Here is a 72,089-nt window from a genome sequence, read left to right as displayed (position 1 = left end):
GGGCATCATACGTGGTAACACCGTCATCCCACAGTACTTTTAGTTCATCAATCAATGACCTTAATTATACATCAAGATTTTGGCCAGGTGAGGTCGGACCATGGATCAACAGAGACAAGAAAAGATTTGGACGTTTCATACACAAGCTTTGTGGAAGGTTGTATGAAGTTACAAATACTGGCCAATATGAGTATGGAGTTGATCTACCCCCAAATGGATTAAATCCATCTGTACATAGACTAAGTCTAACATTTCACACTTTCATTGTGAAGTTCTGATGAGTACGATCAAAGTGCTTCCAAGCGTCAGCATCAACAGGATGCGTGATCTTGTTTTCATCGTATCGAACTTTATTTGCATGCCATCTCATGTGTTTAGCTGTCCTTGAAGACATATACAATCACTGCAATCTAGAAGTGATAGGAAAGTAGCAGAGCGACTTGTATAAAACTTCATTTGATCTTGTGCTACCATTGCCTCTTGTCTTTGGCTTGAACCGAGGATGCCTACATGACGAGCAAGATTTGTTATTTTCCTGCTCTTTGAAATACAATATGCAGTGATTTGGACAAGCATCAATCTTTTTGTAACCCATACCTAGAGCGTTGATCATAACTTTCGCACGATAGAAATTTTGTGGCAATTTCTCATCTTTGGGCAACATACTCTTCACAATCATGCACAAACGGTCAAAACACGATTGACTCAAATTATACTCGGACTTTAAATTCATTAGTTGAAGAACTGCAGACAAGATAGTGTGACTCTCGCAACCGTTCCAAAGTGGCTCATCAGCATCTCTAAGTAAATCATAAAATCTACTAGCTGCATCGTTTGAAGATTCTTCATCTACGACACTTCTCACATCACTAGAACTCATAGCAGAACCCAGTTCTGTTCCTGCGACATCAAATATCAAATCCATATATGGATTATCGTGCACCACATTCACCCGTGCATCAAAATTGTTTCTAAATTCTTCTTCATGAAACATCCAGTTCTGATAATCACTCACAAAACCCTTTCTATATAGGTGATGTCTAACACCATGAGGTTCTACAAATCGTCTATTCTTACAAATTTTACATGGACACCTAATCCGACCTGTGGGATCCACTGTACTGACACTTGCCGTAGCAAATTCAATAAAACTTTCAACATCATCCATATATTCATGCGATAACTCATTGTCCACTATCCTACGGTACATCCATTCACGGTTTGCAGTCATTTTCTTATGATGTTATGAATAATAACCTAACGAATTAAAAGTGAACCATCAGAATGCTATGATGAAGAAAATATCAAATTTATCATGCAATATATGATGTCATACAATAACAAGAATTATGATGCATGCATTGATAACTTAATATTTTCATGTGCAAACTATTAATGACACACTACAATCATTTGAAGCATGCTTTTATTATACAATTTCACATGGAAAACACATTAAATTGAAAGTAACTACATGCAAGCATGAATACAATTACATCAAACATTGCAATACATCGTAATCATTCATATTAAACAAATGGAAAGCATGTACTTGCAGCAAACATACATTAATATTCAACTAACTACTATCATGCATAGCATGGACTCCATACTCAAAAAATAAGAACACTTTCATATTCATACATTAAAATCATGCTCAACATGATCTCTGAACTCCAACAAAACAACTTAAATATCAACAACTAAGTGAATGTGTGAAAAATAAAGTATTGCATCTAATAAATTAAATAACATGTGATATGCTTGGATCACTTACTCACCACAAGTATTTACCCGATTTGCATTGTTATTTTCACTTACTTACCACGGGTGGCTGAGCACAAGCGGGTTCCGTTGAGAAATCTGCAAAAAACAATGTTTTAAAATGAAGTCACCATAAAAAAAATGAGGCAAAATAAAACATTTTGCATAGGCCTTGAGAAGCCTAGTACCCAATGACCTACTAAAACCGCAGGGGATCGACCCCCTACAAGAACACAAGGGGTCGACCCCTTGACGAAAATCGCAAGGGGTTGAGCCTTGCGTTTCGGCAGGGGAGTTGACTCCCCGCTGGAACAACAAGGGGTCGACCCCCTTCCAGAACATAGGGGGTTAACCCCCTGCCTTTCCGGCAGGGGGTCGGGGTCGATCCCTTGCATGTTCCGGTAGGGGGTTAACCCCCTGCCTTTCCGACAAGGGGTTAACACCCTGCCTTTCCAACCCCTTGTCGGAACGGGGGTCGACCCCATGCATGTTCCGGTAGGGGGTTAACACCCTGCCTTTCCGGCAAGGGGTTAACCCCCTGCCAGAATGGGGGTCGACCCCCTCCCTGTTCCAACAGGGGGTTAAACTCCTGCCTGTACAGGCAGGCGGTTAACCGCCTGCCGGAAAGGCAGAGGGTTAACTATGAACACCCCAAAATTTTCAAAATATTATAAATATTCTCTTTTTTCCCCTGATTCCATTTTCGGGGTAATTGAGTCACTTTTAAATCTAAATTCTATTTTATTTCTCAAGTTTTACTGAAATTAAATTTATTTTATTATTTGACTCAATTTTGGATCCGGGGCCAGATAAAAGATCCAAATCTGAGCTTCGTTGTCCAATTTTTAAACCAAATTCTCAAAATTACCAAAATAACTTTTGAAAAGCTCAGACACTTCGTCCGGTATCCGTTTGGATCTATCGTGTTATATTTCTCGATTCGAGTTTCAAAACTCGAATATTTTCTCAAAACCTGGATCCAAACCCATCTTTTAAAGAAATTTTCCAAAATATAAACTCAAATTCTTAGTAAAGCCTTCTTTGGTAAATATTTGTAAAGTTTTGTAAATAGTTTAGAAATCCCATAGTTTTAGAGTTTTGTTTTCAAAAAGATAAAAAAATAGAAAATTTCGAGAAAAGAACAAAAAATGAGAAAATCGAAAAAAAAAGCTTCTTAAAAGGCACCCTTTTAAAAATTGAGTTTTATGAAAAACATTTTTTAGCAATTTTTTTTTGTTAAAAACCCCCTCTTTTGTAAAATCTTGAAAATAAATGGGGCTCGTTGCAAATCTGTTTTTAGGGTTTCTTTTCATAAAAGAGGACAACGCCTCTCTCCACCTCTCTCTCGTTCACTCGAAGCTCCTTTATCTCCACTCTCAAACTCCACTGAAACCCTCCATCATCCACCCTTCATCTCTAACGGAAGCAGCTTCTGGAGCTTCTTCTCCTTCTTTAAAAGGAGAGCCATCCCTTATACTTGAGGGGGGATCAATGATCGATCATTCTGACTCTCCATTGGCGCTTGCTGTTTTCCCTCTTTTCGGAAGGACCATCACCTCTCTGTATCGACTCTCCATCCAGGGCATCTGATCCCATCAAGGATCATCGACCGCTTTTTCACCTCGCCACCCATCTTCCTCTTCATTCCTCTCTCCCCATCCTTCCTCTTATTTTCTTGGCATTCCTCCGCCCGACCGAAGGAAGTCGACTATTGATAAGATCCTGCGACTACAGTAATAAAGGCCTTCCACAATAAAGGAAAGCCTCGGTCTCTCCCTTCAGGATCCCTGCAAACCACGCATCCATTCATCTTCCCTCTGATTGAGCGAAGAAAATCCACAATTCACCCTTCCATGCGCATCTTCCACCTTCTTCCCTCGGAGTTTCTGCAAAACCCGGGTAAATAACCATCGCCCTTTTCCTTTCTGCAAATATTTCCTTTGTCTTTTACATTTTTTTATATACTTTCCCCTTTTCTTTACTTGCTATGTGTTGTCTTGTGATTTTTTTTTTACGAAGCACGATCGATGAGGTCGACCTGCATATAGCAGGATCGGCCTATCCTGTGCAAGATCGACGGAATGCTTGCATTCCAACAGTTTTTTTCTTTCTTTTCTTTCTCAATCTCTTTATATTCATCGGATTTTTGATATATATTGGATATCGTCTCTAAAAACCCATTTAGAATTGTTGCGATATCTATCTGAAATGGTCACGAGAGCAGATCTGGCGGTGACCTGGAATTTTTCCTGAGTTTCGATATGGAGGCATAGTTCAAAGTTTAGCAGAGAGGAGATTACTTTGTTAATTATGTTGATTGCAGCAGAATAATCTTCAATTGAGTGTAGGGTTCTAGGCTATTACAGTTGCGTAAAGGAAATGAGCCAATTGTAGAAGTAGAATGGTTTGCAGAATATGTAAGAGAACTTGTTCCATCCTCTCATTTAGAGGTTCATCTCTACATAGATGCCCCCTTTGCTGGTAAACGTTATTTAAAAGATCTGGATGAAAAAAGGCAAATTCCTGTTGTCAGATATATATCATCCCTTCAAGTACAGCAGGTCATCCTCTTGAAATTTCTAATTTCCGATTTCTGCCATAACATGTTTTCGTGATATCTGAAGCAGCTAGCATGCCATTGACAAAATCTCTGTGCATTGCGATCGTTGATAGCAATTCTTTCCTGTTAAGGAATCCTGTTATAAAGAACGATCTTCCTAATCCAATAGTGCAGGTTTGGGATATACCAGAATTTAGGTCTTCAACGGACAATATACCCTGCCAAATTGACCTCAATGGTGTCACAGTCTCCATCTTTGGAGGATACACAGAGCCATCTAAAATCACAAAGCCAGAAACTATATGACAAAAGACATGTATCAAAGGAAAGCATATACGATACAAACCTGATGAAAAAAGTAATAAATAAAAGGCCCTTGATATGCTTATTTTCAAGCGAGTGAAGGGGGTCATCAGAGTCCTACTTTGGTAAGAGCTCCTACACGCGTAATCACTATGCCTACCGACTACAATTGATAAAAGTAAGGCTCATCTGAAGCTAGACCATCAACACATGGTACCTTTGGATACTCATGCACGATCTATCTCAACACACTTGTCTTATTCTACCCTATTTAGATTTCAAACAAGATGAAACCCACTTTGGGTTGCTCATCGTTTCATGAATTTAAGTACACCATCAATATTGGATTAAACTATATGATAGAATAAAATTGACAACATATGTGTATCCAGTTACTTTGGTAACATGAATTCACTAAGTTATCTAACTATCCTTGATTCCAATATCCGTCATACATAATGCATGCATAATCTCAAATAAAATGCATGATAAATGTCAAAACAAACTCAAATGGTAAAACTCGGGGTCCACTAGCAGGAACTAGTATGAAAACATCCTGAATCGGTCTGAAACAACTCCAAATCGGTTATCCAAGAGTTCAAACCAGTTCTGAACCTTATGAATCAGTGCTAAGTATGAAAAAATGTTCATGAAACCCTATAACCGTATGCCAAAATCCTTGTATCTTCTTATATTTACAAAAATAGGGTTTTAGCATATCAGAACCGGTAAAAAACTGAAAAGAATCATTCAAAAACGGCTCTAAACTGGTCCCAGAAAGGGCTAAATCAGTCACAGATCTGGTTCAATTTCAAATAGTGCTAGGATCCTGATCCGGTTCTTATTAGATTCGAGTCTTATCCGGTATAAGCTGGATCCAGGTCTAACTCGGTCTTTACTGGATTTGAGTCTGACCCAGTACAAACTGGATCTGAGTCTGACCTGACACAAAACGAATCTGGGTCTGACACGATACAAACTGAATCCAGGTCTAGCTTGGTACATACTGAGTCTGACCCGGTAATAACAGATTTGGGTCTGGCCTGGTAAAAACTGAATCCGGGTCTAACCCAATCTAGTCATAACCCGAGTCAGACCCGGTCTTTCCGAATCAGACCCATACTTAGAACCATCATGGGTCCAGGTTTGATCCAAGGGAAACGGTAGACCCGATCCACTCAAAATGGGTTTGGATCAGGCTTGTCATCGGGTCAGATTACCGAACCGATCCAGTTCCATCGTTAAAACATAAACCTAAGGGTTTCTGTTTACAGAACCTGAGAAACCCAACAGGTTTCTCTCTGGTTTCATGGTGACCCACGTTGCCTGTCGGTGACCCACGTCGTTGTCTCACAGTGGAACCTTCATCGACCCTGATGGCCTCTGACGACGACTCCTCCCACCTCACCCGACGGTAGAGGGGAAGTAAAAAAAGGGGGGTTGCCACCCTAGATGTCGCGTGACGCCGAACGGACCATGACACCGGTGAAGGTTGCCTCTTCCCGACGATGCACCCACGACGTCCTGCAAACGTCGACAAGAAAGCTCCACTGCCCGACGATAGATGAAACAGAGAATGAGAAATAAAATGGGAGGTTTTAAAACCCTTGTCCGTAGACTGGCAAAAGACGCCGACGTTGAAACTGCAGTGACCCCGCCGATGGCTAATCACCCTGCAACCCGATGGCCACAGGTAAAAACTAATCCTTATGCATTTTTTTTGTTACTCTGTCGCCCCACAGTGACCCGCTATCGACCGCCAACATCCAGTGCGGGTAAAATCCTTTTTGATTTGGGTATTTCGGGAAACAGCCAGCACAATGCCTGACTTTCCCAAAACTGACAGGGGATGCCTGTCTGAATCCTGAATACAGTGTATGCTCCTCCCTTCTTTAAGAAACCAACCCGGTTGAGGTCGAGAAGAGGGGCATCACCATTCAGACGATGGTTCTGCCGAAAAAATGCAATTAAGAAAAAATACAGGCACCCATAACCCATTGTAGGGGCCTGCGCAAGAGATGGGCGATGGCATACCTGGAGCTAGTGGCCATGTCGATCTGCAAACAGCGGATAAGTAAACCTGAATTGGCGACTCTGAGATGTTCGGCTCTTTAGTCGGTCGCAACCCTCCAATGAGTGCAGGCACCTTCAGCGGTGGTGAGCAGGATCCAATCCCAGCAATGAAAATCATGTATGATTTCTCTTTATTTTTCTGCAAAGGGGTTTCTCATCAACACCCCCTTTTATAGCTTTAATCCTTATTAGGTAATAATTACGTAATTCTTCTCTTCCAAAATCGTGAGGCGTATCCGATAGGGACACCTTTATGGGAGTCCTTAATGTAGGTAACACCCATATTATGTGGGTGACTCCAACACATTGATCTTGCCAAAAGAGTGTTGCATTCCATCTTCAACCTGTATTTCAATGAATTGACAAAAATCTTGTAAAACCATGATCAACCCCTTCCAGATACTGAAACCACTTTTTCATTTGTATTTCTCTATCCAATTCCTAGGCTAACAGGGTAATTCATATTTTTCGCGAAACAACCTACCCTCTCATCTACTTATCAACCACAACCACTTGGCCAAAAGTGCTAAATTAAAACTTTGGAGATTGTGCACCCCAACCCTCCAAGGTGTGATGGTTTGAAAATTTCAATCCAACTCACAAACGATTTTATTTTTCCTTCAGATTTTTCATTCCATATAAATCTTTGGAAAATTGCAACTATGCATTTCTCCACTTTTTTTGGCATTTTAAATTTTTTATAAAATGGACCATACTTGAAATATTGAAACACCAAATTAATCCTTCACGCCCTTGATAAAAGTCGGGATGCACATGCCTCAGTCTTTTTTAATCATACAATCCTCCAGCCTTCCCCAATGGACCTCCCTCAAAACCCTCAAATACAAAGGGAGGCCTAAATATTTCATAGGAAGGGACTTCACTTCACAATCAAAGATGATGGATGCTCTCCTTTGTATCTCGGCCATGGGGTCGTTCAACACCATGATTTGACCTTTAGCTTAATTCATTTGCAACCCAAAAATTCCCTCAAAGTACCTTGGAATGATCCAAAGTGCCCACATATTTGAGTCTGTCGCCTTACCAAACATCACAAGATCATCGACAAATAATAAGTTGGATATGGTGACACTGTTAGAGACCTTACAACCTTGAAATTTATCCTCCTCTGCAGACTTTAGCATCACTAATAGGTATAGTTCTGGGTCGGAGAACTATTGTGCCAAAGCAGGTTATATGTCCCCCCCCCCCGAACAGGGCAGTTAGCTACATCTCATGATCGGGGGTCCCAAAGAGCACCACGTATGTAAGCATGTGTGTCTTGTATCCCCATGTTTGTCAGCATTAATTAGCGTTGGAGTTTGATCAGATTGCAAAGACTTAAGTACCCTTTCCTCCATTGGTGCAAAATAAAATGACGGTTCTTGAAAAGGAGTGGTTGTAAAGACTTAAGTGCCCCAAAGATGATTATTTAAGACACAGTCTCTGCACTGCAGGATTATCCGAGAAAGAAATCTCCCCTGGAGGAGGCCATGAACATCAACCCTCTCTCTCTCTCTCTCTTCAATTTCTGCTTCTGTGCACATCCATTAGAAGATCATACATTGCTCCATCAAGCTCCGACTGACCTGTACATTGACTCTTGTGAAGCCTGATTCAGAGTTTTTACCCTTACAGGAGGAGGGTTTGGGGGCTCCTCCCAGCGTGGGTATCATCATTCAACTAAATGAGTTGTAGATCCTGATTCAGAGTTTTTACCCTTACAAGAGAGGGGTAAAAACTCATCTCACTCTCTCTCCCTTCTCTCTCTATTTCTGTGCACATCCAACAAACGATCCAACATTTCTTCATCAAACACCGACTGACCTGCACACTAACTGTAGCATCGTTCAACTTGAGGAGTTGTGGAGCCTGATTTAGAGTTTTTGCCTTTACAAGAGGGGGGGTTGGGGGCTCCTCCCAGCGTGGGTAGCATCATTCAACTTGAAGAGTTGTGGAGTCTGATTCAAAGTTTTTATCCATTCATATTTTAAGGCATTAGATCTCATTTTTGAACATCCACGCATGTGCAGTTTGCTTTCATCATGTTCAGTTGCTTTCTAGATTATACATTGAATTCTTATGCATTTTAGATCTATCGATTTGTATGTAACCAGAGCTTATTTTAATCTAAATTTTTTACTGCAACTTTATGCATATATCTTCATGCTCTCCACCAAAAATCAGATCATTCTGAGTTAGTTTGACCCACTTTAAAAATCGAGATTCAAAACCTGTTATTTTGCACCGTTAGGATTTTAGCAGAATCAGGACCAACTTGCGGAAGTGATTTCTCCCTAACCAGAGATGATCTTTCCAATCCGTAAAAAGGGTTGTTTTCTAAATTGAATCTAGTTTGTTCATACCAAATTTCAGTGATATCTATTGTGTTTTCATACCCGTTTCGGGTAAAAAACTATAACCCTGTCACCCTATGTCATTTTAACGACTCAGATTTTGATCCATTTTGTTTGAATTTTATTTTCCTAATGGGAGATCATTTTCAATTCTGTAAAACGGGTTCTCTTCGTTTAAGTGTCTAGTTTATCCCTGTAAATTTTCAGAATTTTTCATAGTCAATTACTATTTTATTGTGATTAAATACCAGAACCTTGTATCCAGATTTTATAAATGTTCTGATTTTGGCCCCCATATCATGACTGTTGTAGCACTTCTTCAACAAATCGTTATTTGATTGACAATATTCTTCAGCAAATTATTGTTATGATTTTTTTGAGTCTCTAATGAGTCCCTACTATGATTTGCAGTATTTTTGGGCCTCCAACGAGCCTCACAATGATTTATAGTGTTGTCCGATCTTTTAACTATGATTTATAGTGCTTTGGGGTCTCCAACGAGCCCCACAACGATTTGTAGTGTTTTTCGGTCTTTTAACTATGATTTATAGTGTTTTCGGGTCTCTAACGAGACCCACAGCGATTTATAGTGTTGCTGGACCTCGCTATAGCGATTTGTAGTGTTTCTCGCTAAACACTACAGCGATTTGTGATACAAATCGCTATCCGAATCAGGACCAACTTGTCAGGGTCATATCTCCCTAACCAAAGATCAGATTTCAAATCCGTAAAACGTGGTGTCTTCGTTATGAAGTCTAGTTTATTCCTGTAAAGTTTCAGCAATTTCTATGGTCATTTGATACCTCATTTGGATCTAAAACCAGACCCCTATCAGTCTGTCTTATTTGAGTGACATAGGTTTTTATTTCATTTTGTAAGAGTCATATCTCCCCAACGGAAGATCATTTTCCAAATCCGTAAAAAGGGTTTTCTGCATCTATGTGTCTAGTTTATATTTGGAAAGTTGTATAACTTTTTATTCACATTTGAAATTTCAAAATTGTTAAAAATCGAGACATATAGAGGAAGTTTCAAACTTTTTAAGTTTTATAACATTTTATAACATGTCTCAATTTTTAACAGGTTTGAAATATCAAATAAGCATAAAAAGTTATAAAACTTTCCAGATATAAACTAGACACATAGAGGAAAAAAACCCTTTTTACGGATTTGAAAAATGATCTTCCGTTGGGGAGATATGACTCTTACAAAATGAAATAAAAACCTATGTCACTCAAATAAGATAGACTGATAGGGGTCTGGTTTTAGATCCAAATGGTGTATTAAATGACCATATAAATCTCTAAAAATTTACAGGAATAAACCAGACTTCATAACAAAGACACCACTTTTTACGGATTTGAAATCCGATCTCTGGTTAGGGAGATATGACAAGTTGGTCCTGATTCGAATAGCGATTTGTATCACAAATCGCTGTAGTGTTTAGCGAGAAACACTACAAATCGCTATAGCGAGGTCCAGCAACACTATAAATCTCTGTGGGTCTCGTTAGAGACTCGAAAACACTATAAATCATAGTTAAAAGACCGAAAAATACTACAAATCGTTGTGGGGCTCGTTGGAGACCCCAAAGCACTATAAATCATAGTTAAAAGATCAGACAACACTATAAATCATTGTGAGGCTCGTTGGAGACCCAAAAATACTACAAATCATAATAGGGACTCATTAGAGACTCAAAAAAATCATAACAACAATTTGTTAAACACTACAGCGATTTATAGTGTTTCTCGTTTAACACTATAGCGATTTGTGATACAAATCGCTATCCGAATCAGGACCAACTTGTCAGGGCCATATCTCCCTAACCAAAGATCGGATTTCAAATCCGTAAAAAGTGGTGTCTTTGTTATGAAGTCTAGTTTTTTTCTGTAAATTTTCACTGATTTCTATGGTAATTTGATACCCTATTTGGATCGAAAATCAGACCCCTATCAGTCTGTCTTATTTGAGTGACATAGGTTTTTATTTCATTTTGTAAGAGTCATATCTCCCCAACGGAAGATCATTTTTCAAATCCGTAAAAAAAGTTTTCTTCCTATATGTGTCTAGTTTATATCTAGAAAGTTTTATAACTTTTTATGCTCATTTGATATTTCAAACCTGTTAAAAATCGAGACACATAGAGGAAGTTTCAAACTTTTTAAGTTTTATAACATTTTATAACATGTCTCAGTTTTTAACAAGTTTGAAATATCAAATGAGCATAAAAAGTTATAAAACTTTCTAAATATAAACTAGACACATATAGGAAGAAAACCTTTTTTACGGATTTGAAAAATGATCTTCCGTTGGGGAGATATGACTCTTACAAATCGAAATAAAAACCTATGTCACTCAAATAAGATAGACTGATAGGGGTCTGGTTTTAGATCCAAATGAGGTATCAAATGACCATAGAAATCTCTGAAAATTTACAGGAATAAACTAGACTTCATAACGAAGACACCATTTTTTACGGATTTGAAATCCGATCTTTGGTTAGGAGATATGACCCTGACAAATTGGTCCTGATTCGGATAGCGATTTGTATCACAAATCGTTGTAGTGTTTAGCGAGAAACACTACAAATCGCTATAGCGAGGTCCAGCAACACTATAAATCGCTGTGGGTCTCGTTAGAGACCCGAAAATACTATAAATCATAGTTAAAAGACCGAAAAACACTACAAATTGTTGTGGGGCTCGTTGGAGACCCCAAAGCACTATAAATCATAGTTAAAAGATCGGACAACACTATAAATCATTGTGAGGCTCGTTGGAGACCCAAAAATACTACAAATCATAATAGGGACTCATTAGAGACTCAAAAAAATCATAACAATAATTTGTTGAAGAGTATTGTCAATCAAATAACGATTTGTTGAAAAAGTGCTACAACAGTCATGATATGGGGGCCAAAATCAGAACATTTATAAAATCTGGATACAAGGTTCTGGTATTTAATCAAAATCATGAAAAATTCTGAAAATTTACAGGAATGAACTAGACACATAAACGAAGAGAACCCGTTTTACAGAATTGAAAAATGATCTCCCATTAGGAAAATAAAATTCAAACAAAATGGATCAAACTCTGAGCTGTTAAAATGACACAGGGTGACAGGGTTATGGTTTTTGACCCGAAACTGGTATGAAAACACCATAGAAATCGCTGAAATTTGGTATGAACAAACTAGATTCAATTTAGAAAACAACCCTTTTTATGGATCAGAAAAATTGTCTCTGGTTAAGGAGAAATCACTTCCGCAAGTTGGTCCTGATTCTGCTAAAATCCTGACGGTGCAAAATAACAGGTTTTGAATCTCGATTTTTAAAGTGGGTCAAACAAACTCAGAATGATCTGATTTTTGGTGGAGAGCATGAAGACATATGCATGAAGTTGCAGTAAAAAATTGAGATTAAAATGAGCTCTGGTTACATACAAATCGATAGATCTAAAATGCACAAGAATTCAAAGTATAATCTAGAAAGCAACTGAACATGATGAAAGCAACTGCACATGCGTGGATGTTCAAACATGAGATCTAATGCCTTAAAATATGAATGGGTAAAAACTTTGAATCAGACTCCACAACTCATCAAGTTGAATGATGCTACCCACGCTGGGAGGAGCCCTCAGACCCCCCTTTTCTGTAAGGGTAAAAACTTTGAATCAGACTCCACAACTCTTCAAGTTGAATGATGCTACCCACGTTGGGAGGAGCCCCCAGACCCCTCTCCTATAAGGGTAAAAACTCTGAATCAGGATCTACAACTCATTTAGTTGAATGATGCTACCCACGCTGGGATGAACCCCCGGATCCCCCTCCTGTAAGGGCAAAAACTCTAAATCAGACACATAAGTAGAGAGAGAAGGGAGAGAGAGTGAGAGGGTTGGTGTTCATGGCCTTCTCCAGGAGGAACCCTTTACCTCCCTTGATTTCTTCTCTAGAGAGAGAGAGAGGGTTTTACAGTGTTTTACGAAGAAGGAAGAAGAAGAAGATGACGATGGAGCAATGTAGGATCGTCTGTTGGATGTGCACAGAAGTAGAGAAAGAAGGGAGAGAGAGTGAGAGTGAGAGGGTTGATGTTCATGGCCTTCTCCAGGAAGAACTCTTTGTTTCCCTTGATTTCTTCTCTAGAGAGAGAGAGGGTTTTACAGTGTTTTACGGAGAAAGAAGAAGAAGACATGTTTGTCCTTTTTTTGAACAAAAAAAGAAGAAGACTTTGAAGAGTCAACATCATCCTCGACTTTCTGGATGGAGGACATGTTTATCCTTTTTTTGAACTGTTTGTTTTTTCTTTTTTGAATGAAGGGCATTTTTGTTATTTTCTCAAACCATCACTTTATGAGAAGAATAGCAAGAAAGGGTACTTAAGTCTTTGCAACAACACCAGAGTCTGATGCAAAGTTATGTCAACATACACGGGAATACGAGCCCCATGTGCTTGTATACGTGGTGCTCATTCAAAGCCCCGAACACAGACGTGGGATTCAGTGAATCATCGGGGGCGAACATACACCACCCTCTCTATTGTGCTGGATACCATGCCGAGATATGTCACCATATCCAACTTATTACCCTACGGCGGTTCCCTCGCTCCTAGAGGGCTGCTTCTTTGGCTTATGCATGGGATATGGTTATGGTCGATTTCAAACACGAGATGCAGAGGAAATCAGTTTCACTCATCCCGTACGCCATCCCTATCTTCATACTCGTTGGGATTTCATCATTGCAAGTTGTTTTGATCAAAATCGGACTCGATAGATATGAGCTACTTCATTCATTTAGTGAAGATCAACATTTAGAAACACTGAAATCCGACTTTTGTGCAGGATTTTTTGGTGATTAAAAACTCAACAGTTGACAAAATACAGAATTGTGTGATCAAAAAATCATATTTGTCTATAAAAAAAATGATCCAAGAGTCCATTCTTGTTAAATTAACCATGCTGAATCCATCTATAAGATCAGATTTGATAAAAAAAACCCGCATCAAAAGATTTAAGAGAGGTATGAAGATGGGGGATGACCTAGGGGATGAGTGGAATCAAACTAAAAAAAGAGATCTCTTATTGCACCAGTTCTCTAACCAAGGGATTGCTGCACCTGTCCAATACAACCCATAGTCTTCACAAAATTTAACAGGTTTATGGCATTGATTTGTAGGGTTCATCGACAACTGGGCGTCACAATTATTGTGAAATGTGATTGCACCTGATCCTTCCTCCCTTGTTGTAAGATGTTACTGATCTTGGTGAAAACCATCTTGTTGTCATTGAGCTCATCACATTAAATTTTCAAGTGAAGCAGATAGCCATATCGAAAAGGTCACCCTCAACTGCAACCGTACCTTTTCTTGAAGACCAACTTTGCAACCAAAATTTCCTGTGATTTGAATTCTTTGATAATTATTCTTGCAACCCATTGGACCCGTGATAGACCTGGGAACAAAAATGATTGCCAAGTGGCACCATCTCAGCCATGGATTGCTACACGGTTCACCATCGCAGACTTTATTAATTGTCTGCTACTCAATCAATAACTTCTGAAAATGAAAGTCATTATCCGTTACCAGTACGAGCAAAACTGTCATGACCAAAGGCCGAGCCAGAAATCCAAATTAGGGTGGGAGCAAATGTGTACGCTTACGTGTGTCTATATATATATATATAGAGTGTAGGGTGTAATTCCGCAAATTTGTTTACACTATTCTCTCTCCCTCTCTCTCTATATATTTCCTTTATATAATATACTTTCTCTATTATATATATAGGGTTTATGTTCAGTATAAACGGTTGTACCTACAATCTAGTCTGTACCTCATGATGTGAGTTGTTTTGACACAATCTAACTTAGGAGATGCTTTTAGCATGCTCGATTTAGAAAGAATCAATTATTGGATCATGTTTTATTTAGGAAAAAACATGCTTTTATGAGTCAAGAAAAATTGATGACTTAACTGTTGATTTTTAGATTATCAGAAAAACATGTATACAGGTCAGATTTTGATGATCCAAAAACAGGTTCCCACTAAACAATACCAGTAGATCACAATTATGATATGAAATGTGGGAAAAAATCTAAACAAGGGGGTTCTACTTCATTTGCAAGGTCCTTTGCACATACAAATTAATGTAGCAAACATACATACATATATAGTAATGGGTAGGTGCTAAATGAAATATGCTAAATGATACATGCTAAATGGGGTTTTCAGGTTTTTTTTCATTTTGTTTTTAAATGCTAACTTTACAGATGTAATCTATGTACTTGATTTTATAAAGATTAACTCTTTAAGTGTTCGATTATGACACATGGGTATGTTTTTATAAGGTTAGAAAAATCAATGGTCCAAAATCTTTGTAAATTTTCAAGGTTCAAAATATCATTTTTTTCATCGGAAACACATGATCCAGATGTGGATTTCTCGTAAATTAACTGCAAAGAAAATATCGAAAGAATAGAAAAACCCATTTAGCACGTAACATTTAGCATATTTCATTTAGCACCTATAGAGTAATGGGTATGTGCTAAATGAGTTTTTCATAGTTTCATTTTATTTTTAAATTTTAACAATACAAATGCTATCTATGTAATTGATTTTATAGAGATCAGCTCTTGAAGTGTTCGAGATTCCGACATATGTTTGAGTTTTATAAGGTTTAAAAAATCAACGGTCCAAAATCTTTGTAAAATTTTTATGCTCCAAGTATCATTTTTTTCATCGAAAACACATGATCCATGTATGGATTCCTCGTAAATTAATCATGCCCAACACATTTATGAGGTCAAAACTGCAAAAAAAATACCAAAAGAGCAGTAAAACCCATTTAACATGTATCAATTTTGCACCTACCCATTTCTCTCTCTCTCTCTCTGTATATATAAATATATATATATGTGTGTGTGTGAACCATAATGCCATGCATTGCCCTCTTGTTTGTTTGGATCTAGCCACCAAATGTTACATCTACTTTGCAGATGGATTAAACATGATTTATTTATTATCTTAGAAGGCTCAACACACTATAAGATTCGTTTTTTAAGATGATAAAAATTGACAGCTCACAATTAGTTAAGATAAAGATGGTTTAAAAACTGTACAAACATCAGAGTCAACTTTTAACACATGAAATAGCAAATAAATTGTGCAAACATGCTCAAAAGGTTAGTTTTAAATCAACAAAGGTGAATAAAGTACCACTGGAAACAAGGAATATAAAACAGGCTTCCATACCAGTCCTCGAAAGGATAAACAGATAATAAATGCTTAGGATAAGGTTCCTCTCGCCGAAAAAAAAAAAAATCAAAGGTTTAGGATATGAAGTGTTTGCTTTCAATTGTTTGCAGCAAAAAGACAGGAAAAAGCAAGCCACTGATTTTGGTCGCATGCACGGGGTCGATTCTAGCACGCAGCGAGAAATCATGAAAAAATGGCGTATCGAAAAAAGAAATCGTGAAAAATGAGTGGTCACCAGAAGCCTCGTCCCATCATACTCTTGCTATACATAAAGGCTTGCAGCTAGCAAACAAGAGAGATCAGAGATAACCCAAAGAGATGGTGAGAGGCAGAGCCACAACCCCACACATCTTCATTGTTACCTACCCTGCCCATGGCCACATCAACCCTTTGATGCAGCTAGCTAACCGTCTAGCACACTCTTCCCTACTGGTCACCTTCATCTCTGTAGACCATGCCATAGACTCAATCCTCAGATCACAAACCAACAAACTTCCCAACCTCAATTTTGAGTCCTTCTCTCTAGGCTATACCAACAAAGATTCAATCACCATAGAAGCCTACTTTGCACGTTTCCGTATTGAATCATCACTCTTTGTCTCTGGCATCATCAAGCAGCACAAGCCCACATGCATCATCTATGACTTTGGTATGCCTTGGGTGCTAGAAATTGCAAAGCCACTAGGCATACTCTGTGCCTCTTTCTTCACTCAATCTTGTGCAGTCTACGCCATATACTACCTCTACTACCATGGTCTTGTTTCAAACAAGGCCTTACTTGAATTGGGCAACCTGGCAAGCCATGACATCCCTTCTCCTCTGCATCCTACCAACAAGTACCCTGCTCTCACACCACTGCTTCTTGATCGGTTCACCAATTCTAGTGAGCCCACTTGGGTGTTTGTCAACTCCTTTGATGAGCTTGAAGCTGAAGCAGTACAATTCATGCTTCCCAAGAGAGCTCTCAAGACCATTGGCCCTTTTCTCCCTCCTGGGTATTTCAACACACACTTTAGTGAAACAGGCATCAATGCATATGATGGTGGTGGTGAGAGGGTGAAAGATTGCATTCAGTGGTTGGAAGGGAAGGAAGAAGGCTCTGTGGTGTATGTTTCATTTGGGAGTATATTGGGGTTGTGTGATGAGCAGATGGAAGAGTTGGCATGGGGTCTGAAGGATAGCAAGAAGAAATTCTTATGGGTAGTGAAGATCCCAAATGAGCACATAGAAGTGCAGGGGAAGAATAGGTTGCCTGAGGGGTTTTCGGAAGAAACAAGTGAGCAAGGATTGGTGGTGCCATGGTGTCCCCAATTGGATGTGTTGAGCCATCCCTCAGTGGGGTGCTTTGTGAGCCACTGTGGGTGGAACTCAACCCTTGAGAGCCTGTGCATTGGGGTGCCCTTGGTGGCCATGCCACAGTGGATGGACCAACTTACAAATGCAAAGTTTGTTGCTGATATTTGGAGGGTTGGGGTCAGGGCCTTGGCTGATGAGAGGGGTGTGGTGAGCAGGGAGGAACTGGTAAGGTGCCTGAGGGTTGTTATGGATGATGGGGAGAGGGGAAGATCAGAGGTGAAGGTTAACAGCAGTAAGTGGAGAGATACGGCGAGGGCAGCAGTCAATGAGGGTGGGTCCTCACGGAGAAATTTTGAGGAGTTTGTGAACCAGATTCAGAACCACGCGTGTACGGTTCAAGCGTCCTCCGGATAATGCTCTCTCTCTCTCTCTCTCTCTCTCTCTCTCTCTCTCTCGGGCGCAGATCAGGTCATGCTGAACATGAGCGTTTTTGCTCATGCGGACATCGTGGCCGTCTGTTTGCATTTTGGATGAATGCCACGTGGTTTTGTTGACTTTTGAAATTTTTAAAATGCAAATCGGACGGCCATGATGTAAAAACGCTCATGTCTCTCTCTCTCATCACAAAGCTACAAAGCTAAGTGGATAAGTTCACTCTTTTTTTTAGACAATATGAGTGGATAATGTAAGCTTTTCATTGGCAAAGTTGGTGGATTTCTCTCTCATAGTGACAAATATCGACGCTATTCTGAAAATATTTTCAAAACGATAATTTAATTTGCCATTTTAATCATCCAAAATATAACCATATTTTCAAAATATCATGATATTTTTGTTAATTGTAAATCTCAAAATTTATTTTTTTAGTTAATTTCATAAAAATATGTGCTTTTATTTTTATATGTTGGTGATGGGTGGTTTCCCGTTGGATGATTTAAATATATATATATATATATATATATAGAGAGAGAGAGAGAGAGTGTACAAGAAATGTGAAAATTTTTCAATTTCTTATGAAATTTTGTTTGCAGTTATTTTTGTCGTTTTAAACGTTTATCACTGTGCATACAAGTGCAACAAGATCCGATCATCAACAATGTCATAGGACCAAGGCATGGCAGAACTACTATCAACACAAATAATCAATGCCATGTATTTGTTTTTGAATTTATAACGAAGAAACCGCACCTGGCATGAAGACCAGATCGTGCGAGCTCAGCCCGCCATACCTACAGTCATCGTGCCGGCAGCGTAAAACTTCAAAGCTAGGACCCCTGCCTCCTAGGCCTATGCTGAGAAAATGTTTAAAAACTAAACTTCAATGAACCACCTTTAACCTGACTGAGACAGTGCTTAAAGGTTGAGATTTAATCAATTTTTTAAAGTAACAATCAACTGAATACAAAAATTGATCAAACGACTGCTTGAGTTACAGTCGGTCCACCTACCTAAGCCAGGACAGGTAAACGAGCCAAACCAACTCGAACAGAGCATGTTAAAACTCTTGAGACGAGCTTAAGCTCATTTAAAGCTAGAGCTAAATGAGGTGAGCACGAGCTAAGTCATTTAACAAAAGTGCAATTTTCAGAGTTGCAAATAATAGAATTGGAACCTAAACCTACTAAGCCAAGCTCAAACAGACTAATTTACAAAATAAATAAGTATTTCAAACTTGTAAGCAATAGGATATTGTTTGCAAGCCAAACACACACTTCAAGAAAATAGGTTATCACTGGCCCATTAGCAGCTTGATGCCACAAATGATGAGGTTTCACTTCTACCTTCTTCAATTTATGATGTAATAGTTGATAGCCTATACAAGCTAAGCGGACCTAACATTGGTTGTTTATGCTCAAGCTTGCTGAGCCTATTTTAGGGATGGCAGTGGACCGGGGATAAATGGGCCCTGCCCCGCCTCACCCCGTTTGGGCTAGGGATGGAGGTTAAAATCAAAAGCAGTGCGGGGATTGCCTTGCTCCGCCCCGCCCCCATCCCGTTCCCAATCCTTTTTTAGGGATAGCAGTGGACTGAGGAAAAATGGGGCCCCACCCGTTTTAGACCGGGGATGGAGGACATAAAGCGGGTATGGAGGTGGGGATAGAGGTTAAACTCAAGACCCATGCGAGGATGGATGGCAGGATTTTGATACGGGGCGGGGGTGGTGGTTTTTCATCTTGTTTGCTAGCCCTACATATACCTCTAGATAACATCATAACTCTTACTAATTAATGATAGTTTTAATCCTTCTTTCGAAATGGTCCAATCTCTCTAAAAAAAAAACAATTTAAAAGAAATGCTTATTGTTGGAATTCATAGAAAAGTTGTTTATTGTTTAAATTTCTATAAAATAATATTGATTTAATATGAAGAACCAATAAGATGGGAATCATGGACTAACATATGTGCAACTTATCCTATAAAAAAACACAACAAAATAGACATATGCATGTCCTGCATCATATCTTCCACAAGGAGCTTTTTAAAGGTAGAGGACATAAAGTTGAGCATAATGCTGGGCATTAAATGGTGGACCTCTCGATTATCCATTACAAAATATATAGAGCATCACTATGCTGGAACAGGAGCTTCTGGAAGTGGGTGAATTTCCTTTATTTTCCCCCATTTTATAATCAACCATGCCAAGAGTAATTGGCTTTCTATCCCTTATTTGTTTTTTGTTTTTTGATAAAAAACCTATCAATGATCCAGTACATTAGCAGCCACCCCGGGTGTTCTAGTAAAAGCACGAGCAAAACAGGTTAGTCAATTGGGATTTTTTTTTGCTATTTAGATAGACCCAGCAAGCCCTGGTGCTACTACTATTTTTTTTTTTTTGATGATGAGAAACCCTCACCAAGAACCGAGTCACCTAATGGGTCTGCCTCCTGACTCAAGGGTTGGTAAACGAGCCAAATGAGCCGATCCCAGCTGGTTCAAGCTCGTCTCGTTTACCATTATAACTCAGCTCATGCCCGTAGGTAGGTAAGCCAAGCTCGAGTCAGCTGAGCCGAGACACAAACTGGCTCGTGTGAAAAAGAAACATTACGCCAATGACAGGATTTGAACCTCAAACCTTTCTGTCACATGCCTTAAAGACTAACCTCAAACCTCTCTGTGATAAATATTGTAGTTGATTTATATATCTTACTCGAGCCAAACCTAGCTGAGCACCATTTGTTTGTGCTGGACTCATTTTTGGTTAACCAGCTGCTCGTGGCTCGGCTTGACAGCTTCATGAACCGAACAAGACTGAGTTCATGGAGAGCCGAACCACGAGCTTCTCGGCTTGTTTCTTAGCCCTAGCTGCCTCCTTATCAAATAAACCCTGGTTGGGGTCACCTACACCCAAGCCCTTGTAGAGTCCACCAGTTAAAGGGCACCCGCACACCTGGTGGCAGTCGAACTTGGGACGAAGGGCTAAGCACTTTCTCCCTAAGCCTCAAGACATAAAGACATGTTGATGTCTTGTAGCTTTCAATCCTTGAGTTAGAGCACTACAGACCAGGGAGGATATGTGACACATGGATCCGGACCTGATTTTTATTGGTATTAGGCTGGGCCATTGTTCAGGCTCAGGTTGGGTGCATGCTTGGGCCATGTAGATATATAACCTGGCTCGGCTAAGGGTGGGATGGATGGGTTACACTCGGTCTTACCTGGTTTTAGGCCTCACCAATTAGCCCAAGCCTGGCCCATACTAGTACGTGGGTTGCCTGTGTTTGGCTTGAATCCAGGTCTAGCCATTTAATCACATAAGGTGGCCACCAGGTGTGCAAGTTGAATGCCTTTAACTGACAGGATCCAGATCCATCCTTTTTTAGTGAAACCCATTTTCCTTTTTTCCCCCTCTTTTAAATTTCTCAAAGCTTGCATATGAATGTGATAAGTTCGTATCGATCAGACAAGGTCCAACATCGAAATACCCAAAGATGGGACCATTGTGAGAGGGATAGCATATTCCTAACTTGATAAGCTTACTGGACCACAATGTGAATTTGGGTGCATTGCAGGACCAATCAAGATCCATCATCAACGACCCTTGGTTTATGACAAAGACCGTGAAACTGCTTAGCGTGATAGACCACAATGTAGATTGGGGTCCATTCTAGAACCGATCAAGGTCCAATCATCAGCAACCCTAGATTGAGGACAAATTAACACCCGTAAGGTGAAATTACGACTAATTCATGTTCTACGAAAAAGCTGGAATTCCTGATGAAGTTATTTTGGTGTTTGTTTTTCTTGGATATATAACTGAGGAAAAACGAGCCCTAAGGGGGTTGGCGCATGGTGGGGTTGGGCTTTGACTGTCAGACAAGCAGTTAGGGTTCGATTCCTATGGGACCCTTGCACAAGCTAATGCCTAGCATAAGGCCGGTGGCAAGGGTCCCAACCTTGGACTTTCACACATTTGGTAGGCTGAGCTAGCGTGACCATGTATTTGACCCTATATGCGGTTTATTCGAGTAATAAATCCCAAAAAAGAGAGAAAAAAACTGCTTCAGTCCGGTTGGAGTTACTTTCAAGAGGAAAAGCATACATACTTCACACACACAGAGAAAACATGGTTAATTTTTTTTCTAATAACTCAATTTTTATCTTTTTTATGCTCTTACTCTCGCTTTATGTATCGATGGAGTGGAGGGCTCACCGTGAGGGGCCCCTCACGATGGGTGAGGATAAACCTCACTCCACCCGTCGATCATGGGGGGCGAGGTTTATCCTCATCCCCCATGCGACAAAATGAGGAAGGCAGTTCCGCAAATAAGAAAATCGTCTTCCCCTTATCTCTTTTTTTTTTTTTTTCTCTCCCACCTGACGATCTCGTCGGGTGGTTTTACACCCACTCATTGACTTCATTAACACAAAACCTCAAATCCCTATTGTCCACTAGGGAGTACACTTATTTGGACTGTGTTTGGGATGTTGTTGTCCGAGGAAAAAGGAGAGCACCTGAGGTGGTTACAGCCATCCTACAAATCCCAGTGAAGATGAAGATTGTTTGGAGGAAGGAGGTCTGAGAATATAAATGTAGGCATGTTTTTGAGAGGCTTCAAATCCCTGCTTTGCCTCCTTTCAACTCCTTTACAATTGAGGATGTATTTGCAACTCCTCATTGTGAAAGGATTCTGGTGCCTCTCTCTAGGTTATTTGGTTTGCATCTTGGCATCTCTCTCCCTCAGTGTATATTTGGTTTGGATCTAAGCAAACTAAATCAACATAAGTTGGACATGAGAATCCCAAACCAAATCCGTCATAATAGTTGCACATGCGAGTACAAATCAAAACCAAATGAAATATTTTATATCTAGTCTAGATCTAGGTAAACCAAATCCAACATAATCGTCATAATAGTTATACATGGGACTCGTACCATAATTATATCCAACAATTTATATTTTGTTTGGATCTAGCAAAACCAAAGTTCAACATAGTATTCAAACATGAGACTCATATCAGAACCAAATCCAACATAATAGTCAAACATGAAGCTAAGACTAGACTAGAATTGAATTCAGATCCAGGCTCAACCATAAGACCTATACCACTGACTTAGGCAACCAAATGTACATTTGTATATGATTTGGTCAAGTCTTGGATTGAAATCCAGGCTCAACGATAAGACATATACCACATCCATAACCGACTTAGGCAACCAAATGTAGATTTGTATATGATTTGGTCAGGTCTTGTTAAACTCCAAGTCAGACTTAGATTTAGATGCAAGAATGCTGGAACCAAGCTTAGACCATTTACATCTTTATTTGTATGGGTGAAAATGGATCTCTTTGGTCAAATCTTTGATATCCAAATCTATCACTTTATTTTGGATACAATTTGTAAATCATACTCCAAATCCATATTACAAAGAAGTTCTCCAAAACAAGATCACGGAATCAGGTGGAGTTGCAAGCCAAATCCTCGAAGGAAACTGATATTTCCAAACAACAATATGGAAGTTGATATTTTCCTTCAAATGCACACTTCCACTGGATTCCCCTATTTGTATCTCCCTCAACTTCCTTTGAATCCCTCCACATGCCTCCTTCCAACAGCTTAGTGGTTCTTAAATTGTTATAGTAATAAAAAAACGTGAAAGAGAGGCATGCAGCATGCAATATGTGAGACCACCCAAATTTTGTTGATCCAAACTTGTGGATTCATACTTGCAATATGCTTCCAAACTTCTTAGTTTAATTGGTTGGAGGTCTTTAATACTTGATCTGAGGATCTCAACACACCCTAGGCTTTTTCTGAACTTATCTTTAAATAAAACTAAGTTTCCTTGTTCCTCAAAATAAATACTTGATCTGAGGATAAGGACGAGTCTTTGCAAAAAAGTTCTTGGAAATTCGAAAGGAATTTCAGATCCTCTCTTAGGGATTTGAGGATTGTTTTGAACACAGAAAATGACTGTTGGATCGAGACGGGAGTGGGTCAGGCCAAATTTCACATATCATGAGATCCTAAAATTTGTAATTTTTTGGTAGATTAGCTAAATCTATCACATTTGTTTTTGGACAAAGGGGAGAAACCACTACTTTGATTTGGACATCCTGTTATGGAGCGAGAAGTGCCATATTGACTATGATCCAGTTTTAGTGTTACTGTATAAAAACTCCACGACACTCTCCTTTGCCCACCAGAGATAATATATTGTTGCTAGCTTTGACCTTGCGGAAGAAACAAGCGCACCCCCGGTATTGAACTGTCATCTTTCAACTTGAAAGCCTTAAGCCAACCAACCTAGCCAGGTGTGTAGAGTCCTTAATTACTGCAATTGGTAGGCATCTGCAGCATGGGTTTGCCTTAGATTAGAATAACCAAGGATAACCATTGTCAAGAAAATGTTACACAACCTACCAACTCGGGGCTGTGCGTGGTTGGTAGGAGCTGTCAGTGCACGTCTCCTTGTGGTGAGACGTTGCAGGTTCAAAACCCAGTAGTACAGTTGAATAACTGGTGGGGGTTAGCCTAACGTACCCCAGCTTGCCTTTCAAAAAAAAAAAAAAATGTTACACAACCTGATCAAGGACTTGGTTGGAATTTGAACTCCAATTGGATCTAAACTTGAAACGAAACAGTCCGGACCATGATCCCAAGATAGAACCATCACCGGCTTCATGCATAGGGATGGCAGTGGACCGGGGGAAAGCGGGGCCCCGCCCCGCCTCGCCCCGTTTGGACCGGGGATGAAGGGTATGAAACGGGGATGGAGGCGGGGGTGGAGGATAAAATCCATCCCCGCCGCGGAGGCGGGGCGGGGGTGGACGTGCACTTTTCCCCGCCCCGCCCCGTCCCCGCCACGATCCCCGCCCCAACCCCGCCCCGGCCACTTTTCCCCGCAATATCCCCGCCCCGCCCCGCCTCATCCCCGTTTGGACCGGGGATGAAGGGTATGAAACGGGGATGGAGGCGGGGGTGGAGGATAAAATCCATCCCCGCCGCGGAGGCGGGGCGGGGGTGGAGGATAAAATTTTGAGGCGGGGCAGGGGTGGAAACCTTGTCCCCCGCCCCACCCCGCCCCACCCCGCCCCACTGCCATCCCTATTCATGCATATTTCAAATGACGACGATGGCATCCAAAATTTTGGTTTTTATATATTGGCATAATGAGCTTTCAAAGGTTACATAATGAATGAATTGCTAGAGACTAGTGGTGGAAAGAAATCCATGGTTGGTTTTGGATGTACAATTTTCAAAATAAGCTCCTCAGGCCATCTGCAAGGTGTATTTGTTTGAGAGAGAGAGAGAGAGAGAGAGAGTTTATTGGCTAATTGTCACATTTATGTAAATAAAAAAGTTTCAAAATTTTGATTTTACATGGCTCATAAAACTAATTCAGTGCAAAACTAAGTTTTCAAAATTTTCATCCAAAAAGGGAAATGGTCTCTCAAAAAATGCTACTACATCCCCCTAACTCACCTCAACCCTAGACTAGACTAGTGTATGGTCAAGAACTGGGTTTATTTAGAATCTGGTCCTCCTAATTTCAGATCTGGGTCCATTACTTGGCCCTGAACTGGACCATCTTCAAGGACTACCAAGAGTGTTTTGGTCAGCTATCGACAAGCTGGTACGTTTGCTTTGATCACAATTGGGGACGAACATTCACAGCTGAGAAAGTAAAAGCTATGGTTATTGGTCACAAGGTCAATATTTGTGATCAACTTTCACAAGATTCAAGGCGAGATCAATCACAGTCACAAATCTTAGTTTCACTAAACTTGAAAAAGTGTTTGTGGTTGTGATTTACAGGATCTCAAGAAAATCCAAAACTCACATGGCATTACAAAATGTAGTGTTGAGGATGAAGTTGCCAAACACATCCTCTTGTGAATGGTATAATTAGGGCGAACAACTCCATTCCCAACGCAGTGTTTTGGCAATGCCATTACTCTCAAACAGTAGAGAGCATTGGGGAAACCAATGTTGTCAGTATCGGCATCGGCCCTGAATTGTTTGGCCACCGATCAGCTGTATCGGCTTATATCAATACTCAAGTGAATCGTTCTGTATCAGCCCAAAAATAATAAAAATTATTTCGTGTCAATCATAACGTGTGACACATTAATACTATTAAAATAAATTCAAAATAATATTAAAAATTATTTTTGGTATTTTTTTACATTTATTAAAAAATAGCCTATTCAAGCTTGCAGCACATCGATTTTCTACCGATACCCACCAATACACCCACCGATACGATAACATTAGGGGAAACTGCAAAAACCACCTGTACCACGAACCACAATGACCGGGACTATCAATTTCTCCATTGTGCATATCACAACTATCCTCTCTTGCAACGGTGGCCGGCGACGTGTCTTTGGCCTGTGAGTAGGGCATTGATTTGCCGTGAGCAATGGCCCAAGTGAGGTCTGTCTTGATCTCGATTCTGCTACATATGAGGTTCCATGAGACTTTAATTATTCTTCAACTAAAACTCGGTCTACTGACATGGTGAACCATAATTAGCTTAAGATCAAGGGAAGTCTTTGCTACCATCATTATAAAAATACTAAATTAATATAAGGTTAAACTTTTAAGGTAAATTATATATGGGCGCTTAACTTGTGGTTGAATCTACCTTTCGTTGTCTCAGGCTTTAAAGAAATCGCCAGTTTTTGAGAAATTGCTTGCTTTGCCACCTGTGTTACTTTTGCCTTCTAAGATTATTTATTTGCCCTTAATTGTAATTGCAAAAGTGTCAGTTACAAAAGTGGCATTCAATAATTTGACAATAAAAAAGTTAAAAATTGATATTTTTTTTAAGAGCTAGCTAATCATTTGAGCAATTTCTTAAAGGGTTAATCTAACATTAAACTAGTTGTGTTTTATATAAAAAATTTGATTCAATCTTATAAAAATGAATAAAACACTTTTAAAGTAATAGCATTTTAAAAAGTGCAAGGTTAATTTTTTGAGGTAAAAAATATAACTTTGATAGCTTGATAAAGTTACTATTTTAGAAAAGGTGTTTGACTTTTCAATTTTCTTCAAGTTCAAAAGACCTATAATACCCAAAAGAGTATTGTATTTTCAAAAATATCATTATTTTAAAAGCATTTTAGTCCTTTCATCTAATGTTAAACATAGCTAGTTTAATGTTAGATTAACATTTTCTTAAAAAGTTAAGCATCTAACTTAAATATTTGAAGCCCAAGGCAGGTAAACATATATGTAGGGGTGGTAAACAAGCTTAGCGAGACCAACTTGAAGGGTTTAAGCTTGGCTCATTCTTGATGCAAACCAAGCTGAGTTCGAGCTTATAATCAGCTCAAGTTAAACAAGTTGAGATTGAAGTGACTTGTTTATAGAAAAAATACATTGTTTTAGCACTGGACGAAAAAATACATATAAAATATATCTAAAAACTATTTTTTACTTCCTAACGAACACACACTAGTCTAGCCAAGCTGAGTAACTGTTGTCCATTATATTCAGCTTGCCCAGCCTATTTTATGAGTTTAAATGAGCTCTTTACGAGTCTAGAACCCCATAGAGAGAGAGTTCTAGACGGATGAAGCTTGAACCATGGCTGAATGGGCACAAATTTCCTAAACAAAATCTTATAAGTTTCTTGGGGACGACCCTCACTCTCTAATTGCCATTCTTGCCAACTCTCTCGACTTTGCAGCCTTGCTTCTGACCTCCAAGCTCTTATCCCCACCATCCATAAGTGTCACCAGGAATCTCACCAACTGTCCCCTACACACCACCCCCTTCTCATCCACCCTAGCCCTGGCCCCAACCTTCCAAACATCATCCACAAGCTTTGCATTGGTAGGTTGGTCAGTCCACTGTGGCATAGACGCCATTGGCACACCCATGCAGAGGATCTCCAAGGTTGAGTTCCACCCACAGTGGCTCACAAAGCACCCCACTGAGGGATGGCTCAACACATCCAATTGTGGACACCATGGCACCACCAATCCTTGCTCACTTGTTTCTTCCACAAATCCTTCAGGCAGCCTATTGATCCCTTGCCTCTCTGACCCTTCCTCTGACCTTTTCACCACCCACAAGAATACCCTCTTGCTCTCCTTTTAAGTCCAAGCCAATTCCTCCATCTGTTCTTTGGACAACCCCAAGACTTCCAAATGATACATACACTACCGAACCTTCTTCTTTCCTATCCAACCACTGCACGCAATAATCATTTGATGTCTCATCTGCAGCATTTCTACTTGTGTTTTTTTCATCACTAACTTGCTTCAAATAAGCAGGAGGCAGCAATGAGCCAAGAGTTTTTATAGGTTGCAAAGGGAGCATAAATTGTATTGCCTCTGCTTCAAGCTCCTTAAATGAGTTGCTTAAAACCCAATTGGTGTCACTTAATCTGCATTATCTATCCAAAACCACTGTTGTCACAGAAGGGTGCAAAAGTGAGGTACATCATGAGTTCCAAAGTCCCCCCACCTAAGCAACTTTTTTCTAACGCCATCATCTTTGCCAACCATGCCATGGCTGTAGAGGTAATATACGGCATACACAACGTATGATTGAGCCAAGGAGGCAGAAAGTATGCCTGAGGCCTTTGCAATTTCTAGCATCCAAGGCATGCCAAAGTCATACATATATAATGCATGTTGGGTGGTGTTGCTGGATGAGGTGGGAGAGGCAATGGGAGGACTACATTTGAAAACGAGCCAAGTAGGCTTCAATGTTTGATGTGTTAAGAGAGACGTTTTTTTTGGAAGGGTGACATATTCAAAACAGAAAGTTGCTATTTCCTCTCAAAAGCTATCATCTATCCTTATCATGTAGTCCTTATCTTTTTAGAAGTTTCCTTTTGTTTTCCGCCTCTACTGGTATTATCACTAGCGTGCACATCTCCTCAATATGATATGAAAAAGATATCAGGAGGAAGCTCCTCATGGATATAGGCTTCTATTGGCCAAACCACGTAGTGTGGTTGTGGTTGCTGCTCTTTCTTGGTGTTTCTCTTTACATGGTATCAAAGCGTGATATCCAAGCTGGTCGACATCAGTTCTCTGATCTCCTTCTTCATCAATCATGGCCAGTGACGGCAGAAACTCACCAAAAACTGTGATCCAAAAGCAAAATCCTAGCTTGAAGATTACTACAGCTCTCCTCAACGGAAGTAACTACCTGCCACGGTCCAAGGCAGTTGTACTGTTTCTGAGCAGTAAGGGAAAACTTGGCCACATCACAGGTAAAACTCCCAAACCCGATGTGACTGATGCCGCATATAATGATCGGCAAAAGGCAGATCACCTTGTGATGGCTTGGCTTCTGCATTCTATGAAAGCAAACATAGCAGAAGGATACTTGTTTATTAAAACTGCTATGGATCTATGGAATGCCCTAAAAGATTTGTATGGGCAACAAAACAATGTTGCTAGAATCTATCAGCTTCAACAGCAGATTGCTCAACTCCAAAAAGGAGATAAACCATTCCATAGTTATTTGAATACCCTAAGAGGTATGTGGGACGAACTCAACCATTATCGCTCTATTACCAATGACGTCAATACGTTGAAACAAAGAGAGGAGGAAGACAAAGTTTTTAAAATCCTTGCCGAATTAAGTCAAGAATATGAGAACGTTCGTAGTCAAATCTTGATGACTAATTAATACTCCTCTTTCATTGAATACTATTTGTTCTATAATTCAAAGGAAAGAAACTCGTAAAACCGTTATGGGATCCCAACAAAAGACTGAGGAAGAGACCCATGATAGAATTGCTTACACATCTTCAAATCTGCTTGGTCCTAAGTCTAATAGCAATACCTATCAAAATCGAAATAGACCAAAGTTTAAGTGCAGTCACTGTAAGAAGACCGACCACACCAGGGGCAGATGCTGGGAGATTCATGAAAAGCCCGTGAGAGGAAAAAATAATGAAAAGGAGGGACGCCTAACTACTAATGTGGACGACCTTGCCAAACTCCTTTAGCAACTTACTCATTCAAATCTAGCCATATCGACTGCAAATGACCAGCAAGAGGGCAAAGAAGAAATTTTAGGTACTCCTCTAGCTTACAATGCTATTTCTTGTTCCAACAAATGGATTCTTGATTCTGGAGCCACCGAACACATGACTAGTCACAATACTTTGATTGATGACATTATCTTTAGATCAAAAAATCTTGTTCAAATTGTTAATGATGCTCTTGTGTCGGTTCAAGGGATTGGTCATGCCTTTTTCTTTCAAGGGAAGGCTAAAGAAGTACTTTTGTTGTCCAATTTCCCAGTTAATCTTATCTCTATCAGCAAAATAACCAAGTCGTGTAATTGCTTGGCTATCTTCTCGGCTAATCAAGTTAAGTTTCAGGATATTTAGAGCAAGCGGATGATTGGTAGAGGACAAGAGAAGAATATGCTATATGTTCTTAAAAATAACCCTGTGAGTTTTAATGTGCAGAAAGCTGGCATCAAAGACTTGGTCATCCTTCTGACAAAATTTTGAACATTATGTTTTCGTCATTGGTTAGTGATAGTAGTTCTTGCGATGCATGTCAATATGCAAACAAACAAGAAGATCTTTTAACATATCTGAAAATCGATGCAATTTGAGCTTGTTCATTCAGATGTTTGGGGAACAGCCCCTATCACTTCTTATTTAGGATTCAAATATTTCTCTACCTTTATTGATGACCATTCTCATGCCATGTGGATTTATTTTTTGAAAAATAAGAGTGAAGTTTTAAATGCCTTTAAGAATGTTTGCTTCATGGTTCAAACTTAATTTGGTGTCAAAATTAAAAAATTGAGATCCGATAATGGTGGGGAGTATATTAGTGAGATCTTTAAAAGGTATATGGCTCAAGAAAGTATTTTACGTCAAAATACATGTGTCGGCATGCCACAACAAAATGACATTGCCGAAAGAAAAAATTAGTAACTTCTCAATGTTGCTCATGCTCTCATGTTTCAAAGCAATATTCCCAAATCCTTTTGGAATGAGGCTGTGTCCACCACTGCGTATATTATTAACCGGATATCGACTTCGGCTATTGAGAATCAAACTCTCATAAAGTTAATTTGGGGAAAGGAAATGTCTTTAACTCATCTTAGAGTTTTTGGGTGTAAGTGTTATGTTCATATCCAAGAAGGTCATAGAAGCAAATTAGATAAACGTGCAGTGAAATGCATTTTTTGGGCTATTCCACTATTAAGAAAGGTTTTAAATGCTATGATCCAAAGAATAAACACTATAAAAAATTTATGGATTAGCGACGATCGCAATCTATCGCTAATTCATTGCCAAACCGTCGTTGTAGAGTTTAGCGATGGATAACTTTCATCACAAATTTCTAGTCGCTAATTAGTGACGAAACATATATGTCACTACTTCCGTCGCTAAATTGCGACAAATTAACGAATGCTATGATTCATCGCAAGGTCGTTGTTAATCTGCAGAGATTTGGTTTTGAGACAGATACGAATCTGTCGCTAATTTCGTTGCTATTATAGCGATGAAATTGCGATGGATTAAAATTCGTCGCAAAACATCATCTGATTCACTTTTTGCGATGGATAAATATCCGTCCCTAATCTGTCGCTAAATTAGAGGATGATACTAATTAGCGACGGATATTATTCGTCGTTAATCCATCATAAAAAAAAATTTTAAAAATTTTGTTTAAAATATAAATATCGAGAAAAAAATTCTCGTGATACAATTTATATATCCTGTGTATAAAAAACAAAGTACACATAAAAAATACATATACAAAGCAACTAAAACAATTTATCGATCCACTATAATGCTCACCAAGTTCTAATTATTTACAAGTGAACATTTATAATGAGTTTATTTTAAAACAACAAGAATGTACAACAAATTCAACACATGAATCTAATCATCGCTAAGATTTTGTGCATCATCTTCTTCATTGTCTCGATCTGCGCCTTCATCCATGCCTCCATCAGCTCCTCTACGCTGATTATCTCCAGCATCCTATAAGAGAAAAGAAAGGTTAGTATTGATAAACAAAATATAATAAAATAAAATATATGCAATGCACCTAATCTAAGGCAATCAAAGTAACATGAGTGAATTACACATAGACTAGCTAGCAATAAAGTGAAGGATATTAACAGAATTCAAATATGTGTTTTAAGGCTGACAGAAAAAAATTTATAGTGATTCAATCATGCAAATATGTGTTATAAGGTTGTCAAAAAACTCTCATAGTGATTCAATCATGCATATATGTGTTCTAAGGTAGTGAAAAAACTTTCATAGTAATGGAACCATGCTTATATGTGTTCTAATGTAGTAAAAAAACTTTAATAGTGATGAAATCATGCATATATGTGTTATAAGGCAGTAAAAAACTTTTATAGTGATGAAATCATGCTCATATGTGATGAAATAATGCATATACTAGCTTGAAATCTAACGACATGAAACTTTCATACCTGACAGGCACCTACAGCCGAAGTTTTTTTATCTCGAAAAAAGCTACACAACTCATTACGGACAATGTCAGAAATTGCTTCATGTAAATAGTCGTGCATTGTGTCAGTAACAAGCTGGCAGACACCATCCCAAGAATTAGGCGGGTCAGTCGGATGCTTGGAGCTGATGCTGGCGAAAGAACTCTGAGAGTCGTGGTTGGAGGAAGTAACGACTGGTGAGGTATTCATATTACTCCCAAACCCAAACACACGACCCTTTTTGGGTTCACCTGTTGCAGTCACCCATGCTGCAGGATCAAAAGGCGGATGCTGATTGGAGTCATTGCCATATCACTCTACCATCTGTTGCTCGTAATACTCCTACAAAGCAATGATTACAATGTGAATTAATAATTAAGAATTACAATGTTTATGATAACTTGTATATTAGAATGTTTATTAATATAATAAATATATACCATTGTCGTTCTCACCTTCTCTAATACGAACTCTCTCATGGTTTTACGTTTATGTGTTTCAATAAACACATCCTTGTAAGGCACAATGCTTCCTTTTTCTCCTTCTTGCGAAGTTAAATGATAAAAAAATTACTTAACAGGTATGCAACAATACTTATAAATTTGATAATATATATATTGATGAGTTATCATTTTCTTCAGGTGGCTCCCAAAAGTCCTAGATCCACCTGGGCATCGAACACCTTCGCTCGGTTTTGTGCAGCCTTCGCTGAGCGATTTCGAAATTCATACCCCGCCCACTTATCGCACATTGCATCCAAAAAATCTGACCTGATAGTAGGAGGGCCATGGCTCTTCCACTATAATTGATCATTTATCCCGCAAGATGTTTTTCTTGCTGAAGTCTTCATATTGTGAAGTATGTCTGCAAATCGACTAGCAGCCACACCTTTCTTGCGTCCTGCTCCTCCATCGCAGTCGCAAAGCGATTCGAAACCTACAAATAATTTCAGAAACTTAGTAGACATGACCAAAACAAAAAATTAAATATGAAACACATTAGCTATGAGAAACGATTGTATAACATAAATGAGGACCACAATCTATCCAACACCTTCGTCGGGTACTCTTTCCATTGAGCGACCGGTCCTGGTAGATGGTGAACTAGTGACTGCCTAATATCTCGTATTACTTCTTATGGCTCAAACCTCACACTGCACGTGAATTGGTACACATTATCTATCAATATATAATATTTATAAGATAAGTGAAAATAAAATACTTATGGTCGATTATTGATATATACTATTTAAATAAGTCATTGTGTGTCAGACTGAGAAGACTCTGCATCCAGCGTTGTCTCGTGACTTGTATGAACAACTGGTATAGATGGGTCATGTGCAAGCGAAACATCATCTATAGAAAAATGAGTTAGAAATTCACACAATGCGTATTTAAACTAATTAAGTATACAATTAGTTGAATGATATACCGATCGAAGCAACCCATGAAGATAAAGGTTGTAACTGACTACCACTGGGTGCTCGACCATTGTGACCTCCACGAACCATATTCTAACAAATAAAAAATATCATACAATACATTCAAACATTGCAATACATTCAAATCATTGCAATACATTTTAATACATTCAAATCATTCATAATAAATATTGTAATACATTAAACATAAGATATGACACCACTTGCTAATCATGAAAATAACTTTATGCAAGACATTCACATATTGCAATGCATTCAAATCATAACGTTATACCTATCAAAGATACATAATTAAATAAAAAATAACTTCATGCAATACATTCAAACATTGCAATACCTTCAAATCATTCAAATCGTTGTAATACATTTCAATACATTCAAATCATTTACATCAAATATTGCACTACATTAAAACATAAGATATGGCATCACTTGCTAATCATGAAAATAACTTCATGCAAGACATTCAAATATTGCAATACATTTAAATAATTTAAATCATTGCAATACATTCAAATCATAACTCTATACCTATCAAAGATACATAATCAAATAAAAATTAACTTCATGCAATGCATTCAAACATTGCAATACCTTCAAATCATTCAAATCATTGCAATACATTCAAATCATTCACATCAAATATTGCAATACATTAAAACATAAGATATGACATCACTTGCTAATCATGAAAATAACTTCATGCAAGACATTCACATATTGCAATGCATTCAAATCATTACAATACATTCAAATAACTCTATACCAATCAAAGATACATAATCGAATAAAAAATAAGTTTATACAATACATTCAAACATTGCAATACCTTCAAATCATTCAAATCATTGCAATACATTTCAATACATTCAAATCATTCACATCAAATATTGCAATACATTAAAACATAAGATATGACATCACTTGTTAATCATGAAAATAACTTCATGCAAGATATTCAAATATTGCAATACATTCAAATCATTTACATCAAATATTGTAATATATTAAAATATAAGATATGACATCACTTGCTAATCATGGATAACTTATCATTAACTTGTAATACAATTGGATCAGTTACATAACTCTATATCTTCATGGATACATAATCAAATAAAAAACAACTTCATGCAAGACATTCAAATATTGCAATACCTTCAAATCATTTAAATCATTGCAATACACTAGCTCGAGAATGCTTCATCATCACTTGTTTGACTTTCATATTCTTCCTCCTCCTCCTCTTCATCATCTTCTTCATTAGGCGTTCATCTCCTTGGTATATTATTTGGATCACATTCTTTCATACATGTGCCATCGGACAATGGAGATATGACATGAATACCATGTGCGACATCGTGACCATAAGAGAAGTCATACATATCATCTGATTGATAGTAATCACTCTCTTCAGTTAACTTGTCTTCTTGTAACTGATCATACTTGGGGTATAGTTTAGACTTCACCTTTCAAACTGCCACCATTCATTTCTATCTGACTTCCTTGTACTCGGATATGAAGTATAGTAAACATGTTGAGTTTGCAAGGCTAATATGAATGGTTCAAATGTTCCAAACCTTGATTTATGATTCATCTCTACAATGCCTGAGGCTTTGTCGACTCTTGTTGCTGTATGATCAAACCAATGACACTTGAATAAAGTTACCCTATTATTTATGCCTAAGTAAGTCAACTCCATTATTTCTTCTATAACACCATAGTAGTCACGTTCATTATCACCGTAGCTGCTACCCTTGACACACACACCACTATTCATCATTGACTTGTTTACACCAAAGTCTTTTGTATGGAATCGATAACCATTTACAATGTACCCGTTATAACATTGCACAACTTTGGTCGGACCATTTTGTAAATCACATATTCCTTGATCATTAACATCACCAAGGCGGACCTACAAGCATAAACAATGATTGTGATCACGACCAATTAAGTAACTTATTGTTGTTTACATGAAAAAATATGTGTTATCGTCCTTACCAACTCTTTCAACCATGTCACAAACTTATTTTCACGTTCTTTATGTACTACTGCATCAGTGAGATATGAAAGTTCTCTTCACAACTCCAGATCAAATCGTCTGCACTTAATAAATACTTATATTATCGAACCATGTACGCATATATAGAACTTAGTGTTATATATTAAGTATACTTACTTGATATATGGGTCGATCGCTGAGCAATTAAAAAGGATATAGATTTATGTTGCGTCTTACTCTCGATCTTCCAACTGTCTTGACCGGCAACTGCCAAAGGCATGCCCAAGCGGTTGAAATATCAATAGTTTGTCAGCTACAATAAATTGTTCTTTATCATCATTACGAGATGGGCATGTGTAATGTGTTGGAATATAAGGTTTAAAGTACATAGATGAGAAATTTGAAATATCTTCTAAAGTGTACACCTCACAATTAGAACCCTCTACTCTTGCTTTATTCTGAACCTTTTTTTTTGAGGTCAAACATGCATCTGTCAACAATATACATCTCGTAATACAATAAATTTCTCAAAAGTATTGAAGAGATCAATATAAAAAAAATATACCTTTCAAATGGGTACATCCACCGATATTGCATAGGACCACCAACCCTCAGTTCATATGGCAAATGTATGATCACATGTTTTATAACATCGAAAAATGCTGACAGAAATATCTTCTCTAGCTGACAAATAGTAGAGACGATAGAATCCTCGAGATTCTTTATCTCAGATACTATGACTTCCGATGCGCACAATATTCTAAAAAATCTACTCAACTCAGATAATACCCCCCATATAGATTTGTCTAACATATCATGGAATGATAGGGGTATCAACCGTTGCATAATGACATGACAATCATGGCTCTTCAACCCATATAATTATTCCTCGTCTATCTTCATAACCTGAGCAATGTTAGAGACATATCCATTTGAAAATCTCAACTGTCTCAACCATTGACATACCTGCTTTATTTGATCTGGTCCAAGCACGTACCTTGCCTTTGGTTTCAGTACTTTGCCATTGTACTCTTTGAGTTCCAAAAACATATTACTTTTAAATTCATACGTGCCTTCAGAATATCCTTCGTTTTTCCTTTAACATTCATTACCGTATTGAACACATTATCAAACACATTTTTCTCCACATGCACCACATCCAAATTATGTCATCTCAATAAGGTCGACCAATACGGTAGTTCCCAAAATATAGATTTCTTTATTCAATTGTGATCCTTCCTAAATCCAAGGAAGGGCGTCGAGCTACGAACATCTGTCAGTCCATAAGAAAAGTATCACAATCTTCTTAAAATCTCTATGCAAGACAACCGTATAGGTGAACCTTCCATTTCAGTTGTGCCTAATTGGAACACATTTCTTTGTCGTCGAAATGGATGGTCACTAAGTAAAAATTGATGGTGACAATCAAACCAACATGGCTTTCTTCCATGCTTCAATCTAAAAGATTGTGTATCCTCCATACACTATGGACATGCCAACCTCCCATGTGTGCTCCAATCAGATAACATATCATATGCAGGGAAGTCACTGATTGCCCATAGAACATCGGCCTTCATATTGAAATTTTATTTTTTGTGGGCATCATACGTGAGAACACCGTCATCCCACAATATTTTTAGTTCATCAATCAATGACCTTAAATATACATCAAGATTTTGGCTCGGAGAGGTCGGACCAGGGATCAATAGAGACAAGAAAAGATTTTGATGCTTCATACACATGCTTGGAGGAAAGTTGTATGGGGTGACAAATACTGGCCAACACGAGTATGAAGTTGATCTACCCCCAAATGGATTAAATCCATCTGTACATAAACCGAGACTAACATTTCTCACTTCCATTGTGAAGGTCTGATGAGTACGATCAAAGTGCTTCCAAGCTTTCGCGTCAACAGGATGCGTGATTTTGTCTTCATCATGTCAAACTTTATTTGCATGCCATCTCATGTGTTTAGCTATCCTCGAAGATATACAATCGTTGCAATCTAGGGATGAGAGGGAAGTAGCGAAGCGACTTGTATGCCACTTCTTTTGACCTCGTGCTAACATTGCCTCTTATCTTTGGCTTGAACCGAGGATGCCCACATGGCGGGTATGATCTGTTGTTTTTCTGATCTTTGAAATATAACATGCAGTGATTTGGATAAGCATCTAGATTTTGATACCACATACCTACAACATTGACCATAACCTTCGCACGATAAAAATTTTATGGCAATTTCTCATCTTTGGGCAACATACTCTTCACAATAGAGCACAGACGGTCAAAACATGATTGATTAAAATTAAACTCAGACTTCATATTCAGTAATTAAAGAACTGCAGACAAGATAGTGTAGCTCTCGCAATCATTTCAAAGTGGCTCATCAACATCTCGAAGTAAATAATAAAATCTACTAGCTGCATCGTTTGTTGATTCTTTCTCTACCCCAGTTGGTACATTAATATGATTCATAGCAGAACCCAGTTCTGGTCTTGCGACATCAAATATCAAATCCATATATAGATTATCGTGCACCACATCCACCCGTGTGTTAAAATTGTTCCTAAATTCTTCACCATGAAGCGTCTAATTCTGATAATCACTCACAAAACCCTTCCTATATAGGTGATGTCTAACACCATGTGGTTCTACAAATCGATTGTTCTTACACATCGTGCAGAGGCACCTAATCTGACCTATGAGATCCAATGTACTGACACTTACTGTTACAAATTCAATAAAACTGTCAACATCATCCATATGTTCAAGTGATACCTCATTGTCAACTATCCTACGATACATCCATTCATGGTTTGTAGTCATTTTGTTCTATGATGTTACGAATATTATCCTAACCAGTTAAAAGAGAATCATAAGAATGCCATGATGAAGAAAATATCAAATTTATCATGCATTCATGGTAGATGTAATGATTTGATATATATCACACACATAATATATATATATATATAATATCATTCAATCACAAGAACTATGATGCATACGTTGATAACTTAATATTTTCATGTGCAAAACCATTCATTTGAACATGTTTGAAGCATTGATAACTTATTATTCATTTTCATGTGCAAACTCATTTATAACACGATACATTCCTCTGAAGCATGTTTTCATGATACAATTTCACATGAAATGCATAATCAAATTGAAAGTAACTTCATGCAAGCATGGATACAATCACATCAAATATTGCAATACATTCAAATCATTCATATCAAAACAATATCAAACATGTACCTACAACAAACACACTTCAATATCCCGCTAACTACTACCATGACTAGCATGAAATCCGAAATCCAAAAATAAGAACACTTCTAATTTCATATATTAAAATTATGCTCAGCATGATCTCCAAACTCCATCAAAGCAGACTTAGATATCCACAACTAAGTGAGTGTGTGAACAGAAAAGTGTTGCATCCAAGAAATTAAATAACCTATGATGTGATTGCGTCACTTACTCACCACTGGTATTTACCCGATTTGCATTGCTTTTGTCTTTGCATTTTTTTTATTTCTTTTTGCATTATATTTTTAACTGTATGTGATGCTTAGCACTAAGCATTGCGCAATTAGCTCAGCTACGCACCTGTAAAGCATAAATACATAAAATAATACAATACAAAATAATCTACTGGCGAGAGGAAGACCGTAAGACAGGCAGACAAGGAGGGGGCTTTGCCCCTCCCTGGCAAAAAAAGAATAGGGAGGGGGTCGAGCCCCTCCCTCGCATCTCGTAAGACAGGGAGACAGAGAGGGGGCTCAGCCCCTCCCTGGCGAAAAAAGAACAGGGAGGGAGTCGAGTCCCTCCCTCGCATCCCGTAAGACAGGGAGACAGGGAGGGGGCTCAGCCCCTCCCTTAAAAAAAAAAAGAACAGGTAGGGGCCAATCCCCTCCCTCGCATCTCGTAAGACAGGGAGGGGGCTCAACCCCTCCCTTAAAAAAAAAAAAGAACAGGTAGGGGCCAAGCTCCTCCCTCGCATCCCGTAAGACAGGGAGGGGGCTCGGCCCCTCCCTGGCAAAAAAAAAATAGGGAGGGGGCCGAGCCCCCTCCCTCGCATCCCGTAAGACAAAGAGACAGGTAGGGGGCTCGGCCCCTCCCTGGTGAAAAAAAATAGGGAGGGGGCCGAGCCCCTCCCTCGCATCCCGTAAGACAGAGAGACATGGAGGGGGATCGACCCCTCTCTGGCAAAAAAAAAATAGGGAAGGGTCTTGGCCTCTCCCTAGCGAAAAAAAAAACAAGGAGGGGGCCGAGCCCCTCCCTCGCATCCCGTAAGACAGGGAGGGGGCTCGACCCCTGCCTGGCAAAAAAATAATAGGGAGGGGGCCGAGCCCCTCCCTCGCATCCCGTAAGATTGAGAGACAGGGAGGGGTCTCGACCCTTCTCTGGCGAAAAGGGAAACAGAGAGATTCGGGGGTTACCAACAAAAAAAGAGAAAAAATGTGCTCATCGATCGGTAAAAAAGGAAAGAGAGAGGGGATTCAGGGGTTACCGATGACGAAAGATGGGTGACGGACGATCGACGATGTATGACGGGTGACGAGCGATGGATGAGGGGCAGCGGGCGACCGACGATGGGCGACGGGCAAAGGGCAATGGGCGGGGGATGAAACAGAAAGAAAGGGGCTCACATTAAGGTTTTACGGTGAAAATTAGTGACAGATTAGCGACAGAAATATTTCATCGCTTATCCATCGCAAAGTAGCAACATAAAATTTCTGTCGTTGATCTATCGCTAAGTTGCGACGGAGTTTGAGACAACATTTTTTTGTCGAGAATCCATTGCTAATTAGCGACGGATTCGTGATAGAATGTTTTCCATCGCTAATTCCACAAATAATTTGAATGTTAGCGACAAATAGTTTTCTCTAGCTAATTCATCACAAATTTATGATCGAAAAAATCCATCACAAATTTCCGTCGCTAATTAGAGTTTTTCTTGTGGTGAAAATGCTCTACACATCCAGAGATATAGAGTTTTTTAAAAATGAGACTTATTTTCAAAAGAAAAATGGGGACGAAATTCAGGGGGAGCATATGGTGAAAGAAAATGCCATTCTCCTTATAGTCTACAGTCTAGAATTCAATAACCAAGAAAACATTGGTGCATGACTAAATCATGCAAGTAGCTCGAATGACAATAATGACCAAATTATCGTGCAACCTCGTAGGTCATCCCAAACTACTCGAACTCCTACTCACCTACAAGTTTTTTATACATATCTTGTAAGGAGGCCTGACACCCATCCCATTGAAAACTACGTTGATTTTTCAAAAGTCTTCAATAACTATTTTGCCTTTCTTTGGAAAATATACTCTCAAAGCGAACCACAAAACTTCTTAGAAGCCAAAAAAGATCCAAATTGGATGACTACTATAAAGGAGGAATTAAGTGCATGCCCTTGAAAAGAATAATACATGGGATATCGTGCACTTGCCTCTCGAAAAAAACTTGTAGGATGCAGATGGATCTATAAAATCAAATACAACAGTGATGGTTCAGTTGAAAGATATAAAGCCAGAGTGGTTGCTAAAGGCTACACCCAAATGGAAGGCATGGACTATGATGAGACATTTACCCTAGTTACAAAGATGAGTTCTATATGGATTCTTCTATCTGTGGCCACAAATAAGGAGTGAAAAACCTATCAGCTCGACATAAAAAAATGCCTTCCTTCATGGTGACCTTCTTGAAGAGGTATACATGAAAATTTCTCAGTGTCTTCAATACTCAGGTAAAAATATGGTATGTAAACTAAAAAAATCCCTATACAGACTAAAACAATTCTCTCGAGCGTGGTTTGCCAAACTCAGTGAAGCTCTTATCTCTTTTGGTTTTGTTAAAAGTGAAGCAGATCGTTCAATGTTTGTCACAAAACAGCACAACAAGACCACCATTGTCTTAGTCTATGTGGATGATATAATTCTTACAGGTGATGATGATTCCTTAATTGCAAATCTCAAGGAGTACCTTTATAAAAAATTCAAAATTAAAGACTTAGGAAAATTAAGATACTTTTTTAGAATTGAAGTAGCTCACTTTGGACAAGGGATATTTATATGTCAACGAAAGTATACTCTAGACCTCTTGAAAGAAACATGTATGTTGGGTTGCAAACCATCCAAAACTTTTATCGAGGTCAATCACAAATTAAAACAAGACGTTGGGGAGCTCATTAAAGATGTTTCAAGCTTTCAGAGGTTGATAGGCAAGCTTATCTATCTGACTATTACTCGACCAGACATAACATATGCGGTTAATGTCATTAGCCAATACATGCATTCTCCTCGAACACCATATTTGAAGCCGCTCACAGAATTCTGAGGTATCTAAAGGCTACTCTTGGTAAAGGAATTCTCATGAGTTGACATAATGATCTCAGTATTGTTGGGTATAGTGATGCTGATTGGGCTGGAGATATAAATGATAAAAGATCTACTACAAACTATTGTACCATAGTTGAAAAAAAACCTGGTTACATGGAGAAGTAAAAAACAAAGTGTGGTAACATGTTCAAGTGTCGAGGCAGAATACAGAGCAATGGCTTCAACAACTTGTGAGTTAGTATAAATAAAGCAACTGCTTCAGAACATAGGAATCAAAATTACAAAGCCAATGGAAATGAGGTATGATAACCAAGCTGCTATTCACATTGGAGCAAATCCCGTATTTCATGAAAGGATTAAGCACATTGAGGTGGACTGCCACGTTGTTAGAGAAAAGGTTCAAAGCAAGGTTATATCAACTCCATTTTATCAGAAGTGATGATCAATTGGCGGATATATTTACCAAAGCCCTGGAAAATGACAAATTCACAGGAATATGCAACAAGTTGGGGCTAATTGATATCAGCTCTTCAACTTGAGGGGGTGTGTTAAGAGAGACATTTTTTTGGAAGGGTGACATATTCAAAACATAAAGTTGTTATTTTCTCTCAAAAGCTATCGTCTATCCTTATCATGTAGTCCTTGTCTTTTTAGAAGTTTCCTTTTGTTTTCTGTCTCTACTTGTATTATAAGTAGCCTATACTTCTCCTCAATATGATATGAAGAAGATATCAGGAGCAAGCTCCTCGTGGATACAGGCTTCTACTGGCTAAACCACATAAATAGTGTCTAGTGTGGTTGTTGCTTTTTCTTGGTGTTTCTCTTTACATGATTCATCTCCCTTCATGGTCAGGTGGTTGGTTCCCATTTAGAAGGACTCAAATTGGAGGTGGGGAAGCTCATTGGAATCTTTCTTGAGAGTTGGTTCTATGGCATGGTCGGTAGAGATGAAGGTGACCAGAAGAAAGGAAGAAGCAAGTAGCCTTGCTAGTTGGATCAAAGGATTGATTGATGTGTCCTTGTGCAGGGTAGGCTACAATAAAGATGTGGTGTTGCGCAGATCCCTCCTTAGCCATCTTCTCCTTTGTTGTTTCTCTTCTGGTTTGTTATGGCAGGGCTTTATGCGGAGAGAAGATGATGCCAAGGTTGATTGTTATGGAAACGTGTTTGGTTACACTTGGCATGATTTTTGGGTACGTGAACCAAAACCAACAGCATCCATTTAGACAAAAGAACCACGTTTCCTTTTACAGGAAAAAGTTTAAATGTGATCTTTTCCTAACCTCAAAGGTGATGTACTAGCTGGGCCCAGCTGTTATGAGCCTTGGTCAGGTTATTATCCTCTCTATCTCTTAAACATGTTAAAATGAAAATTGATATACATTACAACTAATTTGTCTTTTAGGTATCCCATTTTAGAAAATGCATATAGTGCCAATGTGCCATTAATCTGACTTGAACCCATTCAGGTGTAACTAGTGCTGGTAAATGAGCTCAATGAACCGAACAGGGGCCGTTCAGGCTAGGCTCATTTAAAGTCAGGTTGTGTTTGGGCTCAGCTCAGCTGACTTTTGCGAGCCAAGCTCAGGCTTACTCATTCAAGTAAAAAGGGCTTTTATTGTTAGTCCTTAGTGAGCATGAAACCATTGACTTGGTCGTTGGAAGTATATGCATATACCTAATATTGAGCAATCAAGAACCACATCAATAAGAATGATAGTAACCAAAAAACACAAAATATACATGATTCGGTCTATGACCTACGTCCAAGGGCAAATGGAAGCAAAATTTCTTTATGATGAACCAGGATGTGAGCATCCAAAACCCTCAATCTCAAAGACCCAAAGAAGTTCTCTTACATCCCACCGAAAGCTCCATTTTTATTACTCTTAAACATAAGGCGACAAAGTTTAATCAAGGCTCGCTCATCCCATATATATGGGCGACAATCTCACATAAGGGAGGATTCCAAAGAAGACACAATAAAAGACTTTTACAAGTACTACTTTAAGGACACCCATGATAAGAAAAGCCCAAGTAGTCTCTTTGCTAAATTAGGTCTTCATATGAGATTAAGAAGCTCGAGATTCCATGGGTTTTGTTATCTTAGCATTCTCAAATTATATCGAAATGGGTCATGGAGTGAAGTGAGTCCAGAATTCAAGGCACACATAACACCCAGGATGTGCATCTAACCCAATTGAGCTATCATGCTTAATTCTTTTAGCATGTACAATACACAAATACTATAGAAGCTATATGAATGAGCAGTTGAGCTGAGATGAACACCACCATGTTCATGCTAACTCATTTATCTATAACGAATGAACTCATTCCCAGCTTGCCATCTAAATAAACCTAGACAAACTGAACAGACCCAAGCCATGACATGCACAATTCGTTTCCCAGTCCGATTTGGTAAACAAAGGATTTTCTACTACTGGACAAACTACTCAAGCTACCTAAGGTGTCTAACCCTCCTTAGATGAAAGGAAACAACTTGGCTAAGTACTGCCGATATCACAAAGTTGTGGTTGGTGACACCGAGGACTGCTTCATGCTGAAGCATATCTTCCAAGACCATATAGACAATGGAGAACTGCTTTTGAACACAAAATAGCTAAAGACCAACAACAACGATCATACCACAACGGTTCAGACATGTGAAGCGAATGAGAATTGATTCTTAGAAAACAATATAGAGCAAGGGTCCTCCGTCAGCATAATGGTCTGCATTTCATGAACCATCATTTGCAGTAACTATTCTTGTTCGACGCCTCTGACATCCCAAGTTTGCTATCAAGGAGGACAGAGGGTCCAAGGAGGAGGAGTTCCAAGGGAGAACCAGAAAGTCAGTAGCATAAACATGGGTGATCTGGATCCACCAATCAGCAATCAGCAATCATACTGAGGTTTCTCCTCGAGCATCCCAACATTGAACGTCCATCACAGAAAAGGGTGACCTCCCTGTATGGTCTTAACATTCGAAGGGGCCCCCCTAAAGAGTCAAATCCCAAGATGAAACTTAGCATTGTTGTGAAAATCAGTCATCATTTGAAAGAGGTCCTCCTTAACAAAGTCCCATGACTCCTTGAAAAATTCAATGCGAAACTCATCGACACCAGAGAGTTTTTCTATTGGGTAAATTTCATACCACATTCTTAATTTCTTCGAATGAAAAAGAATCAATAGAACACATGAGGTCAGTCTCGTTAAACTTCAAAAAGTTCATATCAGACATATCATAACAGGCATCAACAACATAAGAGAACCGATCTTGAAAATATGTGGTTGCCACGGAAGAATGTGATAACCTTGGAATGATAATCCTTCAATATCCATTAATAGAATATAGTTTGACCTTCCCTTCTGTTTGAGGTACACATGTTAAAGAATTTTGTGTTTAGCTCCTCTGACTTAAGCCAATGAGCCTTGACACTTTGCCTCCATCTAACGCTTTCTCGCATCCTTTATTCGCAAATGTCATGTACTAATTTTTCTTTTTTCATCTTAATGGTCGAGGCCCTTTCTACATTTACCCCCTCTTCTTTCGTAAGTTGCAAAGCTTTTAATTTGGACTCTCATTCATTGACTTCTTTGAACTTAGCTTGACAATAGTTCTTATTCTATTCAATGAGTTTAGATCTTAGAAAAGATAGTTTGGAATAAATCTTCAATGAAGCCCACCTTTGAGGACAAGGTGCCTCCTCCCACCATGTCTCAACTTTTCTACAAAGTTTGGTTCACTAAGTCACTATAGCTCCATTCAAAAAGTCAACAATGTGTAAGGGCTCCTGATGCCCCAAGACAACTAAATCATTGAGTGATCCGAAATAAAAATTGGGTCAACCTTAGCACTCATGTCATGATGTAGTATTGACAATGAAATCAAGAAACTGTTCAATCTTCTCATTACCAGTGGTGCCCTCTTATTGAACCAAGTAAACTTGGACCCTTGCATTGAGAGATCCAAGAGATGGCAATCATCAAGAAGCCGTGCAAACATGTGCATGCTTGAAGTATACTTTTGGTTGGTGTTTGAGTCCACCATTTGCAAAATGCAGTTGAAGTCACCACCAATGCACCAATCTTTCGTGATGGATGGGATTGTGCCATCGCGAATTTGTTTAAGTTCTTGCCAAAAATTCCTCTTGAGGGAGCTGGTGCAAGGCTCATATACAGTAGTGAACAAAATTGGACCAGCATGGATCTGTTCAATGAACAAAATTGAAATAAAGAATTCCTCTGAGCCATAGGCCGTGGTGCCCGCCCCCAATCTCCAAGCTAGTAACATGCCCCCCAACCCGGATTCCCCCCTCGCTGGTTTGTAAGTAAATTCACATTCCCTCCAAACTCCATCCAAAAAAGTTCTATCAATGCAACTCATCTTTGTCTCTTGAATTGCAATGACGTCCAACTTGAGATGCTGAATTTTATTTGATAACAAATTCTACTTATCATAGCCATGTAAGCCACGAGCATCCAATGAGAGGATCCGCATTAAGAACCAATGAGTCTCAAACCCTTGTGAAGGCAAATCTGACCTCACGTGCTGGAAATATGCGAGCGAAAGCCATAACTTTTTGTCTGCATCTTTGCTGCCATCTTTTCATGAACAAACTTGTGCAAATTCAGCTTGATTGTGCTTAGTACTTTGTTCAAAGGGCTGTCATCTTCAAAGGATACTGCCATGTAACTATTGCCGACAAGAGGGGACGAAGTTGGACATGAAGTGGAGCATCCAGGGATGCCATGATGGGCATTGGCAATGTCAATAACGGGAAAGAGGTTCTCAAAGGGAAGAATGGACGTGGTGGACAGGTCAGACATAGTTCTCTATTGAGGGTGAACTGGTACAGACAGGCTAAACAAGATGAACAGGTGAGACATAAGCCCCAGTTCAGGAGTAATAGGGTGGGCAGGTGTGGACGAGAGGGTGGTGTGTGTTCTCCCCGAAAGACAAATTCGCGTGTTCCTATATATACGAAGGAATATCTTGGGACCCATGATAATTCATATGTCAATGTTGCCCATGATGACTTTATAATAAAATAACATATAAAAAAGGTAGATATGCTTTTGACGGAAATATCCTTCGATAAGATAGATATATGTTGGATGAAAATGTCCTACCGCTCCCCGTAAATAGATTTGCATGTTTCGCCTTTGTTTTTAACTTGTGTTACAACACATGGTCGTCTTCTCGTTCCTGCCTGATGAGTTGTGGAGCCTGATTCAAAGTTTTTGCCCTTGGAGAAAGGGGGATCCAGGGGCTCCCGCCGGCCCGGGTCGTGGAGGGCAGTGCCCTCCGGAAGAATTTTTTTTGGCTTATGTTTGAGACTCGGTTTCTTATGGATCAAACACAACTTGTTTAGGTTTAGGGTTGTTGCCCTTGCCTTGTATAAATTCTTTCTTTTATTTCTCTCTTGTAACTATTGAAAAGAGCAATAAGATTTCTCTCTGAGCGGTCGTGGTTTTTTATTCTCTCTCTGTTAAAAAGAGCGATTTACAGTATAAATCAAATTAGAGAGTAACAATTTACAGTAGAAATCAAATCAGAGAGTAGCAATTTATAGTAGAAATCAGATCAAAGAGTAGTGATTTACAATAGAAATCAGATAAGTGAGTAGTGATTTACAGTGGAAATCAAATCAGAGAATAGCGATTTACAGTAGAAATCAGATAAGAGAGTAGCAATTTATAGTGGAAATCAAATCAGAGAGTAGTGATTTACTGTAGAAATCAGATAAGAGAGTAGCGATTTACAGTAGAAATCTGATTTGTACTGTAAATCGCTACTCTTTGATTTGATTTCTATTGTAAATCGTTACTCTCTAATCTGATTTCTACTGTAAATCGCTACTCTCTGATTTGATTTTTATTGTAAATCATTACTCTCTAATTTGATTTCTACTATAAATCACTACTCTTTTATCTGATTTCTACTGTAAATCGCTACTCTCTGATTTGATTTTCACTGTAAATCGCTACTCTCTTATCTGATTTCTACTGTAAATCGCTACTCTCGTATCTGATTTTTATTATAAATTGTTAGTCTTTGAATTGATTTCTACTGTAAATCGCTACTCTCTTATCTGTTTTTTATTGTAGATTGCTACTCTGAATTGATTTCTACTGTAAATCGCTACTCTCTTATCTTATTTCTATTATAAATCGTTACTCTACTCAGCTTGACGTTGCCACCATTATCTCTGTTGTAAATCATTATTCTCTGTCTACTCAGTTCGATGCTTGCACCCTGGTATCATGATGAACAATAGACAGAATGCTAATTTTTTTGGTAGTTCAATTATTTCTCACAAACAGACGACGACAAAGGGTACTCCGACGATAATAGACGACGACAGCAAAGGGTGCTCCGACGATAATAGACGACGACAGCAAAGGGTGCTCCGACGATAATAGACGACGACAGCAAAGGGTGCTCCGACGGCAGCAGACGACGGCAAAGGGTGCTACGACGGCAGCAGACGATGGCAAAGGGTGCTCTGACGGCAGTAGATGACGGCAAAGGGCACTCCGACGGCAACAGACGACAACAAAGGGTACTTCGACGGCAAAGGGTGCTCCAACGACAGCAAAATGTGACAAAGGGTGCTCCGACGACAGCGAACGATGGCAAAGGGTGCATCGTAAATCGGAGTTCCTGTTACAGCAGATGGTGCATCATCAAAGGGTGATCTGAAACGTTTAGGGCGACATATTGTGAGGAGCTTCTGTTAAAGCAGAGGAGTTTAATCCTTAGGGCAAAAATGATGATGATTATAACCCTTTCTGGTGGGAGGATATTTTTGTCATTTCTTTGAAACATCGTTTTATGATGCTAATGGTGGAAAAGGGTACTTAAGTCTTTGCAAACGCACCAGACTCTGATGCTAAGTGATGCTGACACACACACGGGGAAACGAGCCCCACGTGATTACATACGTGGCACTCATTCAGACCCGAGAACACGCATCTGCGTGTTCTGGGGGGGGGGACATATAACCTGCTTCGAGGTGTCGACGGATGCTCTATGACTGGTGAGGCTAGGGAGTTCAGTTTTGGGTTTGGGTCGAGGCAATGGAGTGGACCGAAGTCCACCAACAAGCTAGATATGGCAACCTAATTCGAGGGTAGAGATGGGTCCTCCAGCTCAAAATATAGGGCCACTAAAAGGGGCTGATTTGTAGCATTTGGAAAGATCGGTTTGAAGATGGGTTTAGAGAGGTCAACATTAGGTTGAAAAGAGGAAGAATTATGAAAGGAACGGTGAGGCAATGGAATTTGCCAAAAATACCTGAATCAGGTGGGTCCCATGATAGGTTGGGATTTCCATCAAAAGTTACCAACTTTTGTGACAATAGGGGGTCAGTTGAGGAGAGCCAATGGGATTTGATTCAGGTTGGTGTTGAGGTGCCATGTGTCACTTATTTTATGGAAGAATTTACTAGGGGAATCCAAAACGTCATGTAGTTGCCATCTTAACCAATCCACCCTCTTGCCTCTATAAAACTTTAACCTTGATAGGTTTCTTTTTCAATTTGATTGGGTCAATTGTGCATACCTTGTTGGCATATTGTGAACACCCCAAATTTTTCAAAATCTTTTAAATATTCCCCTTTTGCCCCTAAATTCATTTTTTGAGTAAATAAGTCATTTTAAATCTAAATTCCAGTTCATTTCTCAAGTTTTATTGAAATTAAATTCATTTTATATGTTTAAATTGATTTTGGATCTGGATCCATTGCCCAGATCCAAATTTAAATCTCCTTGTTCAAATTTTAAATTAAAATTATAGAAAATACCAAAAATGGTTTTTTAATAGCTCGGACAGTCCATCTGACATCTGTTTGGATCTATCATGTTATATTTCTCGATTCGAGTGTAAAAAAAACTCGAACATTTTCTTAAAATCTAGGTCCGAACCCCTTTTTGAAGAAATTTTCCCAAAATGGTCTAAAAATCTTAGAAAGATACTTTTGTAAATATTCTTTTTAGAAAAATACAAAAAATTAGGGTTTAGTCTTTATTTTCTCAGATTTTTATTCCAAAAATACAAAAAAATCAAAATACTCAAAAAAAAGAACAAAAAATCAAAAATAAATAAAGGAAATTGCAAAAAACTGGTTTTTGAAAACCCGTTTTTGAAAAAAGACTTTTTAAAAAGGATCCTTTTAGAAAAAAAACTTTATTTTTATTTTCGAGTTAGGGTTTTGAAAACCCTAACTCTCGCCTTCTCCCTCTATCACCCTTGAACCTCCATGGCCGATGTCCCCTCTCCACAACCCTCCGATCACCCATGTGCCCCCATCGCAACTCTCCATGGTCGCTCATCTCCAACCAACCACCTTCCAGAGCTTTCCTTATCCCCCTTTAAGAGAAGCACGCAGGGTCTCCCCTAGGAACCACCCGTTTTCACTCTACCACTGTGACTCCTCTTTCACAAGACCCGTTATCACCCCACCACACTTTCTTCTTCCTTCAGCAATATCGCTCCTTCACCTTTCCACATCTCTTCTTCTTTCTCCTCTCCTCTTTCTTCATGATTTCCTGAGTTTTTGTTCACCCGATGAAAGGAAGTCGACTACAAAGCACCCTCCTTCCTTCCTCACTCTGGCCTCTTTCCCCTTTTTACGAAACCCTGGCCGAAACCCTCCAACAGCCAACTCCCCTCTCTCGTTGCCTATATAAACAGGCATCCCCTGCAACGAGAAAGGGAGAGAGATGGGTTCCAGCCAGCACCGATCCACTTGACGATCCCCTTTGAGCTTTCCCTCCAACGAAAGAGAAATTTCCTCTGAAGAAGGATCAATTTCTGCAAAAATCACGCAAGAAAAGCCCTCCAGGATAAATAACAAGCCTCAACTCCCCACGAGTCAGGTAAGAATCTTCTCTTTTTCGTGGTTTTGATTTGATTTTTTTTTTACCCCCATTAACGCACCAGAGATGGGTATTGGGTTGCCTATAGCAATCCCAATGCCCCTTTGCGACAATAATGGAATTTCACATTCCAACATCTTTTTCTTTTCTTTTCTTTTCTTCTCTTTTCTTTTTTTTTTCTCTTTCTCTTTTCTTAGCTGGTGTTCTGCAATTACGTTCGATCTTCTTTAAGTGTTCTTCTTTTTATGGTATCTATTTTTGCTTAAATTTATTATGAATACATGCTTTCCTTTCAGGAATCTCGCTGTGAGCATGTGCTTACACTTGGCTATAGCATAAGCATGCGCTTCTCATCCCCTATTATATCTCACAAGCATTCAACATCGGATGGCATCGATTTTAGCATATCATTCATGCCATTTGGGTGATTTACTATGATTTCTGTAGAATCATTATTTGCTTACATGCTATTAAAAATTGTTTATTCTATCTGTATTTAGCAGAGAAACAGTTCGTAGTTATCATGATCCATTATAGTTTACCATTGCTTTATGATTGAAACCTTGGTATTCTTAAAACTGAAAGCTCTTGGGCTTCATTTTTTTTTTTTTGTTATTGGAGCTCAGGTTCTCTACCTGAAATTTTGAAGTCTGATTATCTTGCTTTACCTTATTTTGATATGTTTTTCTGAGAATCTGAGATTCATGAGTTTGCTTAGAGGGTGTTGTGGTAGGGGAATAAGCTTAGTGGATGAGTTCAGATTTGTTCTAACCTGTCCAAATCGTTCCCCTAAGTGGTAGGCCCATATTGAGCATTGATGAGGAATTTTCAAGTGACATAGGTCTAGTGACAGGCCTGCAAGAGATCAAAATCGTGATTAGAATATGATGTTGCGAGGATCGATCAGGCATCAAATGGAATGTGTAAGCAGGTTGTTTGCTGACAACAACCTCGGGGTCTTGTGGTGGATATTTCTGGAATGGCAGGGAATACTGTCTCATTCAGAGCTGACTTAACATCCATTCAAGCTGATATCAAGTGCCCTGGTTGATTCGAATTTTGCTATGATAAAGTTTGGGTTTGTTGAGATCAAAGTGCCCTCCGGGTTCATCATGTGTAGTTAAAAGGACCAAATTAAGATTGGATGGTGGCTTGCAATTTCTCACCCTAACACACTAGGGTTGCATCTTAAACTTTCACTTCACCCTATCCTCCGTATACTTGCCTGCATTTGTTGTTAACATTTGAAGTTGAACCTCAATTGGTTCAATAAGGGACCAGATCGAGCTATATTTCCAACATCCAAAATTATTTCAGCATCTAAGGATCGACAAAGGGAGTTTGATTTAAATAACTTGATCTTTCTATGGAACGTTGTAAGCCAGGTAGTTGTGCCTATATCACGGTCTCGCTCATCACTTTGCTACTTGTTTGCTGTAAGACAACATGGAAGGCCTAAGCAAATTCTTGGTGTTGGCTTAATTTGAGGGGTTGCATGGCAAACTAATTTGATATTGTCAGGGTGTTGATAATATATTCATTATCAGCCATGTGTCATTGATGGTGACAGGTTAAGACAAGAGAACAGGTAAGTATTGTCTTCTTTCGATTCTGCTATAATTAACAAGCCTTGTTGTTTATATCTATTGAAATATATGTTTCCCTGTTACCATCTTATAATCATACATTTTGATTTAGCTTTCCACTTTTTTTTTTTTACGCCTCTGTGTAGAAGCATTATCTCCATTTCATTTTCTGTATTCATTTATGTTTTGCTGTCCTTGGAATTTCGTTCTATCACCCTGTGTCACTCATAATTTACTCACCATTGTTGAAATCCATGGCTCACAAGTTGCTTTGATCTGTCGTGTGTGCTGCAGTAGTCTATTTTTTTTACTGGTATTGTTTCCAGTTTGTTCCATTTGCTTGTAGTCTATCTTGAATATCATTATATATGTTACTACCATTGTTCAGAGTAGATATATTTTTTTCTGCTACTTGTTGCAAAGTCATGTCCTGAAGCCTTTGAATTTAACACAGCAGGCAGTTTCGGTTGTGGGACACGTCATGAGCCATGTTTTGTCCTATGCCCTCCAGTTTTTTTTTCTTTTCTTTTTTTTTCTTTTTCTTTTTCTTTTCTTTTAGATTAATGCAGGGTACAAAGCCAATTTGTGGTATAGTGAATGATTGCGTAGTGAAAAGTTAGATTGTTGGTTAATACTTTGGCACTGGGTGTCATTTTAAGATTCCTCATTTGTGCGATGGGCCTGTGATGTTGATTCCTTTGAATGCTAGCCTTTCCAGTTCAGAAGTGGTTTATTTTATCTCATGCGAATTCCTGTTTTAGTTTCATGTACTCTGAAACTCATTGAGGTTGCTGTTATAAGTTTTCATCCAGCTACTATGTGTTAAGTACCATCATCTTAAAATCCCCATTCGGAAGAGCCGAGCTGGTATTGGTCCATCACCTCATAACCCCTAGTCACCTGTAATTCCTGGGGATAAGCTCTTGGCTTTCGATGTGTATACATTGTCTATCTTGCTCAAGGTCAGTACTTATTTTCCTGTAATCTTTAAATGATTGTCTTTGATGCTGAAATCAAATCCTACCAAGCCTAATGATCTGACTCAGTGCCTCAGAGGGGATGCTTATTAGTTAATGACCCACGGTTCTGGCAGCTTGCCAGTAACCTCCTGATTAGAATCAATATATAGAGACATTGATGGAATCATTTTTTTTTTGCAGGAGACGATCTGCTATGGCATTTACAATTACTGTCAATATTTGCATTAATACCTGCATCAATAGGGGTATCTTGCTTTTAACAACACATCTATCATTCCCTCATAATTTACCCGTTGTGCATCACTAACCTCTTCTTCACAGCACAACATGCTATACCTGTTGCACAGCATGCATCATATCATCCATCTTAGCTATCATATGCTGAGTTTTCACTTATGACACTATGTACACACCTTCATCACCATTCGATGTACCAGCATCTTCCATCCTGCACTCGCCATACCATAGCTGTCAACAGTTCATTATCAGCTATTCATTGCTGAAGTTATCTGTTGCAGTTTTCCCCATCACCTTGATCCTGCTGAAATTCAAAACACTGCGTCTTACATCCACTTCCTGAGCACCTGTGTTGCCCTTGTTGCAACACATTAGCCATTCACAATCCCACATGTTATATATTTAGTACACAGCACTTCCAACCTCCCTTCACTACCACTGCACTTGCAACAGTACACGGTTTTGTTATCATATCAACCCAGCAGTGCTGCAGCTCCCTTTCATCTACCGAAAACAATCATCATTGAGATGAGTTTTCTGCATCCACAGTAACTCCCTGAGTTGCTGTAGCTCCATTGTTGTAAATCGCAAATCAAACTTACAGCAAACTCAGTTGGTTGTACCTGCTGAATACACTCTCATTAAGTATATGTTACATGTGATATATATATATATATATATATATATATATATGTACTCGCATATGTGTAAGCTCTCATATATATATGTATACAAGTACATGTGCCACTTTCCATCATTTTCATTATACATATCTCTTCACTATTTGATTTTCACATGACATATGTGATTTTCTTTCTCTTTTCATTACTAACCTGTTTGCTTTGCAGGAAATATGTGGATAAAATTGTCATTTGGAGTTGTAAATTTGATTCTATGAGTTGTAATAGCTAGACTTTAATGAGAATTTACATTCCTTGCTTTAGGTAGAATGAATGAGCATTGTAAATATCATTGAATTACTTATTTTTCATACATTTTGCCTTTATTTTTCAAATTTTCACCAATGGGAACACGAATGGCACGTGCACCATTTCGTAAGAGATAATAAATACTAAGTTGATGATCCACATCAATGGCCATAGTCAGGGTGTGGACAAAACTTAGCATTTCTATCTTTTACAAAATAACACTGGATCCACACTGGGTCCATTTTTCAAAATTCATCATATTTTTCCTAAAGATATTTTATTCTTTTATCAGAATTTGACTTAGAATTAATTCAAAATATACCAATGGCCATAGTCAGGGTATATTGAGAGTTAATTTCATTTTAAATCCTATAAAAGCACCAAATGTGTTTCATTCTTCACCTGAATTTAAATATAGATTATTATATAATACATTCAATGACCATAGTCAAGGATGTATTATATCTTAAATCTTATTTTAATCCATCTAAAGAATGTAATAGCTTTTCAAAAAAATCCAATTTCAAAAATTTAAATTCATTCATCATTTAGGATAGAATTGCATCATATTTTTAAAATTTCCTTTTCATAAATCCAAGTAATTCTTTCCTTCATTTCTCAGATCAAAATCCTATTCATAAATTCAAATTCAATTCTACTTCTCAAAAGGATTCAAGAATTCAATTTCAAAGTCCCATTTGACTTTGAGACTTCAGAATCATCTTGTATTTCAAAATTCCAAATTTTATCTTAAATTTAAAACCCAATTTAACTTTGAAATTCATTTGTATATTCAAGATTTAAATTCATTTTCCAAGTTTGAATTAAACTTGGAAGTTCTTGATTCATCTTCTGAATTTAACTCCAAATCCATTTTAGGATCTAGGATTCAACACTCATATTGGATCTCAGACTTCAGATCTAATTCCTCTTTAGGATCCAAACTCCAATTCCACTCTTGGATCTCAGACTTCAGATCCAAATCCATCTTAGGATCCAGAGTCCAACTCTACACTGGATCTCAGACTTCAGATCCAAATCCATTTAGGATCCATAACCAAATTCTACTTTGGATCTTAGACTTCAGATCCAATTTCATCTTAGGATCCAGACCCCAATCTCACTTTGGATCTCAGACTTCAGATCCAAATCCATTTAGGATCCAGAACCAAATTCTGCTTTGGATCTTAGACTTCAGATCCAAATCCATCTTAGGATCCAGAACCCAATTCTACACCAGATCTCGGATCCCAGATCTTAAGTCCATTTTAAGATCCAATTCCTAAATTCTAGATTTCAAATCCAATTCATTTTCAGATCTTGTCTGAATCCATTTCTACTTTCTATATCATTTGGATCTCTCAAGCCTGTCCTGATTTCAAAATCTTAAGATTACATTTTTCATCTTCTTCTCCTAAATCCATGATTAAATTCAAAGTCCATTTCTGACTTTGAAATTCCATTTTATTTCATTTTAAAACTTCAAATCTTTCTCTTCAAAATCAATATTTATTTCCCAAAATTCTGAAAACCTAGAACTTTTCTGATCTATCTCAAGTTCTAAAGTTAAGTTCAAACATTTCTTCACTCCTTTACCAAGTTCATCTCAGAATACTTGGAAATTTCTAAATCAATTTTCAAAAGAGCATATATCCTTGCATTGCACAAGTATGATTCTTTGTGCATTTAGATCTTTAGGATAAAATTATATTTAGGCAAAGCAAAAGGCATAGATTCAATCCTTGGTTCGATTGCCCCTGGTAAAGGCGCCAGGAACGGTCGAACCTCGTACCGACGAGCGAATCCCGTCTCTCCATTTTCCCGCAATATTTTCAAAACGGAGGTGAGTTAAATTTCTAAATTCTTTTCAAATCAAGGTCAAGTGAAAACCCGCAAAATAGTTTCTCTTCTCTCTTTCTTTCTTTCTTTTTTTTTCTCTCTTTCTCTTTTCTTTCTTCTATTCTTCTCCCTTCAAAAAGGAGGAAAATAGAGGTTAGAAAAGGAAAAGAGAAAGAAGAGAGAGAAACCACAAGAGAGGAAAAAATTTTGCGATGATCACACATATGCACAAAATCAAAACTGGAATGCAAAAATACACACATATTGGTAGATGCCATGGTTGATGCGATGTGCGGGTACTCAACGTTCTCCTCAGCCTATCGATACTCATAATGAGCCCAGGCCTTTAAGTCGATGGTGAGCAGGACCCTAAACTCAAATGAAAATTCGAGGACACGGGCAATAGGCTACAGGCTATTGGTTTCGGGCTACCCTCATCATGCAGCCAAGCCCCCTAATTATAATGGAGGATAAGGGGGTGGTTACAGAACGTGAACTCTTCATATTCATTCACGTAACCTCTACCCCACTAATTCTCATTAAGTGCCTACTAACTCTCTCATTAGTGTCAAACCGAGTCATACTATGGGTTGAACCCAAACCCAAATGTCCAACTTTCTCCCACTTGACTCATTGACACTAAAAGGGTACTAAATCGAGGTTTATATAGTTATCTCGACTTAATTTTTTATGTAGGTTCACATGCTATCTTGTATCACAAAAATGAATCATATGAGTCATGGAGATGATCACTTCTTTATGAAATATCATATTTTCATGTACTACAATAAAACTCATTTTCAGTGCTTTGGCATGTTAAGATTACTTTTATGAATAGGTTGGTCTCTAACCTATTCTATTGGTCCTTTTAATATTGTTATTTTGCTATTCTCTCTAACCAACTAAAAGATCTTTTATGTAAAATTAACAATACATGTGCAACACACCACGCCCCATAACGTCGATAGTAGTTTACCAAACCAAGGAATAACCGCAACTCTAATACTTTGCTTGGCAGAATACATTCCTGAATAGCCCTTATCTTCTGCCCATCCATGTGCAACACACCACGCCCCATAACGTGGCTAAGGAAGCTGATCTCCTCCTGCCTAAAGAGACACTTCTCTCATTTGACACAGAGGTCATTCTCCTTCAACACCTAAAACACTGTTCGCAAGTGCTCGACATGTTCCTCCATGTTGCTGCTGTAAATCACGATATCATCCAGGTAAACTACCACGAACTTGTCTAAGTAAGGGTAGAAGATTTGGTCATTAAAGTCATGAACATGGCTGGAGCATTCGTCAAACCGAATGGCATTACTAAGAATTCGTAAGCACCATAATGGGTGACGCAAGTTGTCTTTGGCTCATCACCTTCAGCAATCCTCACCTGCCAGTAACCTGATCACAAATCTAACTTAGAAAAAATATAGACACTATCTAGCTAATCGAACAAGTCTGCTATCAATGGCAATGGGTATTTATTCTTCACTGTGACTTTATTCAAAGCACGGTAATCCACACATAACTGTTTGGAGCCATCATACTTCATCTGAAAAAGGACTGGGGTGTCAAATGGGGCTTTCAATGGACGAACGATGCCTATGTCCAACATCTTATCTAGCTACCTGCACAGCTCCTTCAGCTGGTCCCATGCGGTATGGAACCATTGCATATTCTCAACTACGTAACTTCTAGTTGCATTGATCGACTACATGGCTCCCATCCGCGATTGCATAGCCTCAGTGTCATTGCATTCAATATCACTGCATTCTTCCTGCGTTGCATTGGTTTGCCCGTCGTCCTTTACGAGGTGCTTAGGGTACTGCCTGGCGATATGCCTATTGCCACAGAACCAACATGTCACAACCGCACCCTTGTTGTTGTTGTTATACTTTGGGTAGTTTTGTTTCTTCTCAAATTGATGGCGTGTCGACACCTCCCCTTTGACATTGTTTCACTCGTCCTTCTTGCCTTCGTGGTCAAGCTTCTTACCGACTTTGGTTGATGGGGTGAAAGGCTTGCGTTGAGTGTCAACTAAGTGCTCAGCTGCCACATATGCATCTTTCAAAATATGAAGGTTGCTCCTTTCCACTTCAGACTGTGCCCATAGATGAAGTCCCACAATGAATCAGTTGAGCTTGAAATTCCACTAGAGGGGGGGTGAATAGTGAAATATGAAATAGATCAATAATATAAAAATTTAAAGGCAATAAGGCACAACACAGAAAACACAAGATTTATACTGGTTTGGTCGAGTTACTGACCTACATCAAGTCCCCAAGCAAACACTTGAGCCTTTTACTATAAAATTCAAATTACCAGATAAATAGTACAAATACCCTCTTTCCCATGGGTCTACTTCTCTCAACAGAGAAGGGAAACACCCTCTTTCCCAGAGGTCTACTTCTCTCAATAGAGAAGGGAAACACCCTCTTCCACAGAGGTCTACTTCTCTCAACAGAGAAGGGAAACACCCTCTTTCACAGAGGTCTACTTCTCTTAACAGAGAAGGGAAACACCCTCTTTCATAGAGGTCTACTTCTCTCAACAGAGAAGGGATACAATGAATAACAGAAAATTACAATACTTCCTATAGAACCTTCAGAATGATATGAATGCACGAATGAAGATTCTCATAATGTTCTTTCCTTTTCACACAGATGATTCTCTTTGTCAAAGAGCTTTTCTTGACTTTTTCTTTTTTTTTCTAGGCTCTCTTTTTCGAATAGAAATTTTTTTCTTTTTAAGCTCACATGTCTTGTTCGAATTACTATTTTGTTAGTATATATATAGCCTCAAGAAAATAGTCGTTGCCTTTCTGAAATGATTGTTCTTTTGAGATATGAGATGTCAAGTCATTTCAAAAACAAAATATGTGTACTATATTGCTTTTTCGAAAAGTCTTCTTTCCATAAGTGTAGCATTTGGGGTACACTATTCGTTGTTGTATTTTAAATGAGATGTAATTTGTAAAAAAGTCTATTCTCATAATAAATGATGTTAGTACATTGAACGTTGGAGTGTAAGTTATCATGTAGTTTTGTCTTTACTCAATTTAATGATTTGAAGTATATTAGTATTTTTCTTACAAATCGTCACTTCTTTAGTTAAATGCATGTAAGAACAATAAATGCTTTGTTGAGTACTTTATTTATAAATGGTCATTTCTCAAATGCTTTTTGAGGTGTCTTTTAATGTTTACAAAAGGAATTATGACTTTAAGTAAGTCGACATTCTTGAGTGTGGATTTTTATTATTAAATAAATAGTCATTTCTTAAATGCTTTTGAGGTGGCATTTAATGTTTACAGAAAGAATGATGACTTTGAGTAAGTCGACATTCTTGAGTGTGGATTTTTATTATTAAATAAATAGTCATTTCTTAAATGCTTTTGAGGTGGCATTTAATGTTTACAGAAAGAATGATGACTTTAAGTAAGTCGACATTCTTGAGTGTATAAAGTAAATAAAGTCTTTTCCAAACCCAATTGTCTTGTATATATAATAATATTTGTTTTGTTAATTCAAGATAGTCGATTATGTATTGTGATTAAATTCATTTTATCTTTTTCTTTCATACTTGAAATCATTAGCTTTTATTTCTTTTCAAGTTGTCTTTTTCATAAATGCATGTTAGAAGGTACAATTAATGCTTTTGAAATCATGAGCTATTATATCTTGTCAAAATACCTTTTCATAAATGTTTGTAAGAAAGTACAATGATTTGTTTTCAAAAAGGTGTTTTTGAAATATCGTATTCTTTTATTGAAACATAGCTAAATAGATGGCTTGTATGATAAAGCATGTAATATGAAATATGCAATATGCATGCTTCTGAAGGTTCTGTTACATATGACTCTAAAGAAGAAAAAAGTCTTCAGCTTGAAGTAGCCGATCTCCTTAGATGATCTTTAAGAATGTGTGGCCCATCAAGCTTTTTCTTCAAAGAGTATGATTGCACCAAAGGTTGTACTTAAGCAGGTTGTCTCCATTCTTTTTTTTAGGTGAAATAACCTTGCATCAAATACTCGTTAAATACATGACAAATCATATCCAGTCATAATATAACATTTTTCATGAAGGCATATCATCATATCATATTAAAGCATACATGACAGTATATCATATTATGTGTCATCAAAACATAGTTTCTCAACAGAGCTTGTCGTCTCCTAGCATGTTAGGCACTTCCAGTATGAGCTTTTGAAATGTTCTGACATAGTCTTGCAATAAATCAGTATGTTTAAGCTCACGAACCATCTAGTACGGTTGCCTCTACGCATTCTTTGGCATGAAGTAGTTGTACAGCTCTATTTTGAAGTCATCAAAGGTGTCTATCATGCATTGACCCCTCTCCATGTTACTGCGCTTTTGCCTCCATCGGGCGATAGCATCACCATCCAGTAATGTTGCTGCAGCCTTTATTCTGAGATTTTCAAGTGTCATATTTTGAATATTCAAGTAATCCTCTACTTGAAACAAAAAGTTCTCAATCGCCTTGTTGTCTCGAGAACCATTGAACTTTGCTAGTCTTGGCACATCAATCCTTGATAGCCTCTCACCATTTTCCCCATTTAGGGTCACTGACTGCTGCAATGTATGGTTTTTCAACTAAAGCTCGCCTACTTCAGTTTGCAAGTCGGCCACTATTGTCGTCAACGAAGTGACCTACCCCATCTGTAAGTTTATCTGCTCTTGCAGGCTCGCCACCACATCATTCAATTCACTGAATGATTCAACTGCGTGTGAAATCGCTTCCTCGTGCGAAGACACATCTTCTACCAACTTATTGACAGTTGCAACCATCTTCTCTTGGCCCCGAGGTGAACCCATCTTCTCAGCTTCGGCAACTGTCTTGCCTTTGGTGTTGTGCAAGTTTTGATAAGGCGCCATGATGTCTTGCTCACAAATCGCCACCCGTCAGCTTGTCTGTCGACACCGACTCCGGAGTCCCTTCCCTAGCATAAAAATGAGCTTTGATACCACTTGTCATGGGTTTATTTCCTTCAATGGGCCAGCGTGGCATGACAATCCTTCCTTACCACCGCAAGCCTACTTGTCAACTCACTTGCCAGTCGCGGAAGCTTATAATCAGAGTGTAAATGAGCAAGAGAGAATAGAGAGAGAAGAATTGCAATCACAATAAGGGTGAACAAAACAAAGATCAACGCATTTAATTCATTCATAATTTTGCTCGAGGGCTATTACAGTTCAAGCATATGGGTTGCCCCTTTGAGGTATTGATTCACTTGAATTAGGCAGCTTACATCAGACTCAACAAAAGCAAAATAGACTCTAAGCGCAACTTTACAATATAAGTCGCAAGGGAACTGCTTGAGTGGTTCAATCAACAGTTAGGGTACTTTTGTGTGCCATGCATAAATGCACAACCTTCAATGCATTTTCGAGGGGCCCACCAAGGCAACGTAAATGTCAGATTCTTTTCAGTAAACAAAGGGATCCCAAAATCAATGTTAGATTCCTCCTTTTAGCGAAAATGTTTGGTGACAAACTCTCTGCAGCATCCATGTTGTGAGTGCACTTGCGACAGACAAACTTGCCCTTAGGGTACGTTTGTTTCATCCATTTGGCAAAAAAAGAGGTCGTTTTGGTATGAAAATGACTTTTTTTCTCACAATGAAACAAACAACTTTTTTTTGACAAATGGTAAAAAAGAAATGGGTTTCTCTTTGACCATGCATTTGGTATGGACGTAGGATCATACCTGTCACAGGCTTAGAAGTGAAGGCCCACACAACATAGCTTCGGGCAATCACAAACATCGAAGGCAGGCCTCTTAGCGCACAAGCAATGCACAGCACACGTGCATGAGCGGAAGCAAGAGTACGTGTATGCACAAACACAAAGAGAGCAAAGAGACAAGGATGCAAAAAGCTTCTTTATAGATACTTGGAAGCAAAGTACATTAAGAGGGGAAGAGAGGGTTCAAATACACTGGGTGCTTAAGCCGTAAGGCCTTGTGGGGCACTCAAGAGTGCCAAAAAGGTATATACATCAAAGCAAAAAGGTGAAAGGCATGGCGGTATGGAACATGCTCCCCCGCCTAAGTTGGCGCCATCCTCGATGCCAATTATTCATGGTAGTCTTCTACAAGTTGTCGATGCTTAAACATGTTGCTGGCCTTCTCCCAGGTGGCTTCACATTCTGGCAATCCCTTCTACTGCACTAAGTACTTTTTTACTTCCCCTAGATAGTTGTTGGAATGGTTAAGGATGACTTTTGGTTCTTTGTCTGGTACACTGACCATTGAGAGTGCTCGTTGTGGGATCAGAGAATGTTGAGGCATGCTCCATTGAGGCTCTCCTTCATCTTCATGGAACGGCTTCAGGTTACATATGTGGAATACCGGATGCACTTGAAAGTTTGCTAGCAAGTCCAGTCGGTATGCCAAGTTTCTCACACGTTTGATAATGATGAAGGGACTATCATACTTGCGGACAAGGCCTCGGTGGTGGCCCCGAAAGATAGTTGTGTGATCGAGAAAAAGCTTGGCCAACACCTTGTCTCCAACACGAAATTCTATTGGACGACGCTTCTCATCTGCCCATTTCTTCATGCGCTTGATCGCTTTGCTTAGATATGCCTTCGCCAACTCTGTTTGATCTTGCCAGTTCCTGACAAACTGGTATGCATAAGGTGCTTTGCCACATCCTCGCGCAGCAAGAGAGTGCGTAGTCTGTGTCTGTTGTTCGATTGCGACTTCAAATGGACTATGGTCGAATGACTCGCTCTTTTGAAGGTTGTAGCAGAATTGAGCCGCATCAAGTAAATCAACTCAATCCCTTTGGTTGGCACTGACAAAGTGTCGCAGGTAATTTTTCAGCATACCATTTATTCTCTCTATTTGTCCATCGGTTTGGATGTGAAAACTTATGCTGAAATGCAAGTTTGTCCCCATTAAGCAAAACACTTCTTGCCAAAACTTGTCAGTGAAGCGTGCGTCATGATCGCTAACGATGATCTCTGAAATTCCCCAATGCTTGATTACATTCCGCACGAACAACTTTGCAGTATCTGCAGCTTAGCAGGTGGTAGGGGTAGGCACGAAGACAGCATACTTTGAGAACCTATCCATAACCACATAAATCAAACTGCAGCCTTGTGCTTTCGGCAAACTCACAATGAAATCCATGGTTATGCACTCCCACGGATGGCTTGGCACAGGTAGGGTTTCCAGTAGTCCACCGGGTCTATGATTGATGGGTTTGTCTTGTTGGAAAATCAAGCAAGTCTGCACATAAGCATCTACATCATCGTGCATCTACGATCAGTAGAATGCACGTTCTAATAATGCCAAGGTCTTTTGTTGCCCTAGGTGACCCTCCGAGGTAGTATCGTGGCACTCGTGCATCAAGTGTCTCCTTAAGGTATCGTGTCACGGAATGTACAGACGGTCGCCCGCAGTGCGGAGCAAATCGTTCTCTAGCCAGAATCTTTGCATCTTCCCTTTCTTCACCAATGTGATTAATTGTTGAGTCATCGTGTCACTTTTTGAAGCTTCTCGCACTTGTTCAAGAAGATCGCTCATCAGTTGGCTCACACTGTCGTCCTAAGCTAGCAAAGCTGCGAGTTTTGCCTTTTGACTCAAGGCATCGACCACAACATTGGTCCTGCCTAGCTTATACTCGTGGACCATATCGAATCCTGCCAACGCGTTTGCCTTGGACTCAACTTCTTCTAAGTCTGGAAGTAGCTTGTCGCAACGTTGTCAGTGCGCACAACGAATTATGACCCCAAAAGATAGTGTCTCCATGTGCGGAGATAGCACACAACCGCCAATATCTCATGCTCATGCACAGTGTATCGACGCTCAGCGTCGTTCAACTTCCTGCTTTCAAATGCGATAGGATGTCCTTCTTGAAGCAACACCCCTCCAATAGCAAAGTCAGAAGCATCGGTCTGCATTTCAAACGGTTGCTGACAGTCAAGCAACTTCAGCATTGGTTTCTCTGTGAGGGCATACTTCAACCCATCAAAAGCCTTCTGGTAGGCATCAGACCATAGCTATGGTATGTCTTTCTTCAACAGATCTGTGAGCGCAGTAACAATCTGAGAGTATCTCTTAATGAAGCATCGATAATAATTTGTAAGCTCCAAGAAGGAGCGCAACTCAGAAACCTTAGAGGGAGGCTCCCATGCTTGAATAGCCTCAATCTTTTTATGGTCCATTTTGAGAGTGCATCCTCCCACAATATGCTCAAGAAAATGAACTTCCTTCTGGCTGAATAGGCACTTTTCCCGCTTGACATACAACTCGTGGTCCTTCAGAGTCTGAAACACAATCTGAAGGTATTGAACATGTTGCTCTATCGAGTCGATATACACTATGTCATCCAGGTACACGATGACAAACTTGTCAAGGTGTGGATAGAAGATCTTATACATTAAGGCTGAAAAGGTTGCAGGCGCGTTCGTCAAGCCAAAGGGCATGACAAGGAATTCAAACGCTCCATATAGTATTACACAGACAGTTTTTGGCTCATCTACTTCTGCAACTCTGACTTGCTAGTAGCCAGATCTCAAATCTAACTTAGAGAAGACCTTTGCCTTTCCAAGCTGATCAAACAAGTCTGCGATCAAAGGAAGCAGATACTTATTCTTCACTGTCATTTTGTTCAGTGCCCTATAGTCGATGCACAACCGCTTTGACCCATCGTGCTTCGCTTGAACCAGCACAAGCGCTCCAAAGGGAGCTTTGGATGGTTGAATGATCCCCGCTTCGAGCATATCATCCAGTTGTCATGCAGCTCAGGAATTGCCATGCGATAAGGAGCCATTGCGGGTGATCATGTACCCGGTACCAGTTCAATCTAATAGTCTACCTCACGCCTTGAAGGTAGCTTCTTCGGCATCTTGGCGGGCATAACATCGTCAAACTCTTTTAATAGTGGCGCTAAGGCCTCTGGGACACCCGCAACTTCTTCTGCCTCGTTCGTAGTGCAGATTATGATAACAAAAGTCTCATCACCACTTTTCATGTCTCTCTTTAACTGGACCGCAGACACCAAGCATTCACAAAGCTTCCCTGATATTGCAGTAACCATACAGGGTTGATCCTTACTCTCAAAGCTGACAACGTTGAGGTAGGGCATTGGCACTGCCTTGTTGCTTCTTAAGAATTTCATTCCGAGAATGACCCTGAAATCATCCATAGGTGCGACTGATAACGTGATCCTCCCCGACCAGTTGTGGATTCACATTGGTGCATCATGGACAACACCATAGATGACCTTGGCCTCCGAATTAACCGCTTTCATGTGGCTCTCTTTTCGTTTCTACTATAATCTCAACCGTTCTGCTTCTTCACGCGAAATAAAATTATGTGTGGCACCTATGTCTACCAATGCCTTGGTGAGTCTTCCGTTGAGCAGAAGCTTCAAATACATCAATTCTTTACATATGCTCGGTTCTGCAGCAGCTACCACCCTCACCGCATTCATCATTTGCATTGCGCCAACTATTGGCTCCTCTGTAGGTTGATCATCTTTTTTACTCTGGACAGCATTCGCAGCTTGAGGTGCATGATTATCTTTATTCCCTTGACCATGATTTCTGTTGGGACATGTATCTTACCAATGATCCTCGTGGCATATACGGCAGTCACGACGATGGTAATTGTCGCCCTGAAAGTTATTCCGATTTTGATTAATGTTTTGGCCATCCTGTCGACCATGATTTTGCTAGTTCCTCCGGCCAACATTTTATCCTTGGTCATTCCTTCGGTTGTCCCTTCGATTATTGCGATCATTTTCTTGTTGTCTGCCTTTAAATGCAAGGTCATTTCTGTCAAGCTTGGCAAGTTTCTCTACAACCATAAGCGCCTCAGCTAGCATTGCAGGGTCATGCCGAATGAGTTCTTGGTTTGCCTATCCTTGCAACTCGTTGCCAAAATAGAACAACTGATCCTGATCATCCATTCTCTCAACTTTCAGCATTGTCGAAGAGAATGCCTTGACATAGTCATACACTGACCTTGTTTGTTTCAATGCTAGCAACCTTTTGCGGGTCATTTTCTCTTGATTTTTAGGTAAAAAGTAGTCTCACAATTCTTTTTTGAGGTCCTCCCACGAGACTATAGCAACTAAACCCAGGCGACGTCTCCACCAAAGAGTCGCTTCATCCGTAAAATACATTGTTGCAGTCTGCATCCTATCTTCGTCATCCTTTATTCTCGCAGCTTCTAAAAATGGGTCTATCTCGTAGATAAAATTCTCGAGATCCTTTGAGTCTCGCCTGCCTTTATACTTTATGGGCTCAAGTAGCCTGTAATGTGGTCTATCCACGTATATCGTAATGCTGCCAACTGAGGCAGTCCTCAGCTGCCGCTCTAACTGTTCATTCTTTCGTCGAACAACATCCAATTCAGCAGCCATGATATTGAACCGACCTAACAAATCGTTAAATCTGGTGGCAAAGTCCTCCACTGAGTAGTTAAGTTTAGTGGCAAGACTTTCTACCGAGTCTTCCACTCTCTCTATTGTTGTTTTGATCTCAGCGTTGAGATCCTTAAAAGCCATACAAGTCCCATTAACCAACTTCTACATATTGGTCATTGTCCCAGTCAGCTGCGTAACATCGCGCGAGATGGCTGACACTTGATCATCGGTCATGAAATCTTCTTCAGCAGAAACCATACTGCCTAAAAAAGTCATGACATTCTTCTTTAGTATCATTGTCACTTACAATGTAGACAAGGCCTTGGTACCAACTTGTCACGGGCTTAGAAGCGAAAGCCCCCACGACGTAGCTTCGGGCAACACTACAAGAAAATAGGTGATTAGAGACGAAATTTAGCGACAGAATTATTTTGTCGCTAGTTAGCGACAGATTAACAAGAGAAACACATTCGTCGCTATAATCAATGAAATTTATGAAAATAGCGATGGAATATATCCCATCGCAAAATCCATCGCTAATTAGTGACGGATTTTGTGAGGGAATATTTTGTTGTAATGGATGCACCATTTAGCAACATCTTTTGCGACGGAAAATATTCCATCGCGATTTAGCAATGGAATTGGCGATGGAATATATTTCGTCGTCATTTTTGTGTTTTGATTTACAGTGGCTTAGCGACAGAATTAATCCATCGCTAAGCCGTCGCTAAATGTCGCATAATCCCTAATCCCAGCCCTCTTTTTCTTTTCTTCTTTCGCTGCTCCCGCCCGCCGCCCTCTCCCTCCCATCGGCCTCTCTCCGGCCCCCACCGTCCACCATCACTGACTGCCGATCCCCGTCAGCCTTCCGCCGCCGCCCGGAAACGCGCAGGTAAATTTTAAAACTCTGGCAGACGGTCGACCCCCTGCGTTTTCCCGCAGGGGGTTGACCCTCTACTGTTCTGGCAGGGGGTCGACCCCATGCGGTTTTTGGCAGGGGGTCGACCCCCTGTGTTTCCGACAGGGGGTCGACCCCCTGTGTTCCGGCAGGGGGTCGACCCCATGCGTTTTCGGCAGAGGGTCAAACTCATGCGTTTTGGTAGATCATTGGGTGTTGGGCTTCTCAAGGCCTATGCAAGATGTTTTCATTTGCCTCGATTTTTTTTTTTCGGTAGGTGGTGACTTAATTTTAAAACAGTGTTTTTTGCAGATTTCTCAACGGAACCCGCTTCTGCTCAGCCACCCGTGGTAAGTAAGTGACAAAAATAATGCAAATCGGGTAAATACCCGTGGTGAGTAAGTGATGCAAGCACATCACATGTTATTTAATTTATTAGATGTAACACTTTATTGTTCACACACTCACTTAGTTGTTGATATCTAGGGCTGCATTGTTGGAGTTCGGAGATCATGCTGAGCATGATTTTAATGTATGAGAATAGAAGTGTTCTTATTTTTGGAGTATGGATTTCATGCTAGGCATGGTATTAGTTAGTGGAATATTGAAGTGTGTTTGCTACAGGTACATGTTTGACATTTGTTTGATATGAATGATTTCGATGTATTGCAATGTTTGATGTAATTGTATTCATGCTTGCATGTAGTTACTTTCAATTTGATTATGGCTTTCATGTGAAATTGTATAATGAAAGCATGCTTCAAATGAATATATTGTGTCATTAATAGTTTGCACATGAAAATATTAAGTTATCAATGTATGCATCATAATTCTTGTTATTGTATGACATCGTATATTGCATGATAAATTTAATATTTTCTTCATCATAGCATTCTGATGGTTCTCTTTTAACTGGTTAGGTTATTATTCGTAACATCATATGAAAATGACTGCAAACCGTAAGTAGATGTACCATAGTATAGTGGACAATGAGTTATCGCATGAATATATGGATGGTGTTGAAAGTTTTATTGAATTTGCAATGGCAAGTGTCAGTATAGTGGATCCCACAGATCGGATTAGGTGTCCCTGCAAGATTTGTAAGAATAATCGATTTGTAGAACCTCATGGCGTTAGACATCACCTATACAGGAAGGGTTTTGTGAGTGATTATCAGAATTGGACGTTTCATGGAGAAGAATTTAGAAACAATTTTGATGCACGGGTGAATGTGGTGCACGATAATCCATATATGGATTTGATATTTGATGTCGCAGGAACAGAACTGGGTTCTGCTATGAGTCCTAGTGATGTAAGAATTGTTGTAGATGAAGAATCACCAAATGATGCAGCTAGTAGATTTTATGATTTACTTAAAGATGTTGATGAGCCACTTTGGAATGGTTGCGAGAGTCACACTATCTTGTTTGCAGTTCTTCAACTAATGAATTTGAAGTCCGGGTATAATTTGAGTCAATCATGTTTTGACCGTTTGTGCATGATTGTGAAGAGTATGTTGCCCAAAGATGAGAAATTGCCACAAAATTTCTATCGTGCGAAAGTTATGGTCAACGCTCTAGGTATGGGGTATAAAAAGATTGATGCTTGTTCAAATCATTGCAAGTTGTATTTCAAGGATCAGGAAAATAACATATCATGCTCGTCATGTGGGCATCCTCGGTTCAAGCCAAAGACAAGAGGCAATGGTAGCACGAGATCAAAGGAAGTTTCATACAAGTTGCTCTGCTACTTTCCTATCACTCCTAGATTGCAACGATTATATATGTCTATAAGGACAGTTAAACACATGAGATGGCATGCAAATAAAGTTCGACACAATGAAAACAAGATCACGCATTCTGTTGACGTTGAAGCTTGGAAGCACTTTAATCATACTCATCAGAACTTCGCAATGGAAGTGCGAAATGTTAGACTCGGTCTGTGTACAGATGAATTTAATCCATTTGGGGGTAGATCAACTCCATACTCATGCTGATCAGTATTTGTAACTACATACAACCTTTCACCAAGCTTGTGTATGAAACGTCCAAATCTTTTCTTGTCGTTGTTGATCCCTAGTCCGATCTCACCTGGCCAAAATCTTGATGTGTATTTAAGACCATTGATTGATGAACTAAAAGTATTGTGGGATGACGGTGTTACCACGTATGATGCCCACAAAAAACAAAATTTTAATATGAAGGTCGTTGTTCTATGGACAATCAGTGACTTCTCTGCATATGGTATGCTATCTGGTTGGAGCACACATGAGAGGTTGCAGTGGCAGAGCCAGGGGTGGGCATGGGTGGTGTGATCATCGCAAAAATTTTCCTATTCTCTTGTTTCTCTTTCTTCCTTCTCTTTTCCTTTTCTAACCTCTATTTTCCTCCTTTTTGAAGGGAGAAGAATAAAAGAAAGAAAAGAGAAAGAGAAGAGAAAAGAAAGAAAGAAAGAAAGAGGAATCCCTTTGCGCGGTCTCACGTGACCTTTATTTGAAAATATTTAGAAAAAAATTACTTGCCTCCGTTTTGAAAATTTGCGGGAAAAAGATGGAGAGACGGGATTCGCTCGTCGGTACGAGGTTCGACCGTTCCTGGCGCCTTTACCAGGGGTAATCGAACCAAGGATCAAATCTATGCCTTTTGCTTTGCCTAAATATAATCTAAGAATTTATCCTAAAAGATCTAAATGCACAAAGAATCATGTTTGTGCAATGCAACAATGTATGCTCTTTTTGAAAGATATTTTGAAAATCTCCAAGTTATTCTGAGATGAACTTGATAAGGGAGTGAAGAAATGATTGAATCTAACTTAGAACTTGAGATAGATCAGAAAATTTCTAAGTCTAAGTAAATCAGAGTCGAAAGAGTAAATCTTTGACTTAGAGAAAGAATGATTTAAAGTTTTGAAAAATGAAAGGAGATGAAGTTTCAGAGTCAGAAGTGAACTTTGAACTTAATCATGGTTTTAAGAAAAAGAAAGTAAGATTTCGAAAGTGGAATTGAATTTGAAATCTAGAATTGGGAATGGACATTGGGTTTCGGATCCTAAAATAGATTCGGATCTGAAGTCTAAGATCCAAAGTGAAATTGGAGTCTGGATCCTAAAGGAGAATTGGATCTGAAATCTGAGATCCAAAGTGTGATTGAATTCTGGATCCTAAGATGGATTTTTGGATCTAAAAGCCTGAGATCCAAAGTAAAATTGGATTCTGGACCCTCTTTGGGAATTGGATCTGGAGTCTGAGATCCAAAAGTGAAATTGGACTCTGGATCCTAAAGAGGAATTGGATCTGGAGTCTAAGATCCAAAAGTGGACTTGGGTTCTGGACCATATGATGGAATTGGATCTGAAGTCTAAGATCCAAAAATGTAGAATTGTATTTAGAAAACTGTATCCAAGTTGATCTAATTTTGGATTTGAGTTTTTGAAAGTCCAAATGGGACTTTTGAAGATGAATCTAGGTTTTGAAAACCCAGATTGAATTTTAAATTTTAGAAAAAGGACAAACTTTTGAGATTTCAGAATCAATCTCAAACTTGGATGAAGATGAACTTGGTTTTGAATTCGAAGATGAATCAGAAGTTTCAAAGTTTAATTTGAACTTTGAAATTTCTTTTAGATTTTGAATTTTGGATATACAAATGGATTTCAAAGTCAAATTAGACTTTGAATTTAGATTTTGAATTTCGGATATACAAATGGATTTCAAAGTCAAATTGGACTTTTGAATTTTGAAGTTTAGAATTTGGGATCAAAAGATGAATCAAAATTTCCAATTGAATTTGGAAGATGAAATTTAGAAATTGAATCTTGAATATATAAATGAATTTCAAAGTCAAATTAGACCTTGAATTTTGAGCTTGAATTTGGAATTTTTAGGAGATGAATCAAAAATCTCAAAGTTAAATTTAACTTTTAAGTTTGGTTGGAGTTTTGAATATAAACTGAACTTGGAATTTCAAAGTCAAATTTGAACTTTGAAATCTGATTTGAATTAAAACTTTTGAGTATAAAATTGAAT

At 38.9% G+C, this 72,089-nt stretch overlaps 2 pseudogenes; one reads left to right on the top strand and one right to left on the bottom strand.

Annotated features, from left to right (window-relative positions):
- The first annotated feature begins 16,621 nt into the window (after positions 1 to 16,621).
- LOC149832023 (mogroside I-E synthase pseudogene) lies at positions 16,622 to 18,013 on the top strand (annotated as a pseudogene).
- Positions 18,014 to 27,696: 9,683 nt separating this feature from the next.
- On the bottom strand, positions 27,697 to 63,347 carry LOC149832022 (UDP glycosyltransferase 9-like; annotated as a pseudogene).
- Positions 63,348 to 72,089: the final 8,742 nt, after the last annotated feature.

The sequence above is a fragment of the Nuphar pumila genome, chromosome 7, assembly GCF_984573655.1.
Source record: "Nuphar pumila chromosome 7, dmNupPumi1.hap1.1, whole genome shotgun sequence".
Classification (NCBI taxonomy): domain Eukaryota; kingdom Viridiplantae; phylum Streptophyta; class Magnoliopsida; order Nymphaeales; family Nymphaeaceae; genus Nuphar; species Nuphar pumila.
The sequence above is the reverse complement of the archived record's forward strand: the minus strand, read 5'-3'. Positions and strand labels throughout refer to the sequence as shown.